This window comes from Neltuma alba, unplaced genomic scaffold, assembly GCF_004799145.2.
Source record: "Neltuma alba isolate B1F8T4 unplaced genomic scaffold, ASM479914v2 tig00011783_pilon, whole genome shotgun sequence".
Lineage (NCBI taxonomy): Eukaryota > Viridiplantae > Streptophyta > Magnoliopsida > Fabales > Fabaceae > Neltuma > Neltuma alba.
In genome coordinates, this window is record NW_021636406.1 from 410,040 (window position 1) to 466,915 (window position 56,876).

At 32.2% G+C, this 56,876-nt stretch overlaps 5 protein-coding genes and 1 non-coding gene across 15 annotated transcripts; 2 read left to right on the forward strand and 4 right to left on the reverse strand.

Annotated features, from left to right (window-relative positions):
• Positions 1-8,575: 8,575 nt before the first annotated feature.
• Positions 8,576-10,450, forward strand: LOC114717923 (probable aquaporin NIP-type). Its single transcript, XM_028903153.1, has 4 exons — positions 8,576-8,707; positions 8,825-9,244; positions 9,392-9,453; positions 10,161-10,450. The coding sequence occupies exons 1-4, from the start codon at positions 8,594-8,596 to the stop codon at positions 10,369-10,371; spliced, it is 807 nt and encodes a 268-aa protein (XP_028758986.1). The 5' UTR covers positions 8,576-8,593; the 3' UTR covers positions 10,372-10,450.
• A 5,749-nt stretch (positions 10,451-16,199) lies between these two features.
• Positions 16,200-22,411, forward strand: LOC114717926 (protein WVD2-like 7). 2 transcript variants are annotated; one of them, XM_028903156.1, is made up of 10 exons: positions 16,200-16,720; positions 16,895-17,003; positions 17,830-18,672; positions 18,967-19,158; positions 19,295-19,335; positions 19,425-19,511; positions 19,589-19,691; positions 19,787-19,858; positions 20,424-20,533; positions 21,677-22,411. In XM_028903156.1, exons 2-9 carry the CDS (start codon positions 16,962-16,964, stop codon positions 20,526-20,528), a joined length of 1,485 nt encoding a protein of 494 aa, XP_028758989.1. In that variant the 5' UTR covers positions 16,200-16,720; positions 16,895-16,961; the 3' UTR covers positions 20,529-20,533; positions 21,677-22,411. The 2 variants fall into 2 exon arrangements, with proteins under 2 accessions (XP_028758989.1, XP_028758988.1); XM_028903155.1 differs by having other exon boundaries at positions 16,201-16,720; positions 16,863-17,003.
• A 5,323-nt stretch (positions 22,412-27,734) lies between these two features.
• Positions 27,735-33,060, reverse strand: LOC114717946 (uncharacterized). Of its 6 annotated transcripts, none has more exons than XM_028903187.1 (3): positions 32,895-33,060; positions 30,164-31,055; positions 27,735-28,528 (listed from the first exon to the last, which is right to left on the reverse strand). In XM_028903187.1, the coding sequence occupies exon 3, from the start codon at positions 28,449-28,451 to the stop codon at positions 27,858-27,860; it is 594 nt and encodes a 197-aa protein (XP_028759020.1). In that variant the 5' UTR covers positions 28,452-28,528; positions 30,164-31,055; positions 32,895-33,060; the 3' UTR covers positions 27,735-27,857. The 6 variants fall into 6 exon arrangements, with proteins under 6 accessions (XP_028759020.1, XP_028759019.1, XP_028759016.1 ...); XM_028903186.1 differs by having other exon boundaries at positions 30,164-31,808; XM_028903183.1 differs by having other exon boundaries at positions 30,164-30,838; positions 32,895-33,057.
• Positions 31,772-31,835, reverse strand: LOC114717973 (small nucleolar RNA snoR101). The gene has a single exon (XR_003737767.1). It is a non-coding gene; the product is annotated as a small nucleolar RNA snoR101 (small nucleolar RNA).
• Positions 33,061-40,558: 7,498 nt separating the features above from the next.
• On the reverse strand, positions 40,559-41,278 carry LOC114717947 (postacrosomal sheath WW domain-binding protein-like). Its single transcript, XM_028903190.1, has one exon. It carries the CDS (start codon positions 41,253-41,255, stop codon positions 40,776-40,778), a length of 480 nt encoding a protein of 159 aa, XP_028759023.1. The 5' UTR covers positions 41,256-41,278; the 3' UTR covers positions 40,559-40,775.
• A 10,090-nt stretch (positions 41,279-51,368) lies between these two features.
• LOC114717954 (chaperone protein DnaJ 2-like) lies at positions 51,369-53,234 on the reverse strand. Of its 4 annotated transcripts, none has more exons than XM_028903208.1 (6): positions 52,854-53,234; positions 52,600-52,687; positions 52,390-52,457; positions 52,240-52,296; positions 51,843-52,009; positions 51,369-51,726 (listed from the first exon to the last, which is right to left on the reverse strand). In XM_028903208.1, exons 1-5 carry the CDS (start codon positions 52,959-52,961, stop codon positions 51,851-51,853), a joined length of 480 nt encoding a protein of 159 aa, XP_028759041.1. In that variant the 5' UTR covers positions 52,962-53,234; the 3' UTR covers positions 51,369-51,726; positions 51,843-51,850. The 4 variants fall into 4 exon arrangements, with proteins under 4 accessions (XP_028759041.1, XP_028759040.1, XP_028759039.1 ...); XM_028903207.1 differs by having other exon boundaries at positions 51,369-51,748; XM_028903206.1 differs by having other exon boundaries at positions 51,369-52,009; positions 52,854-53,022; positions 53,115-53,233.
• Between the last annotated feature and the right edge of the window lie 3,642 nt (positions 53,235-56,876).

The following is a 56,876-nucleotide window of genomic DNA, read 5'->3' on the forward strand; positions in this document are numbered from 1 at the left end:
AAAAAAAGTGGAGTAGTGTACGATTAAAGGTTATATTTATGAACCTGAATCTATTACGAATAGTTAATTCCTAGAGGGAATTAATGGCGGATTGAAAAAGACGAATCTGGATCGTTTTCCAATGGTTGTGAAGAAGCAACATGTTTGGCCCCAAGAAAGTGATTCGTGTTTGTTCATTACTCAACCCGCCATGGCTTCTTGTGCTAACATCTTCACATGGCCTTTTGTATTGTAGCAACTACACAGAAACTTCATATCGATCTCAACCACAGGTGCTTCACTTTCTTCTTCTTCATCGTCGCCTTTTTTGCTTCTCCTTTTTTGCCTCATTTCACTGTAATTAGTTGTATCAAACTCAGCCATGCGTGGCGTCTCATAGATTTCGGCCCTTGTATGTGTAAAAACATCTCTCTCTCTCCCCCGCCCTCTCCCCCCACTGAAATAATTTACAGACATTGAAGTTTATGTGTGTCCTGTCTTTTGGTTAATTCAATTTAATGGTGAAAGTGACTTTTAAATTTGTTCTTATTCATATTCCTTTTCCTTAACGGCACAACGTTTTGACCCGAGATTGTATCTGCTGATTGCTGACTAGCTAGGGTTTTATGACTTTGCTTGAGAATCGAAATTAAATCTTGCCTTTACGTGAAGACCCTCTCCTAGAAATCCGTTGATATGTTCAATTTGATAAAGTCGATTGGAGTCACAAGCATAATAGTACGTAGTGTTGTTTAATTATATTCTAAATCGCCTAGGTTTTGTGTAAGTTCTTCTCGAAGATCGATCCGATTATAAGCTTCACATGATTATTAATTTATTACATACATGTACAATCCCCCCCCCCTAATCAAGGAATTAATTTTTAGGTTTACTTGTGAGAGAATTACAGTTTATCTGCTAGAAGAAATCTTAATAATGTATATATTTATACTCAATTTTATAGTTAGTAGTATTGTTAAAAACAATTATCAAAGTTCACCTATAGCTAATAGCCCCTTATCTTCTTGTTATAGTAAAAAGATATTCTTAAATTCACACGCAAAAAAGCATATTATTAAATTTTATCCAAGTTGAATCTCTTTAATTAATTTTGTTACCACATCAAAGATCCCACTTTTTCCTGATTAAAGTATTGATTTAAGGATCGATCTAAAGCGTTTATAACCAAGTATTGGGAATTTCAATGTTGACTTGAGATCCTTTTTCTTTTAATAATTTTCAAAACAACTATTGCAGAAAGAATTAAGGCAGAAAGAATGTAAAGTGCCATACATTATCATCCCTAATTTAAAATTTAAGAGCGTGTGTATGTGTGTCCGCATATATATATGTATGAGAAAGCAACGTTTATGGAAGACACTCATCTTTTCTCAACATAATCTTCTACATATCTATCTATTTGTTTCTAGTCATCATGATATTGACGAGTCATCATGATCCATAAATAATTATTTTGAAAAAATTTGAAAATTATTGTAGATTTTTTTATTTAATATTCTTGGCTATTTTAATTTTTCATACACAAAAAATTATTAAAAAGTAATCATTTAAATCTTTTTTATAAAATTTTCATAATAGTACGTAGTGTTGTTTAATTATATTCTAAATCGCCTAGGTTTTGTGTAAGTTCTTCTTGAAGATCGATCTGATTATAAGCTTCACATGATTATTAATTTATTACATACAGTACAATTGCCCCTCTTTTTTAATCAAGGAATTAATTTTTAGGTTTACTTGTGAGAGAATTACATTGTATCTGCTAGAAGAAATCTCAATAATGTATATATTTATACTCAATTTTATAGTTGGAAGTATTGTTAAAAACAATTACCAAAGTTCACCTATAGCTAATAGCCCCTTATCTTCTTGTTATAGTAAAAAGATATTCTTAAATTCACACGCAAAAAAGCATATTATTTAACTTCATCCAAGTTGAATCTCTTTAATTTTGTTACCACCACATCAAGGATCCCATTTTTTCCTGATAAAAGTATTAAAGATCGATCTAAAGCGTTTATAACCAAGTATTGGGAATTTCAATGTTGACTTGAGATCCTTTTCTTTTAATAATTTTCAAAACAACTATTGCAGAAAGAATGTAAAGTGCCACACATTATCATCCCTAATTTAAAATTTAAGAGTGTGTGTGTGTCCGCATATATATAGGTATGAGAAAGCAACGTTTATGAAAGACACTTATCTTTTCTTAACATAATCTTCTACATATCTATCTATTTGTTTCTAGTCTCATGATATTGACGAGTCATCATGATCCATAAATAATTATTTTGCAAAGTTTAAATTTGAAAATTAAATATTAGTAGATATTTTTTTAATATTCTTGGCTATTTTAATTTTTCATACACAAAAATTACTAAAAAGTAATTATTTAAATATTTTTGTGAAATTTTAACCGATCCTTTTCGTTTTAAATATCTCAACACACATGCTAAATCCCGCTATAAGGGGGAAAAGAAAAGAAACTAAATAAACTGACACCAGAAAATTGATTGTCTTGTAAAGCTCAAATAGAGTTCCCTCAAAGAGATTAATTAATTAACCTTCGTTATGAGGGGACGTATCACAAGAAACAAGTAAACAAAAATCAGTCTTGAAAATAGGCTTTTGACTTAATATTGGTTGCAAAACTCAAAGTATACTTCATGACAGAACAATGAACAGACACATATACAAAGCTATTTGTGACACAGAGATGTGAGTTTAATTTGCAAACAAAAGGAAGAGCCAAATTGCAAATTGTCAACCCAAAAAAAAAAAAACTAAGGTTAATAATAACACAAAGAATGATGTTGATCTCTCAGAGTTGATATATCTATCACTCGTCTTGTCTTCATCCAAATGGACACATTATTACTTCCAAAACCAGCTTGTTAGTTTCATGTACTCTCCGTTATTATTATTATTATGTCTATTTCCATGCACTTTCAAAACCACACAGGCTCATATATTATTACGTGCAATTCACAAGACAAGTCTGTGTCTGATATATATGCCTTTCTATAGTGTTCATTCTGACTTTATCCCAATCACCACGTTATTATTTTATATACTTCTTTTTCTGAAACAAAAAGAACATATTATCTTTCTGATCTTCACTGTTCTTGTTATATATGTTAGATACTTTGTAATTTCTGCAACTTCATTTGCGAAAGTCATATCCAGACTACAGTGTTCATCAACTACTCTGCAAATTTCATTATATCTGAAGTACTATCCTTTTTTTTTTTTTTAACCAACCTATTAATGCATAATGTACCTGGATACATAGAAGTGGATCAGTATACGAAAAAGGTACCCAAATAAAAATGGGGATGGATCAAATGTGAGTTGGCATACAGGGATTTGACAAGGACAAGGGAAGGAAAAAGGAGTGATGAATCATCGAAGCCTTTGGAAAAGGTTTATGGGGTCCAGCCTCATCTCAGTGCCCATACTAACCCACCGCTTGTTTTCTGCAAAAGTGATGGTGTTTCCACATTATCAACCTTCTCAACATAATTTTTCTCAAAGACAAGTATGCATATAATTTATTTATGTTATTATATTTTTATGCCTAATAATGTGATTATATTTTTAAATCATTATATTTTTTATTATTGATTTTTCAATTCAGTTGCCTTACATAGTGTGTTGGCTCCACCACTGCAAGTGAGAATGAAATATGGTGCAAAATTCAATGGGCGATGAAGACTTTGAAGGTACCATACTAATAATATGTATGGTTTAGTTTGGTGTTCCTTTGAATTCAGAAAGGAAAATGGACCCCCAATTTCCCACTCACTAGTCATATGAATGAACCATTCATAAGGTCCTACCATTTTGGTCTGTCCTTAAGTCTCTCGCCCCCCTAACTCTGCCATTCATGTGACTTTTGGTTTTTCCTCCCAATGATATGCTCCCTTTGATTTTAATACAGAATTCAGCATGTACTGAATTCGATTCTGAATATAAGATCTGTCAAACTAAGTTACGAATTCATAAACAAGTTATAAATATATAATCTAATATATTATAAAAAGGTATTTTAGGAGGATTAGGCAGTGTTTGTTATAATTAACTAATTTATTTGCCTTTCTTAATTTATTCAAATTATTCAAGTGGCTTTTATTTTCAAAATTGAAGTAAATGAATATGAATAATTAGTTGTGAATGGGGTGATACGGGTTTGGTTCTAGTATGGACTCATGCAAATATAAACCAATTGATTAGGTGACGTGGCTTTTATGGATTGTGAGATTACATCATTTAAACCCAAAACGAGGGTCATCTTTCCGGTAAATATGACAGGATCCACTTCGGGTCGAGGAAAAGCCACCCTGATTTGCATTTTGTGGCGGCAGATCAAATGGAACAGATATACGATTGATTTGGGCGGGGTCACCAGAAGGCCCGCTTTTAAAGTTGGGTCCACCAGCTCGAGTCCTTTTTGGTGAGAATTCAAAAAAAACACCCAAAATTTGTAATCTTTGTACCTCATAAATAAAATATCTAAATAAAAGTTGGTGGAAGGAACTTGAACACCTTAAACATCATGTCATGAATTCGATCCTTGGGACAGTGTGTATGGGAGAAAACACTGTTGGGAAGGGTTCTCACTACGCCGCTTGATAGTACCATAAGAGATTAGTTTCTTACCGTTCGCGTGGGAAGATACTCCGGGTAATAAAAAAATATCTAAGAAAAAAGTGCACAAGGGGAGCTGCACTGGCTGCAAGGTGCAAGCTGCGAACAATATTGGGTCTTATTTTTACAAATTTTTTTTTGTCAAATACGCCAACTTCGTTCTATTTTTAGGGTAAAAAGGTTTTATTCTCCTTATAAATTTTTATAGTTTAACTCGAATTAATTGATATTTAATATATATATAGCTTTTTTTTTTTTTAATTAGAGAGACAAGTATTAGCAACTTAAAATTATTACAAGTGGGATTCAACTCGTAACTTTTCACTTAGAAGAGAACATTCATGCTAATAGGTTACAAGACTATTGACACACAAATATAGCTTTTGAAATGAGTAATCTAATAAAAATTAATATACTACCTCCAGTTCTGATCATAAGACCTCATTTACAAACTATAAATCAGGTCTTATAATTAGGACTAGAAGCAGTATATAACAGCAAAAAAGAAATAATTTGATGGGGTATTTTTTATATAGAAACATATGGTATTAGACTTGTGTGCGTAGCCTTATTATCTTGAAGATGTAACATTGATGAGATCAAAGCTTCTGATCATTTTCAGTGGCCTCCAATCCATTCAAAGTACGCCAAAAGCACTCCAAGATCAATAAACAAAATCCCTTTCAGTATTAAATTTGTGTACCCTACTTGCGAGGCCAATCCTCTAATTCAACCTTCAATTTCATTCTGGTGCCCTGATATTAATACTCCTTTCGGTTCAAATTATAAACTAAACTTTCTTTAAAAAGTTAGTTTTTTATAAGATAACATTCACTTTTGTCCAAATATTTAATGAGTGTTTTTTTCAATTTTACCCTCATATATTCTCTTTTCTCTTTAATTCATTAATTACATCTTTTACATATTCTCTTCATTAATAAGGGTATATGAGGAAAAATAAATATATGCCTTACACATTTATTATTTTAAATTGATTTTAATTAGTTTCTTGACAAACGTAATGGATAAAATTTAGCTCAAATTTTATACCGGAGGGAGTATTATTTACAAATGCACTTTATTATAAATCTCATGTTTTACACAAAATTTGAGACAAACCAATCTATCTCGTCTAAGCTTTGAAAAAAAAAAATTAATGACTCTGTAATTTCTTTAAGAAAGAAAATACTCTTTTTTTATGTAACTACCTAAGTGAGTCAGATTCGAGCATTGTCATCCAAATTTAATCGGGAAGTTTTTTGCATTTATGCGTATTTGCACTTGAGACCTCTTTTTTTTTTTAATGGACAAAAAAGTTCCTTTCATTAAGACCAACACGCCTTTTTTTTTTTCCTTTGAAAAAAAGACTCGAGTTTGGGGCAAATTCAAAGTGTTACAAACCCTAATTGTGTTGATGCTAAAACAAAACGCAATAAAAGAAGAGGGAGAAAGGTGATGGTGGTTGTAGGGGGAACCACGGACAGGAGGAGGCCCACCACGGTGGTGGAGGTGGCTGGGACCATATAATAAGGCTGAGCCACCACACAATAATCTCACAAAGGACCATCCAAAATAATTAATGAAACAACGTCGTCCCCAACTTGCTTTTACACATGAACCAAACATTTTTTTTCCTTACTTTCTGATCTCTTTTTCGCAACTCAGATTAGATTTAGACTAGATTCTTCCTGTTCATTGCTGATTTAGACACATCAAGTGTCAATGAATCTTGACTATATATTGTTAACTCGTGTGCCTTGGATTATTACCTCATTTTTGTCTCAGCACTTTTATTTCCCAGCTTCTTCATACCAGACTTTGATGATATGTTAGAGTTTGGTGGTGGTTCATGAATGTAATGGCTTTTGCGTGTTTGACTCTGTCGTGTGAAATAATCCATCGTCTCTGTGAACTTAACTGGCGTGATTCAAAAAACGCGACTGCACATACTACATGTGATGTACGATTATTGGTGAATTATTTAGGGCTTGTTTGGAAGTACAATTATAAGCACGTTTCACGTAAGTTAAGGTAAAATTTCTCTTACATACTGACATCATATTTTAAAAAGCTGCTTATATACCATTTTAAATGGGCCATTAATATACTTCTAAAATTTGATTCAGTAGTATTCTTTACAGAAGAACAAGTTCTAGTTTCCAATCCATGCTTTGCAGGATTTGAATTTAAGGAAAGTTTGGTCAAGTTCAATCCCATGAGTATTTTAAAAGTGTTTTTATGAAAGTTGAAATAAAACTTTTTTCATCTACAAAGAAAATGGTTAAGATAAAACTGACACCATCTTATGAAGTGGGAACATATTATATATACATGGATGCTTAATAATGATAGACTCTTTATTGTTTCTTAATTACTTTGATTTGTCTTCTCTTCTTGAATTCAGATCCTTCCTAGTACTAATGCCATTCTTCTTGAAAAGATTATTCACCTTTTATACAAAATATTTCAACATCTCAGTTTAATCTCTTAATTTTACAATATATATTTTCAGTCATCTAACATTAATATTATTAGTCTCAAAATAATAATTTTTTTGAAACAATCATTATTATTTTTCTCCTGAGAATCGTACAAATGAATCATGCATTATTCTCCTAAATAAATTGACTATCTTATATTTATACATTTAAAGGGAAAGTGGCAGCAAACAGAGGGAATCATGAGTCGAGTTCACATCTTATCATTATATTAACCATTTTTCGTTTTCTTTTGTCCTATATTGATTGGAATTGCAGGTTTCCAAATTGAACTTAGTCTCCAATATAATATGGCACCTAGTCTTCCTCCAATTAATACATCCACGCTTAAATTAATACTTCCTTTCATCTTAGTTAAGTCCTCTAATATATAATGCTAGCAAATTAAAAATGCAAGTTATCAACAATCAATATATCATATATAATAAGCTGTTAGTTAAGATGGTAAGCAGTCTTACCCATATAAAAAGGAAAACATAAGTTCGAATCCCGGAAACCAACAAAGATTAGTCTTAAACCCAAAGTGACTTGAAGATACTCTGAATTATACTCAAAAAAAATTGTTGGCAAAAAATAAAATAAAATTGAAAGTATATGTAAATGTAACATACAATTTACAAGCCACAAATATTCGACTTATTCCTCTGGCTCTATTTAATGCATTAAAAACTCGTTCAAATATAAAAGAAGCTACTGATCATTCTAAACCTATTCCATGTAATTACAAAAGTAAACAAAGGCACTGATAATTAAATCATCAAAAGCCACTCTTGAAGCATTGGGAGTTGTGGTATTTGGCACCACGACCCATTTCACCAGAATGATAGATTGGGCCCGGCCCAAATACAATTTTTGGACCTATAACTAAGGCCCTGATGGGTCATCAACATCACGCTTAGGATCTCTGCCAGTCATTGTCCGTATTAGAAATAAGTGAGTTGCACACACGCATGTGCTGAAAAAAAAAAAGAAAAAAAGAAAATTAATGCGTCACCAATGTTTGGTCTTAAATACTCTCCATAATATAGTTAACGAAGAGTTTTTTTAAACTAAAAATTTAAATTATATTACACCAAAATATAATATAAATTTTTGTATTATATAAATTATGTGTATTAATTGAAAACTAAAGAAAGCAAAATGCATGTAATTAATCCTATTCCCAATATATATGTACAGATAGGAGCTGGAAAATAGGGACATTGTGGCCATTAACTGAGTCCAAAGGCTCAAATTTCGTATCAAGTTCACTAATTGTCCCACAAAATTAATAGCAAAATCAGTACAGTCAAATCTACCCAAAACACATACGTTTTCTGATCTAAGATTTGGCATTCTAACTCATCAGGTTCCTATCAAAAAAGAAACCCTAAAAGGAGCAAAAGGCACAGAAAAAAGGGCAAAAGTAAAACAAAAGAGAAGAGAAAGAGAAACAAAAAAGCAAAAAGAAGATGCCTAGCAGTAACGATGATGAGGATATCGCAAATATGGAGGAAGGTGAAAATAAAGCCTCAAGAGGATCTGGTTTTTGTGGTTCTACTTCCACAGTTCAAATCATACAAAAGGTGTCTCTCTCTCTCTCTATATATATATATATATGGAGAGAGTTACATGCATGAACTTGTTACATTAATTTCATCAATATCGATCACAAATTGTGACATTAATTTCTCGTACCTCAGGTAATTGCAGAGGTAATAGGGACATACATGGTGGTATTTGCGGGGTGTTGTTCAGTGGTTCTGAATGTGTTAGATGGGAGGGTCACATTTCCTGGGGTGTGTATAGTTTGGGGTTTGACGGTGATGATAATGGTTTACGCGGTGGGGCACATCTCCGGCGGCCACTTTAATCCGGCTGTGACCGTGACGTTCACCATGTTCCGGCAGTTTCCTTGGAGACATGTACCACTGTACATAATAGCACAGGTGGTGGGATCCATACTGGCGAGTGGAACGTTGTACATGTTGTTCGAGGTGGACGATAAGTCGTATTTTGGGACGTTGCCGTCAGGATCAAATGTTCAGTCACTTGTAATGGAGATCATTACTTCATTCTTGTTGATGTTCGTCGTTTCTGCTGTTGCCACTGATACCAGAGCTGTTCGTCTCTTAATTCCACTTCAAATTAACGATGGAATTTACAAATTTTGTCGTTAAATTATGTCACTAATTCACTGTTTTTGTTTTTAATGTTTCAGGAATAATACCTTCAGTTAATTAATACTTTCTGCTTTGATTTATTACCAGATCGGAGAATTGGCAGGAATTGCAGTTGGCATGACCATTGCTGTAGATGTCTTCATTGCTGGGTAATTTTTAATCTAACTATTATTTCATTAGAAAACAACATATGTTTTTTGGGTTAATACAGTTTTTGCACTTCAAGTTTGCCCTCATTTTGGTTTTGATTCTTCAAATTTCAAATTATAGGTTTTGGTTTCCCAAGAGACAAAATGATCTAAGTTTTTATTGAATTTGATTTGTTCATATTTCATAATTCATAGAACTCGCGCATGATAGGACTTGTTATGGATTTAGATAAACCCTATTTATCTATCTGTGTACACATGATTCATAGTAATAATGTAGGCACAGATGAACACTACAGATTTATGCATTTAAAATCAAAGAACTTATCATGCATGCATGATCGGACTATCACCCTTATTAATCATATCTTTCAACAAGCTAGTAACATCAGTGCAGACAGATTTGTTTACCAAATATATGATGGATATCATTATGATTTTTAATGACCTGGCCAAATTTTGTTCTGGGAAAATTAGAGAAAAGTCCCCATTAAAAATTTTATTGGTGATAAGAACCTGAATCAGAGTACCGATACTCAACATGCACAAAATTTGCAGAGTACCAATATTTCGTGTATAATAATTTATCAGGTCCTTCTCATCAGTTTTTTATTTATTTATTCAAATTAGTTAACTAATTCTTATATTAAAGGAGGATAAGCAATTGATAGATTGAAGTGAAATGGAAGAATGGCTTTTGGTTGCAGGCCAGTGTCAGGAGCATCAATGAACCCAGCAAGAAGTATTGGACCAGCAATAGTGATGAACAGATATGAGTCAATATGGGTGTACATAGCTGGCCCTTTCATTGGCACCATTTTTGGTGGCTTTGCCTACAGCCTCATTCGTTTTACTAACAAACCTCTCCGAGAAATCACCAAAGCTTCCATCTTTAAAAAAACTCTCTCCACCCGCTAATTCATTCATTCTAACCATTTCCTTTTCATCCCTTCATCACTGCATCAAATTTTCTTCTGGAGTCAATTTTGGTGTAAAAGCAAGAAACGAATGAATGAAATTCTCACCCTTGGTAGAACTTGGTGTTTATTTTACTCATCATCAAACATTGTTTGCCATAAGAGTTTCAATGAATTGAACTGTAGATCCATAAATGGGCCATGTATTAATGTTGCAAATGTTGGGTAAAATGGGATTAATTGAGCAACAACTCATCAGTTTTGTTCATATATAACAAAAATAAACCAAAGTGGCTTACTTTACTATATACTAATTGTGCATGCATTAATGATATCCTATTAAATTCCTCTTCTTCTTTTTTTTGAACAAGGTGACAAAGCCTATTTTGCCAGCACACGAATTTCCTTATTAAAATGTATGGGTGTTTGGTACTATATATAAATATAAATATATATATTCGGAAAATGTAAGGTTTGGATGTTGATATTTTTATATACGCAGGATTCAAAAGTATAAAATAATATGGATATACACGAAGAGAGAAACACGTAGCTGTAGGCCAGAACACATGGAATCACATGAGATAGAGATAGAGGCAAAGAAAGAGAGCTCTCAGTCAATGAAGAAATATGAAGGATGTGGGACCTTCTTATTTTGTTTCTTAATTACTTCATGGACCCACTTTCCTCTTCAAAATTATTGATCAATTTCTTATAGATATATGTATATTATATTGAAATACTTGTGTCTACTCTTCATTTAACCCCTATCATCAACATATATAAACAAAATTTAGGTCAAGTTACATCTATTAGGCTAAATTTTGTAGGTGAATTTATAAGTACACATCGTAATTTAACAACTAACAAAAACAAAATAACAAGTGGTCTTGTTTTATAAATAAATTTGTAAGTACGCATATTTAATAATTCTCATGCAAACGTTCACAAATCCTAATTTATGTCATATGAACTTGTATAAAAATTTACAAGTATTCGTATGTGAATATACAAGTGGACATACATATTTTAACAACTAATTATGGCAAATTATGCAAAGTGTTATTGGAGGAATTAATATAATAGATATAAGTAACCCCGCGGGGTTAGGTCGACTGGCTGGGGTCGTCCTAGCTTAACCACGGATCTTAGGTTCGAGACGTGGGAACGCAGCACTCCAAAGGGTCAGGGGGCGCCGTCCGTATGGATCCTTGCAAGCCCCCGAATCCGGATTAGTCTGGGGACGTTGTCACGGCTGAAAGACGCCTATTTCCCTGGGATACCGGATGGAGTAATCCAAAAAAAAAATATAATAGATATAAGCAACTTAATATAAGTTTTTCAATACCCATACATTTATATATATATATATATATATATATATATATAAAAGAGATCATTGACTACGTGTGTGATGCCACATGGGTAGGACACCGCAAGGTGTCTTCTTCTTTTTATTGACGGGATCATTGTCTTTGACAAACATAGTTTCCTCCAATATATATACTAGTATTTTATTTGGAGACATTTGTAAATTGCATGGATAATATGCAATATTTAAAATTTAAGGTTATGTTAAAAGGGTTTAGAATACAATATTTCAACTTGCAATTTGAAATTAGAATTTTTTTTATTGTACAGTTCAATCATTTTTAATCATAACCACGTTCATTTGTGCGCCTTCTCTTGATCAAGTCAACTCAAATGATATAATTACATCTCATTTGTATAAGTAACAATTAACCAATAGTATACTGTATACATACAGAACAAGTATGTTTTTACCCAATATTTAGAACTTGGGTTCTAAAATAGGAAATTGAATTAAGTAGAATAGAATCATTTTGTGCGAACAGATAAGATAAATTTCAACTAGTTTTAAATAAACAATTGAACAAGTATTACACCTATTTCTCTCAAAATACAAAATATATTTTTTAGCACTCATTTCTCTTATAATATTACAATTTAATGAATTTAAAACTATGGGTATTCCTAAGAAATTGTGGTAATTTTTGAGAAATGTAAAATTATAAATTATTTTTAACTGTAGTCTTTAGTACGTGTGGGATAGTTAAAATAACTTATAATAAGACAGAAAAAAGTACAAATAACTTGCGTTTGTGCTGCACTGTATATAATCTAAAAATGAATTACAGAGTTAATCAAGAATAATTCCTCAGCACTTACAATTTACATTATAGGAAAAATGTTACTCTTATATTCTTAATTCACGCAAATTTTTAATTTTATTTTTAAATTTTAATATCGTTAAATTTTTTTTAACCTAGGAATATCAACAAAACAAATTCAAATGATGACGAAGTGCCTGCCAATCTAACGTATCGATCATAATAAGCAACTCATAATTTTATCAGTTAAAAATATCAGTAAATTGAGGAAAAAATGTATTTAAAATATTTTATGAAAGTCTAAAATTACTGTGTAAATAATTTCAGACTTTTTCTTATTTAAAATAATATTATTCGAGGCATTAGCACCAAGTTCCGCGGGTTCAGCCAATGAGATTACTTGGCGTCACTATCTGCAAGGCCGTGAGAATCGGGAAGTGTTCGATTGAGGCCCCCTGGTGGACCCCAGGTGGACTCAGTGAGACAAGCCCGGCCCAATCACGTGCAGTCACAGCTCCCTTGTTTGTCTCTATCACCACTTCTTTCCTCGTTTTTTTTTTGACTCCAATAATAATGGTAATACCCCCTATCATAATTATAAAATCTCGTTTACAGTCGATAAATAAGGTTTTATACTTAAAAGAGAACGTAGTACTGCCTAATGATAATATTACAATTTCCAGTTATTAGTATAAAAATTAATTAATTAATTTAAGTAGATTAAGAAAGTTTGTTAAGTTAGTTATTTATAATAAATATGGGTTATTTTTTTTAGAATATCTTTACTAATCACTTGTATTGGCTAGAATTATCATTTGATGAAATTCTTAACATGTACAACTACTACAAAAGCTATTTAGGAAAAAATAGATAAATATAAGAGATAAAATGAATTGAGATCTCATATTTAAAATTAAATTAAAAGTTAAATTATTTTTTATATTAAGCATCGGAAGTAGTAATAATAATAGCAACTGTTGACTTCTTGTTGTGTAGGACTTTTCCTGACATTTCTCCTCCTCTTCTTTTTTTTTATTCATATCTTTCCTATTATTAGATAAAAATAAATAGCCGAGATTTAATATTTTATAAAATTATTATAATATTATCTTAAAAAAATAAATAAATAAAATTTGATCCTCAGAGTTCACAATAAAAATAAAATACTGACTTTTGACCATTTATTCTTTTATTTAATAACAAAGGTGAGGTGAGGAGAAGAGGGGGAGGTGAGGCTGCCTAAATTTGTAGTGAAAACATCGACTTGCCAATCATCTTATAATTTAGTGACATGAAAACTTAGTATAAAATTATAAGTTTGATCCGCTTACAATCACTTGCCGTCAGTACGAGACATTCTAAATAAATAAAAAAAATAGAAATATGGATCCAAATTTGGGGAGGGGGGGCATTGTTCCTTGGATGGGAAGTGCTATGATATGCACAAAAAGTTTTGGGGTCCCCCACAACTACAAATCCTACTTTCTAGTGATTCTCTTAATTTCTGTGCTTTTTCTTCCATGGGAACACACTAAAAATTGCGGTGGCTTTCTGTGACTGAAACAGCTTCATAAATTTATTAAATTATATATTTATTCCTCTTTCTTACCATACCCTAAATAAAAATTTAATTCTTCAAGGGGTCATACTCATGCATGTATCCACACACAAAAATGACATTGATTTAAGAGTGTTTCGATAGACCAAATCATGATTTTAAAAGTATTTTTATAGTATACAAAGTAAATATGTAAAGGAATTTGTCTCATTTTATGAAAATTTGTTTTAAAAAAGTACTTTTCTATGTTATCAAATACCCATTTAATTCGTTATTATATGAATTTGTTTCTTTGGATTTTTTTTGGGTGAAAAATTTCAGGTCAAATTTTCTTTTACGATGTATTTAGTTAATTTATATAAACTAAAAGGATAAAATTTTATTAAATTTCTTGTTAGTATTAAGATTTATTCGAAATGATGCTTAATTTTCATAAAAAGAAATATAGAGACTTTTAGACAAATTTATGGGATCCTTATGCATTTTTGTGAGGTTCCACTTTTTAGCTGCATTTGACCCTAAATGGCAGAAAGGTTTCTCAACGTAATTATTTTTTTTATAAGAAAAATTTAAACTTGATGCCTTACTTTTCACTCTTTATGCAAATGAAAATTTAAATAAATTAAAAATAATAATTTATTTTATTTGACTCAACTATTATTTTTCAATTTTTTACATTTAAACTATAAAAAACATGTCACTGGAGAAAAAATGAAGTGAGAAGTAGCATTTGGATTATAATGATTGATGAGGTATTAAAGGGGATACCTTACCAAACAAGCACATCAAAGTAACATAAAAAATAAATTCATTAATTTGTTGGAAGAGGACAGAGCAACAAGCTCTATGATTGCATTATTTACTTATTTTTTTTATAGAAAAAAGCAACATAAATTAAGGAAAAAGTTTACATATTGTGTAAGATTTTTATTTTTTAGTTTTTTATTTAATACTGCCCTATTTTAAATAGGAACTACATTCATTTAAAGCCTTCCAAGTTTCATCTAACAAGAGTATTATTAAAAATATTTTTTTAAGGAAAAAAATCTTTTAAAGGAAAGATAATGGCATTGGAAGGTAAATTGTAACATCTCTCGAGTCAACAATGATGGGCTGACTTTGAAAGTTTGAATTCATTATATTATAAACATATCTGTAAGATTTTAACTTCATTTAGAACTCAAGTTTTATTAATTTCTCATCTCTATCATACCAACTATTATAGTTTTTGAACCAACCAATAAAATATTTTCAGGACCTAATTAAGAATAAGATCAAACTATAAGAACATGATAAAAAGGAAAAAAAATTATAAAAACCTAATTAAATATTGATTAAAATTATAAGAATTTACATATTAATTATCCTTATATTTTAAAATGTTTGAAGGATTTAAACCCTCCTCTTTCCCTGTCTCACCTCAGCAAATTTTTTTTGTACATGACTAATTGATAGGTTATATCCAAGTATTTGTGAAGCCTAATTGAAGGCCATTTTTTATTTTTTTTCATTCATAAGACTCAAATCAAAGATTTTGTATTTGAACAACTAATAAAATAATGAAGTACATCTAAAGTGAACTACGTCATGGATTCTACTTAAGCTAAAGTTTTGCTGATTTTGATAAATTTCCGTCTCCAAATCACTGAACACTTTTTAAATATACTCTTCTGATTTTATTTATAAGATAAAAATAAAAGATATTTTTTAGTCTTATTTATAAGATACTAAGAGAAATTTTTTGTATGGATATACAATTTTACTCCTCATTTATTATTATGCTAACTTTGTTTACATAAGGTATAATATATATTAAATAGGGATAAAATTGAAAAGTTGTTGAATTTTAAATAAGTGTTAATAAAGTTTAAGATTTTTTTTAGTTTGTGTAAAATATGATAGAAGTGACTTATAAATAAAACTGAAAGAGTATTATATAAGGTAAAATTAAAAAATTATTACTTTTAAAACAGAGTTAATATAGTTTAAGGTTTTTCAGTTTTTCTTAATCTCTATCAAATACAGTGAAAGTATTTTACAAACAGAGTCAGATCGTTATCAAATATGAAAATGAGGTAGTTCTCTCTCTCTCTCTCTCCCGGGTTTTCTTTTTCTTTTCCCTCCGTTTTCTTTTCTCTGCCTTTACTCAACAGGATTCTGATTCTGGTTTACAATAAATACAGGTATCAAGCAATGAAGCCAACACGCGGATGCACGCGCGACCACCACATTGCAATGCCTTCCTTCTCCCTCTGGTTTTCCTCCGCCTCAAGAACAGCAAGTTAGTTCCCTCACATATGCTCATTCTGTAACACACAGCCTCTGCTTAGCTTAACGTTGCGTTAACGATCCGTTTGTGGGGGCACGAGATTAGACTTTGCGTGAAACACAGCAATTTCACCACTGTCTGAGCGTTACAAGACAAAAGAAGACAACCGGCACATGATTGTGGATTACTATATTGTATTATCCCTTTCCAGTACTTGATTCAGATTTATGAGTTTCATATTAAACACCAACAGAAACAAGAACCTTCTTGCGAGCTCGAGCTAAAAGATCTGCTGTCAAGTAGCTACCTTATTTGCCCTCCGGCTTTCTGCCTCCTGAATCCCTTTAGATTCCGAACTGAAGCTACTACTGGAATTGGAATTCGCTTCGAGGTTGTGCTTCTTTGCGCTGAATTTTTATACTTGGGGTCACTTTCTTTTTGTAAATGCGTGTCGGTTCTTTGGATGATTTTTGTGTGCCATTCCTGCTTTTGAAGTACGAGTTTGTAATATATGTGCTTTTGGATAATTTCAGTGACGAGATTGTCTTGGTGGGCTTCATATTAGGACAAGGAACGTGATTTGGCCGTCTTGTTGATTCTGCTTATGGCTGGTGATTTATAAAGTGAGAATTATGGCTGGGGAGATTGAAGAAACGTTCAGCTTTAACTTTCAGGTTATTGTTATGTTTTTTTCCTCTGTTTTCACTCTCCTATTGACGATCTAACTATGGATCGTTTTGCGGCTTTTCCTTATACCAACACAATGATGAGTTTCTTTCGTCTTCTTTCGACTTTTGTTTGCTTTAGAGTGCGACAACTTTTTTTCAATACTCAATTTAATCCATAAATGGAGGGGGAAGACTTGAATATTTTAAGGTTTCAAAAGATGCCACCGACGTCTTTTTCCTTACGCGGTGATTGGGCAATCAGTGCTTTCATTTGCTGTGAGTAAAGTTGGTTAATGATTATATGTGTTCTATTTCGGCTGCAGTGCGGAACTGATCTAAATTATTAGCTCATGTTACAAGTTTGTCAAAATTAAAAAACAGTGATTGACTGCTGTGGATTGCTTTAGCATACTAGTTTACCATCATGGGCCTTACTCTGATATGCTTAATTTCTCTTCTTTTCTGATTCATATTGTATGATGGCATCTCGCCAAAATATTCATTTTTCTGACCTAGCGATCCACATCAAAGTATTATTTGACCATATAGATTGCTGTTCTGGTGATGTTGAAATAGTACAACGGAAAATGTTAAATATACAAGTGCGTAGAGGAGGAAAACTGCAATATTGTAAAACGTGGACTTGCAGTCTTTGTATGATATGGTGCTTCCGTTATCTTTGTCTTCACATCATTTTTTCATGGACCAAATTATTGTGCTTATCTAGTCCCCTTTCCGTTTTACACCTAGTTTATCATGAGAATTGCCTCAATCGTGTTGTGTTAATATCTTCTCTGGCTGCCGGTTCTCTGCTTCATTGCAAACCATGCAGGCAGATTCTATACATTCAGGCTCCATCTCGTTTGGGAGATTTGAAAATGAACCTTTATCTTGGGAAAGAAGGTCCTCATTCTCTCACAATAGGTACTTGGAAGAGGTTGAGAAATGTTCAAAACCAGGTTCAGTTATTGAGAAGAAAGCATATTTTGAAGCTCATTTCAAGAAGAAGGGCCTTTTAGGTTTCAATATACCCGTGAGTCAGGATGGGTCTGATCAAACAACCAGTGAAAATGACGGTTCAGAGAGAATTAGCAACCAAGAGGATTTTGAGTCAAATGAAAATGTTCATGGTGTTCATTTTGATCGAAGACTCCAAGAGGATTTTGAACCAATTGAAGATGACCAGTTTGTTCAATTTGATCAAAGATCATTGGAAGATTTTGAGCCAATTGTAGATGACCATTATGATCAATATGAACAAAGATCTTTTGAGGATTTTGGGCCAGATGAAGATGGCGATCGTATTCTATTTGATGAAGGACCAGCTGGTTCAGATCCTAATGGAGGGAATGGAGAGACTGGATATGAAAAGGAAGATTTGGTCACAGAAGGACCAAGAGTTTCATCATCTAACCAGCATATGGAATTCGCTATAAACAATTATGATGTTTTGGAGGATGCTATTGATAATACCAGAATTTTGGATGAAGCTCCAAAACCTGAAAATGAGACAAGCAGCACAATATCAGCTGATGACACAACGGTTGTAGAAGTGAAAAGGGACCATGATGATACTGTAAATAATGATGAATCATTAAGAACCATGAATGCGACTGAACCAACTAGAGGCGTTGAGCAAGCAGCTATGAATGATCCTCCAAGTCCCTCTCCCAAGGTATGCTTCTCCTCAGTGATGTTTAATTTTTTTTTTTAAAATGTAAACTCTAGAAAAGAAATAATAATATAGTTAAAACACTATTAATCCAGTACATCAGGATTACTCATTTCTACAATAACAGTATTGGATATATGTGCTTGCACACTCGTGTTCGTGCTCTCTTAAATTTTGTTTTCTTAAATACGGAGCTGTTTCAGTCTGTATTTTCTTCTGCATTGTTCATATTCTGCAGTTATTTAAATATGCCTGATATAATCTGTTGTCCTATGACTTTGGTGGACTGATGCATAGGAAACAAAGCCAGAGCATGGGTTGAGCTCTGTAGCCACAACTGTTCAAGTCCGGACAAAGAGTTCGGCTAGATCACCCAAGGGCTTGGCAAGAAATTCTAGTAGAGAGAGTCCAAGGAAAACCAATGTGGGAAAGAATTCATCGAAACTTGCAACGCCAATGACTCATTCAATTAACAAGACTCCAAAAGAAGTAAGAAGTTAATGACAGCAGTGTATTTCCGGAAGAATGGAAGATTAATGAGTTGATGATTATTTATATATTTTCAGATTATGTTGATTATGTTAGTGAAAATGCAGTAACAGCATACATGGTTCTTTATATGCAGGTTCCTAAAAGTGAGAGAAAAGCAACATGTGAGCGGAAAAGGTAGTTACTGTTCCTTAGATCTGAAAATATATATTTCACTCATTGAGGCCTCATACTTGTTCCTTTCTTTTTTTTTTTTTTGTGGGTAGTGAAAAAGTGCTGGCAATAAAAAAGGCTGCAGAATCCCAACCTTCTGTTTTAAAAGCTAATTCTAGAGGAATCCAAGAGGCCAAAAGGTTTGTTGACTTATGTTAAGGGTGAATCTTTTCTTTCCCTTCCTTCTGATCTGGACTAGTATGGTACGGTTGTTTAGGGTGAACCCAACTGTCCATTCAAGTTCAACGAACTCTGAGGCTAGGCCAAGGGATGCAGCTTTTAACTTCAAAAGTGGTGAACGAGCAGAAAGGAGGAAAGAGGCAAGTATAGGGCTGTCACTTCAAAAGTTCAATTATGTTGATCTTGAAAAATTACAGTTGATGATTATTTGGTTTGTTTTCATGCCCCTGATCAGTTCTACCTGAAGTTGGAAGAGAAAATGCATGCAAGAGAAGTACAGATGAATCAAATGAAAGCAATATCAAAGGTAATATAACTTAATGAATAATAATAGCTTCTGTTTCTTTGAGGAGAAATATATAGCAGGTTATCTGGTGGATGGCTCGTAAATGCGCGCAGTATATTGTTTTCTAAGTTATGGAACTTCAAAATCGAAATGGTTCTGCCTTTTTAATCTACTTCCAGGGGAGGAGGAAAGGGCACATCAGTGTGGTTGCCAAGAAAAAGAGCTGATGTGATGATTGTACCTGGCATACCCCACTATTCTATAATCTATTGCGTCATTTTCTGTTTAACTATATTATGAAACTTATAATTTTTTAAAAGGATACTGTCTTAAGTAACATGTGAAATACGGATCAAATCTAAGTAAAATGAGAGGAAAGATCTGATAGCAAAAGGTCAGAAGATCAAGGGTGTGGTTAACAATACTGAATGGAGAAAGAAACATGCGTAACGGATCCTAAATGGCTCTTACCAATTATTTATACTGGTTCAATTCAGACATCGCTGCTGCTTCTATTAATTGCTTATTATTGTGTTTTTCATGGAGCTCCAAGAAACCAATTGGATTCAACGTCTGTTTCTTGTAGGAAAAGACAGAAGCAGAGATTAGAAAACTCAGAAGAGTCTTAACTTTAAAGCGACACCTATGCCTTCCTTTTATCGCACAGCTGCTGCTTCAGATTCAGATGTGAATAAGGTAAATGGAGATTGCAATAACATAATTCTATTCCTAAATTGTATTGGCTGTCATAGATCTCATTCTTTGGCTGGATGTTGTGTCTTGGGTTAATATTCTTGTTCTTATTTTCTGATAATTCTTTTTCTAGGCTTGTGTGCCTGCGCGTAGACGTGTGTGTCTGTGCAATCATTCGTTGTTGCAGAAATTGGGGCTTGATCTTCTATGAATATAAATTTATTGAATGAAAATAGGAACATATATAAGAAAGGAAACAACAAATCTCGCCACTGAAATTACCCCAGTAGAAGACAATAGGTAAGGCCAGATAAGATACTCTATTTGAGAAACTTCTTTTAGACTAAAGAAATTTGAGGGATCAAAAACCTACAATTTAAAATAAGAGCAAAGTTGAGGTACCAAAAATTATATTAACCCTAAAATATTTATTATAATTTTATTATAATATAATAATAATATATATATAATATATAATAATAAAAAAAAAAAAAAAACAAAACAAAAGCGTACTAAAATGTAGGATATAATCATCAAAATAAGGTAAGGGACCTAAAATGATAGCATCTTCTGCTAAAGTAAATTTAATATCGTAACATGCTAAATTACACTAAAACGTGTTGTTTTCCAACAGTTGTTTTGCTGTTGGAAAATGACAAAGGGAAAAGATAAGTAATGTTCTGATATGGAGGATGTGCAAATTTGCAATTACCCGCGCATGTGAAATGTTTGGATGACTGGCTTCTGGTTGACCTTGTTCTAAAGCTAACTAGTTAAAACATGTTAGGAATGTTTTACGAACATCAACCCAAGTTAAAGTAAATATGCCTTTCATGTGTACGCTAATCATGATTATTATGAAATATTCAACATGTAACAGATGTTTTATTGCCATCGATTTGAATTTAAACATCATATTCATGCCATAGTTTTACACCCTGTTGGGCCTTTAACTATAAGAAATAGCGTAAAACCGTGGATTACCAACCTTCAGCTAAAGGATCGGACCTGCTAGGTGGTTCGGTCTTTTGCTGGCTTGGTTATGAATTAATTTTTGTAGCCCCCCCCCCCCTTTTTTCTCTTTCTGCTTTCCCTGTTTGAGCTCAACTATCTTAACATTTGTCGATTCTCCTTTCTGAATATCAGGCTATATCAGATAAAAACAAAAGCAAGAAAGTACAGAATAAACCAAAATGTGCCGCAGTTTCCTCAAATTCAAAGATAAGAAGTAGAAATGATCAAGCTGCTTGGGAATCTGTAACATCAGCCAAGCCACGTAGCATCTCATCCTCCGAGGCTAGTGTGACCTCTCCAAGTCCTATGGCCAACCAAAGCCGTCCCGTTGATTCAAGACAAACGGCTGGATTCCGAGAAGGAAGGAACGAGCAAAGGCCGCGTGGCAAAACCAGAGTTTCAGAGAGCAGCTTTAAGGAGGCCACAAGGCCAAACAGTAGAGAGAAGCGAACTGGGCACACTCCGAAACACAGCATTGAAACAACAAGGAAGAATATTGTGAGGAGCATTGATGTTAGAAGCAGTTCTAGAATTGGTAGTCTCACTGTACGTGTGGCTTCCTGAAAACTTTCTTCTCTTCATCTTCAAACTGATCCTCTGCGTTCTCCAGGATTGCTATCATCTTACTTTTTGTCGTCCACAAAATGCAATGTAATGATTGCACCACAGGTTCTCCTATGATATTGTTCTTCTATAATATTTTATAATATTAAAGTTACTAATAAGTCAATGTTGCCTGTAGCTATGGTAAATAATGGGCATGTTTAGTACCGGTGTCTTGAACTGTATCTATCCGGGCAACCCTTCATGTCAAAGAATTGTCTTCAATTTATTCATCGGAAAATGAATGGGAGAATTGTCTTTAAATTTTTTTTATTAAAGAATTGTCTTTAATTTATTCATCAGAAAATGAAAGGGACTTGTTGAAAATTTTTATTTTCCTTTTTTCTGGTGAAAATAGTTGAAAACTCATGTTGATGGATTCTCGAATGTCTTTCTTCTCAACCATATCTCTCATGTTGACTATATAGTATATCTATGCTAAATATTATAATGTACTGCTTTGGTTAGTTAAATTAATTAATGTGACTTTTTTTAAAAAATATCTTAAACATTTGTCTCAATTCTTCTTATCTTTTTCCTATTTGATTATTGTTGAAGAAATATCAATATAGTTGATTTGACAAAAAATTGATAAACATATAAAATAAGTCTTAAATGTAATATTGATATTAACTCCCAAATTAGATCATATATTAAGGATCGGAACAGCAGTAAATTAGTTTAGTTGAGAAAAGTAACATCCAAAAGCATTAATCACAATGTTGTCGCCAATTCGATGGTATCATGGGTATTTAAATTGTAAATATTTTTTTAAGCAATTTTATTAGCTGAGGTCCATGATGGTCCTCGAATCCATAAAACCTAAATCACAATTAGGTAGATGTGTTGAATAATTATCAATTTGGTTCTCTCGTTTAAGCTATCTGCCGGGATAATAACCTTTTAGTAAATTAAATTTTTTGTGTTCCAACCAAAATGCGGCAACTTAAGTGAATATCTCGAGTTTCCTCTCTTCTTTCTAATATATGAACATTTATTTAATTAAAAATATAAAACAAATGTACTCTTGTCATCCTAAATTATTTGGTCAGACCCATACATCTTGTCGCCGTACTGATGGGAAAAATACAACTTTTTTAATAAAAATTAGAGTTAAAATCTTAAATATTTTTGAGGTGCACCCAATATTTTGTAGTGTAATTTTACTCCTCATAGCTAAAATTAAAAACATAAAATCTGTCGAATGAGACGTCTTCAAATATTAACGATGACTCCGTACTTCCAAGACATCTAAACAAAGATATTGTTACGTGTAAACAACCATCACTCACCAAACCGATCATTTGATCCATGAAAGTCAAATGTTGGACATCGTGCAAATACATCATTAAAAATCATCATAAACAGTACACAAGCCATTCAATACTCCGTGACATCAACTATACATGAGGCATTCACCGTGCAGATGGCAATTTTTTTTTTGGCCAAAAGTGCAGATGGCAAATTGATACTTCCCTTTGTTCTCTTTCTGAGCCAATGACTCAAGGGCATATAGGATGTGTTTAGATTGGTGGTGGTAAAACTAACTTCTATTCTAATTGATTTTTGTAAATGAAGTTACAGTAAAAATCAATTAGTATAATACGATTTATATTTAGATAAGTATTTATAAAAAATCAGTTGAAAAAATTAAAAATTGTTTAGATAATTAAATAAAAAAATGAGTTCAGTTGTAAAATGACTGAAAAGGACACAGATTTTATTGAATAGTAGTGTTTGATATTTTATGTTTTTAATGTGATAATAGTTAAAAAAATATCTAAAATTATTATGATAAAATAAAAATAGTTTATTCGTGAAATTATAAAATAAAAATATTTGTTATTGAGAAAATTTTGAAAACACATTGTAGATAATTAGTTAAATATATATAATGGACAAATATGAATATAAATTAAAATTCATTTGGTCTCTAATTAAAGTAAATAAAATCACATAACTAATTAGATCGTAAGCTGTGTATAATTTAGTCTCTAATTAAGTCATGAATACGATTCATTTGCGCAATGTTAAACTTGACGAGGAAGCCTCACCAGTGCATGATTATTGTCTTCATCTATTACACTTTCATATTCAGCTTGTATAAAGTGATCATCAGTTGGAGAATTTTGCCTGATAAAATTATGGACAATCATTGTTGCACAAACTATGCGGACCTGTGTTTGAAACTTGAATTTGGGCATATCTCTTAAGATTACAAATGTATTCTTCCAAACCCCAAAAGTTCTTTCATAGTGCATCTCAAACTTGAATGATAATAATTGAAGGCCTCATTCTCATTTCTAAATCCTAAGTGACAATTAAAGTCTGGAAGGTGATAGCACTCATGTTTGTAGGGCCAAGGTATCCCACTTGTGATGGATAACCAGTATCAACCAAATAATATTTGCCTAGAAAATCATGACTCAATTATGTTGAGGTGAAAATAATACAATTGAAGCAGAATTTAAAAATAATTGATTTGAAATTTAAAGAAATATACCTTCAGGTGGATGAGGAAAATTCATGGATAGAGTTAAGATAGCAGAATGAAAAACACGAGCATTATGTGCACTACCTTCCTAGCCCGCCAACACGAACGTGAAGCACATATCCCAATCACATACGGCCATAACATTTTGATTGGGAAATCCTTCCTCCCAAAATATTTTTCTTGCCTAGCTCAACTAATCTTACAATTTATATAGGTGCCATCAATTGCTTTGATTGCATCCTTAAAAAATGGAAAGTATCATAGATCATTGGCTATTTTTGGGTAACAATAGGAAAATATAGGATCAGTTGACTTGATATTTTCTCAACATAAATTGAGGCAAGGATCCAACACTTTATGAAAATGCTGACTGACAGTTTCTCCTAAACACTGAAACTTTTTTGAATCATCCTATTACACTGGCCATGCGCAATTGTATTCAAGAACATGGCAACAGATTCATGGACACCTATGTACTTAGAATTTTGTAAATCATGTTCAACCAATTTAGGGCATAATCGATGGAATGTCTCTGTTTCCATTCGAAACATATCCTTAGACCGTCCTTCATGCCCATGCAAAAATTCTTGTACTCATAAATAACCTATTTGTTCACTAGTTCTGCATGGCTGTTTGCATAGAAAAGATGTCACATACTAACCCATTAACACATTTAGCTCTAATAATTGTGTTGTGTTCATGTAAAGTAAGAAGTAATTGAGACCGTTCATCTCCCCCATTATCATCCCAACTCTCACCCCAACCCTCTGCTGAATCAAACATGGATTATATTACCTATAAGTGGTTAAATACTAAATATGAGTAATATTTTCACCCAAAAAAAAAGATAATACACAAATAATCATTAAACTTTAACATAATAATTAAACATAGTCATAAAAAACACAATAGTAAACATAGTAATATTTTCACAAAAAAAGAAAAGATAATTCAGTATCCTCCATACTCAGCAGATTAATGGTAAGCTCAGTAGTGATATCACTATTGGACATTTTGTTTATTGCCTCTGCTATATCCTTTGAAGCAGTAGCAATCGAACTTATTGCATCTGCTATTCTTTTTGTTGCTGGCATTTTTTGCTTCTTGCACTTATCCACCCCTTCACCTCTTTCCTCCTCCCTTGACTTTCTGAACCACTAGGTACAGTGGGTGTAGTATTCGATGTGTTTGCAGTTAAATTAATGCCGTCCAAATTGTCCGAACACTCCTGTACAACGTCCAGTGTCAACACCTAAAAGCCTGTCTTCACTATCCCCTAAACCTTTTTTCCCAATCCATTGTTGATTGATAGTCATTTGGCTTATCAACCCTCTGTGGCTTAGGCTGGGTCCAAGATAGTGCTCACATATCCTTTCTGATGCTATAGTATCCTTGAATACGGGTTTTTAGCATTGTAAAATGACTGAAACGGACATGGACTTTATTGAATAATAGTGTTTGATATTTTATGTTTTTGATGTGATAATAATTAAAAAAATACCTAAAATTATTATGATAAAATAAAAATAGTTTATTTGTGAAATTATAAAATAAAAATATTTGTTACTGAAAAAATTTTGAAAACACATTGTAGATAATTAATTAAATATATACAATGGACAAACATGAATGTAAATTTTTAATCTCTAATTAAAGTAAATAAAATCACTAACTAATTAGATCGTAAGCTGTGCATAATTTAGTGTCTAATCGAGTCACAAACACGATTAATCTGTGCTGCAGATGTCAAACTTGAGGAGGAAGCCTCACCAGCCACATGATTACTGTCTTCATCTATTACACTTCCATGTTCAGCTTTTATAAAGTGATCATCACTTGGAGAATTTTGCCTGATAAAATTATGGACAACCATTGTTGCACAAACTATGCGGACCTGTGTTTGAAACTTGAATTTGGGCGTATTCTAGAGATTGCAAACTTATTCTTCCAAACCTCAAAGTTCGTTCAATAATGCATCTCAAACTTAAATGATAATAATTGAAAGCGTCATTCTCATTTCTAAATCCTGAGTGACGATTAAAGTCGGGAAAGTGATAGCACTCACGTTTGTACGGGCCAAGGTATTCCACTTGTGATGAATAACCAACATCAACCAAATAATATTTGCTTAGAAAATCATGACTCAATTATGTTGAGGTGAAAATAATGCAATTGAAGCAGAATTTTAAAATAATTGATTTGAAATTTAAAAAAATATACCTTCAGGTGGAAGAGGGAAATTGATGGATAGAGTTGAGATAGCAAAATAAAAGACACGAGCATCATGTGCACTACCTTCCTAGCTCACCAACATGAACGTGAAGCACATATTACAATCCCGTACGGCCATGACATTTTAACCAAGAAATCCCTTCCTCCCAAAATATTCGTCTTACCTAGTCAACTAACTTTATAGTTTATATGCGTACAATCAATTGCTCCAATTGTATCTTTTAAAAAAAAAAAATACCATAGATCATTTGCTATTTTTTGGTGACAATAGGAAAATACAAGATCAATTAGCTTGATATTTTCTCGAGATAAATTGAGGCAAGCATCCAACACTCTATGAAAATGCTGACTGACAATTTCTTCTAAACACTGAAACCTTTTTTGAATCATCCTATTACACTGGCCATGCGCAATTGTATTTAACAACATGACAATAAATTCATGAACACCTATGTACTGAGAATTTTGTAACCCATATTCAACCAATTTAGAGCATAACCAATGGAATGTCTGTTTCTATTCAAAACATATTCTTAGATCGTCCTTCATGCCCGTGCAAAAGTTCTTGTACCCATAAATAACCTGTTTATTCACTCGTTCTGCATAGCTATTTGCACAGAAAAAGTGTCACATACTAACCCATTAACACACTTAGCTCTAATAATTGTGTTGTGTTCATATAAAGCAAAAAGTAATTGAAACCGTTCATCCCAACAATCACCCCAACCCTCTGTTGAATCAGATATGGATTATGTTACTTGTAAGTGGTTAAATACTAAATGTGAGTAATATTTTCACAAAAAAAGAAAAGACAATACACAAATAGTCATTAAACTTTAACATAATAATTAAACATAGTCATGAAACACAATATTAAACATAATCATTAAACACCCATAATCATTAAACATATCGTCACAACACATAGTAACCAAACACATTAAGGTAAAAAAACATAAGTCATAATAAGTCACTCAATAGCACTCAAGGATTCTTGGGTGCAGCGTACGGCGGTGGGTTTTTAGCATTGTACTTCAACCAAGCTACTAATACCTCACGATTTCCTCTCAGGCCAGCATATATGTCTCTGAAAGTCTTGTTTGCCAAAAGATTACAACAGATGACACAAAGATGAGTGTCACTGGCAATTTCCTCCATACTCAGCAGATCAGTGGTAAGTTCAGTAGTGATATCACTATTAGACATTTTGTTTATTGCCTTTGCTATTTCCTTTGAAGCAGTAGCAATCGAACTTACTGCATCTGTTATTCTTTTTGTTGCTAGCATTTCTTGCTTCTTGTACTTATCCAACCCTTCACCTCTCTTCCTCATCCCTTGACTTTCTAAACCACTAGGTACAATGAGTGTAGTGTTCGATGTGTTTGCAGTTAAATTGATGCCATCCAAATCGTCCAAAACTCCTACACAGCATCCAATATCAACACCTAAAAGCCCGTCTTCACTATCCCCTAAACCTTCTTCCCAATCCATTGTTGGTTGGTAGTCATTTGACTGATCAACCCTCTGTGACTCAGGCTGGGTCCAAGATGGTGCCCACATATCCTCTCCTGATGCCATAGTGTCCTTGAATACAGTTTCTAATCAGTTCGAAACCTTAGCCCATGGTGCTTGAACTTTTCATATGCTGGATTTTCCTGTAAAGTCAAAAGTAAACCAAAGTTAAATCACTTCCAAAAGTATAATACTACTTATAAATTAACACAAGATAGTTCATACCGTTTTTTCCTCTCCCACCACTAATCATATGCCACCACTGTGTTTCTTTCAAGGTCCCACCTTATACTAGTCTCCTTAGCAATTAGTGACTCAAATGCCTTCTATTCTTCCCTCAAGTTATCTAACCTATTTTTTAGCTGTTTGTTTTTCATATTCTCTCCCTGTCTTTTCATTGAATGCTTTGTGAATGTTGTCCCAACTTTGCTTTGTAAACGAAGATTCTTAACGATGTTTGCTATAAATATGGTCAACACATACTTTGAGAAAAACACTTGTGGTGTTCACATCCCAATGTACTTTGCCTTTATCGTTACGCATAGTTTGAAATTACATATGTATCAAACTCAAAATTAGTCTAGAATCATGCAGTATAATCAAACAGTATAAACCCACAAACATGTTAATCAATTTATCACCAAAAGTGAATTCAAACAAACAAAATTAATATCAAAACTATTGAGAGTAATCAGCAGAATATATTCACCGTATCCTTTTAGTTTTAAAAGATAGAAATAATTTTTTTATACGAAAAATACTTTTATTTTAAGTGTTTTTAAATGGGAATTTTTTTCAATCAGAAATGCATAAAAATTATTCTGTGATCAACTTACATTTGCCCAGAAAAATCTCGTACATTAAAACGAGGAAAATGAGAAGAAAAAATTACACCACAGTGTACCAGCTAAGGAGTCCCCTTCAATTTCAAAGACCAAAAGCTGATAATAAATAAACTATACAAAACACAAGAATTGCAATATTCTTCCTCCCATAAATTATGTTCCCCGATCCTCATAGTACGGTATGACTACAGACCTTCAGCTCCCATTTTCCTTGTATTTTGTAATAGGAGCACAATGACGATAACAGGGCTGGGGCAGATAAATAAAAATGGGGCCTTACTCTCAAGTTACAGACCTCTTTCTCTAGCCTAAATTCATTAAAACAAGGCAATGAAGCAAGAGGCCGATCCAATAATGTTTTTAATGGAAGAGATCAAATTACCAATAAAAAGAAAAAAGAAGGGCATTGGAAATCTTTTAAAATGGCAGAATAGGTGGTGCTGCTTGAATATATGCACAAGTGTCATAACCACTAGACAATCCATTGTAATTCTTCATTTCCCATTCTAAGCTAAACAAGAAGAATTTGAAAATGTCACTCAGCGAAACCATATATGTAATTCTGCTTTTCAAAATGACAAGAAACTGATTGGAACAGAGTTTTTTGTGCAACCGGACATATGATGAAACCATTGATAGTATATCATCAAAGGGAAGGTGATATACTATCACTGATATACTCAGCGAAACCGGACATACAACTCTCGCTGAAGTGCAAAGAACAAAGGTCATTTGCTCCATAAATCAACAGATTTCCAAACATAAGATGCCATCGCTCTGGAAACGCAAATGGTAGTTCATTAACACAGTCACAGACAGTCAGATCCACAAATTGATCATACAGCCAGAGTCATTAACAGAGTCACAGACAGCCAGAAGGGAAATCGATCAATCAAAGAACAGAGGTCCAGATCTAGTTATCCAACTACGTACCTATATTCCAACACTTCACAGCACACCACGGTTGAGCAATGTTGCAGAATCAGGAACACCGGCGGCCACACGGACAGAAGAAGAGACAAGGAGGACAGCACCGATCTGGATTGGATAAAGGGAGGCAACACAGACTGAACAAACTCCTGCCACACCACAGAAGAAGAAAGGGAGCCTTTTTCAAGTGTTCCGGCTGCAAGAAGACCCAATGCGCTGGCGACAATGACAAAGGGAGGAGAGTGGCCAGAGGGAAGAAGAGAAAGGGAGATCTGTTTTTGACATATGTTATCGCAACAGTGATGGAGGGAGAAGAGTTGGCGAGAGCGTCGGACGGAGATGCCGGCGAGAGCAACGGATGGAGAGTTGAAGTGCCGAGAGTGAGGGAGGTAGAAACAGCAACTGACAAGCACCAGAAGGGTGAAAACATGCATATGTTTCAGTGTAGTGCCAACTTCGGAAGGTTATCACCTATGACATAATGCGCCACAGAAATGATGGAAACCCACATGTTTTATCGGATTGCACTCTGGGATGTTATAACCTGCTGTGAATGGCAAAACTTTATTTAGGCCAAGCTCCACCCTTGAATTGTCTCTGGCATTGTGCAATTTTTCTTTGATCACGCAGTCATTTCACATACAGGATGGTGAAATGCAGCCTCATTGTGAATGACCCCTGTTAACAAATATGTTAAATGCTAGCATGTTTATTGTTAATCTATGAAAAAAGAAGCGATTGATGGTTTTTTTTTATGGCTAGTCAGAAGAATCCATGGTTTATCCATCTATAAGTTCCTAACAAAGAGTGTCAACGGCAGCCGAGGACAAGAGCTTAGAAGCGTAATAACAAAATCAATCAGGACATGGTCATCTCATCCAGCCAGTCGACTTAGCTATATAGTAAGCCAGAAAAGTCACAATTCAATACACAGAAATGTCAGAAGTTACCATGAAGAAAGTACACAAGAAAAAACAGAAGTTTTCAAGAAATTTAGTAACCCAAAAAGCTTTTGGAAACCTTTTTCTCCAATACAACTATCCGGTAACCAGTAGTGCCTCAAGTGTATAATTTATTTAAGAATATTTCAGGCTTCCAGATTTTCAATACAGCTGTTTTCTGAGATCCTAACCAAACGAATGTCATCAATGCATGAACCCAAAATGAAGCAAAAAATAAAAATGCATAGTACAATTCAAATACACCAAACAACTAAAGTAGAGACACACTATCATTTTCATTGAATAAGAATCTGACCCGGGAACCCACTAAAAACATTCAGAAGTGCTACACGAAAAGGAGAAAAGGATTGAAGGAAAAATAAATGTCTACTTTCTTTAGCCAAGCAGTTAACAGATATCAAACAGTGAAACTGAAATAAGCAGATAGCTTCATTTTATCGCGATTACAAGTAAAACGAAATGAAGAACCTTTCCTCTTTAAAAACCCTCTTTCTCAATCATAAAGGAAGTTTTAGATGAAATAGAAGAATAATATATAGTCACAACTATGTCAACAGTTTCCAAACTTAACAGCAGTAACCAACTAGTTATGACAGTCTCCCCACTTTGTTGACACTTTTCTGCTTCTATTATTGGTGCAAACAGAGAGGGCATCAGTAGATAAACTTGTCAACATATGAACTTACCTGCAGTTCAGAGATCAAGTGTAAAACCATCATATGCCCATATTTGCATTCACAAAAATAGATTATTTTACGAGTGCTGAAGCATGACTTAGGTTATAACCTAGAATAAAATCATGAATATACTCATAGAGGATATTTCTATTCAAATCCCATAAACCCTAAACAGACTGAGGAAGCAGGAAGATTTAACAACGGATCCATCTCCCTAATTTCTTCAAAGGTATTAAGGTATTAAGTAAGCATAAGGGTAGCATAGTCAGATTAGAAGGGGAAAAAAGGTTAGCATATTATAATTTAGTATTAGCTTTTACCCTAAGAATCACAAAAACTTAGTTCTGATAAAATTATTACCTCTTTTATACCACAAAGGGGTAGGCAATTACAGGGCCTATGTTATAAGTTATGATCAATAGAAAGGCCTCTATATTTAAACGAACACAGGATGGCAAAACCTTCCAATACATTGAAATACAGAAATTAGACTATCTAATTCATCGATTCCACTAATTACTGGATTGGATACGACACATCATAAGTCAATCAGATGAGCTCATCCACCAACTTGACCTTATACATGTTACAGAATTCATTTTGTAACCTGACAGCTGAATCAAGATTTATATTTGACCTGCTGATGTAAGTTTGTAACACATCATTATGCCAGTTAAATTCATCAGTAATAGATTTCTCACAGATTCATAGAAAACGCAACAAAGAAAAAACCGACAGGATCATTATTTTTTAATTTTCCCAGCTCATGACCCAAGACAATGCATTCATCATAGCTAGATAAATGCAGCTACAGCAAGTCAGCAAGTTCTTACCAATATCTTGAGCAATAGGAGAGTAACCAGAATCACCAATTATAACTAAGAACTAAAAGAAAGGAAACCGAAACAACAAAGAACGAAGAAAGCAGAGAATATATGTTACTAGCTTTCCTTTGCAATCAGTGAACCTACCCAAGCAAAAATGCACAACATGGCCGATTGAATAACCCATTTCCACATTTCGAAAAGTTACTTTTTTAAAGAAGGAAAACTCCGAATGCGAGCGAAGCCATAACTGGTGTGGTTACCGATTTACCTTCCATTGCTGACTGATTGACTGTTACGATCGAGAAAACTCAGAAGAAGAAACCGTCGAAGGTAGCCAAAATACAGATGGAACCAAATCAGAAAAACAGGCTTCGTTCCACTGCGACGCCAGTATTTCTGCCCTTCGCCGTCCAGATCGATGAATGACCTAACACGGTGAAACGGCCGCTAATCTATAACACGTTTCTCAATTTTTTTTCCGCCAAAAACGGTTCTCAGAATAATTTAGGGTTAAGATTTTTGCCCTGAAAATTTTTGCAACGTGTATCTAAAGTTTTTTTAAACAATTTCCTAAAGGATACAAAATATACTACTCCTCCTGTCCTTAATATAAGACATAATTCTTGAGTTGGTTTTGGTCCTAAATATAAGACTCATTTCTCATATTTATCAATTTTCTCTAAATTACCCCTATAGATATTCTCTAAATCATAATCAAGTAGAAGAGAGAGAGGGGTATTAAGAAAGATGATTATGGTGTTTTAGGAAAAATGTGTCACTTTTCTTATAATTAATTAACTTACTTAACTTTCTTAATCTAATCAAATTAGTTAAATGGGTCTTATATTAAGGACCGGAGGAGTAATATAGCAATGTCACCCTCTACTTCTTTTTTTATTTTTGTCCACTTCTTATTTTAAGGTTAAGATTTTAACAGTTTAAATGTCATATTTATAAAATTATAAATAAAATCTTAAATCTTCAAAAATAAATAAATTAAATTAAATTTTAGTCTGTATAATTCAAAACAAAACAATTTTTTACTCAAAAAAGTATAATTTAAAACAATAATAAAAAATATTTTGTAAAATTATTTTTAAAAGCATGAAATTTGGACAGCCTTAATAATTAAGATAGAAAGTTTATGAAAATAAAGAGAAAAGGAGGTGGAGAGACTAGTTAAATTTACTCAATTTGTTGGACGTTTGTAAGTGACACTCATGATCTAAGGAGGTGTTTGGATGGAAACTAAACCATAATTTCATAAGTGATTTCACGGTCTATGAGATAAATATGTGGAGAAGTTTATCTCGATTTACAAAAAAGTATTTTTGAGAAATACTTTTCAGAGTATCCAAACACCCCCAAGTCATTGACGTATCAGATGCTTTTATTCCTCCTCCCTCTCTCATCATTTGCCCTATCACACTTCCCAAGCATGGCATCGTGGGCCTAAGATCGAAAACTTACCACCTCTGGCAGGGCAATATTGCTACATTTTGTAAATTTCCGAGACAATATTGTTTGAAAAAACTTTCGAATACACATAGGCCAAAGCTTTGAGTTAACCCAAATAAACCCAAATAAATTAATGGCAGAAGTAGAATTTTCATATTTCTAACGGATTTCTAATTATTGAAATAATCTCTTAATAGTAGTTTTTGAAAAAACAATTATATTAAATCAGATGTTATACATTGGAATAAGAGAGAATATTAATAAAAATATCGAAGTACAAATAGATGCCATAAAATTTAAAACTTAAAAAATACCAAACAACAAATCATCTCATGGAAACCAAGTCTAAAATAATTTTTACTTTTTATAAAAAGTTTTAAATAAATTATATCACCAGAAAATTTTAAAGAAATTATTCTTTTATTAAATTTTTAAATAATCTATAAATTAATTATTTTCTTAACTTAAACTAACAAGTAAACCTTAAATCACCTTCCTATAAATTTGATAATAATTACTTTGTTACCCATTTACTAATTAGGTTTTACTTAAGTTTTGACTAATTAATGATATTGAATTATACTTCTTATTCTCATTCTTTAGTATCCTTCCATGCCGATTAGCTCCCTTGTTTTTAATGGTCTAGCCTTATATGTCTCTACAAGTGGAACTAAACCCGTAATCTATTACTTACAAGAAAGCTTTCCTACTAATCTCATTAGATCATAAGATACTCTTCCGGTTCTTAATATAGGACCCAATTGTTGAGTTAGTTTTGGTCTTAATCATAACACTTATTTTTCATATTTATCAATTTTCTCTAAATTACTTGTATAGATACTCCCTCAACCATAATCAAGTAGAAGAGGAAGAGAGAGTATTAAGAAAGATGATTATAGCATTTTAGGAAAAACGTGTCATATTTCTTATAATTAACTAACTGACATAACTTTTTTAATTTAATTAAATTAGTTAAATAGGTTTTATATTAAGGATCGGATGAGTAATTGTTTTTATAGGCTAATTTCTATTGTTAATCCTATGACTTGGATTTTGGCACGGTGGGACTGGGAGGTTTTCTGAATGTCAAGGGAAGGTTGCTGAGCTGACTGGGGACGAAAGATGGGTTCCTTTAGGTGATTATTTATTATTAGTTTGGGCGGAAAAACGTTGAAATCAAAGTTTATTCTTATGGAGGCTATGACAGGAAAAATTGGTACAAGTTGGTGTTAGTTTTTTAGGGTTAGAAGAGCATATATCTTTTATCTTGCTTATACACTTCAGGTGACACTATGATGGCTATGTCAGGTTTTAATCTTGAGCCAAAAGCTATGGTTAGGTTTAGAGCTCTTCAGAGTAATTAATTTAGAAATATTAAAAAAAATAGTTGAGTTGATTATTTATAGTAAATATATGTTTATTTTTCTGAACTATTCTATTTAATTATATACTTGAATTATCTTTCATGAGAACCTCTTAACAGGTAGAATTGATATGAATGCCTTAGGAAAAAAGTTATAAATTTAAGTCATAGAATAAATTAAAGTCTTATGTTTAAAACAAAATTCAACTATGATCTAACTCTTAGCATTAATGATAGTAGAATTTCTTATTTATTATCTCTTTTGAAAAAATAAATACTCCTCTAAGCTCTCTTTCTTTCTTTTTTCAGTCATCCAAAAAGAGATTGATAGCTCCAGATAGCGATTATTCTAATCGATAGTAATTGTATTTTCCAGTAATCAAGATTGTTGCTTCCCCCCCTCTATCATAGTAGATTAAAGTTTTAGTTGTGTCCAGAACAAAGTATAATTTGTTTCACAAAAAAAAAAGTATAATTTTCTTTCATTTATTCATATATATCTTTATTTTTCTAATTAGTCAACTACTTTTAATTTTCCTCTGTTTCATTGTACTATACTACAGTTTTCCAGAATATATTAGTTTGATACGATTTTAAATTCTGATTTCATGATTTAATTTGGGGAAGTTCCTTTAACAGAGTGTTTGTTGTGCTCCCGAGGACGGTACTTGTCCCTTGTAACACTATTTTCGGAGCTAAACATAAAAATTAGTTATAAGTAGATTAAAAAAAATTAGTTAAATTAGTTATTTGTAATAAATAAGTATTATTTTTTTAAAATATCCTTAATAATCAAATGTATTGATTAAAACTACTATTATTGTAAGGACTATTTTGAAAAAAAATAGACAAATATAAGAGACAGAATATATTAAAGTCTTATATTTAGGACCAAAATAAAAATTAAATGAACTCTTATATTAAGAACGGTAGATAGTATTTATTTGTTTATCTTTAATTGCTGCGATTAGATAAGTCCTAATTCCATTATAATATTTAGAGGTTTGGATAATTAAATATTGAAATTAGTTTGGGTGCTCTTTATGATCATCTCCTCTCGAGCGTCTAGATTTGATCCACATGGTTTAGATTTAATATTTTTTATTAATTATTTTTAAATAAAACAATTATTTTTTAAAAAAGTCATAAATTATTTTTATTTTAAATTATATAATTATTAAAAAATAAATTTCGACCATCTAGATCAAATATGAATGGTCTAGAAAAGATGAGCATGAAAGCAAAACACAAAAAAAATTCAACTCAAGTTAGAGACAGAAAAAGAAAGTAAAACAAAGTCCAAATTGCTTCTTGAATTCCACCGGAATAAATTAGTTAAATTAGTTAGTTAATTAAATTAAAAAATTAATAAAAAATAATTATATGCATATAATAGTAATACACACGAGAAACAAATTTATATCCAACCCTGAAGTTTTCGATGAAATAATACCATATAATTATAAAGAGTCCGGAAATATATTAGGATTTGTAAGGGAACAATTATTTTTTATAGGTTTTCTTTTTAATTTTTTCTCAATATTTTTTTATCAAGCCCAAAATAGTTCCATTTTTTTTTGTAATTATTTTGTTTCTCGGTCTTATTATAATTTTTGACTTAATGATCACCCAATTTCAGTCCAGCTTAGTTGAAACCATAAAAAAAGTTTTTCAGTCCATTGGATGATCTAACCTCATTCTCTAATCATTGATCAATGCTAGTACCTAAAAAAGACAGATAGAGCGTGTATAAATAATTAACGTCATATGGGGGGCAAAATTATTACATAGCAGAAAGGTTTTAGACAGGTGACAATAGACAACGATAGATTAGGAATATGTGACAAAACAAGAAATGTACTGTTGAGAGTTGAAAAAAAAACATGAAACTTAAAAAAAGAAAAATTTTATATTATATTATGAGTTATATATTATTATTAAATGTTAAAAAGTAAAAAACAAATAAAATATGAAGCCCTAAGTCTCTGCCTCTCTCCAACCTCCAGTTTTTCACTTTCGTTCCATTCAGACAGCAACGGTTGACGAAAGTAGTGAATCGTGTTTTGCACTCTCACTGAAAGCTGAAGCTCTTGCCAGTCACCTCTCAGTCTCCGCTCTCGGCTGTTCTCTCATCTGCAAAGTGTGAAAGAAGCCCATCCCGATCCCGTCCCGTCTTTAACAGTCCTATTTTAAAGTGTTAGTGCCTAACAAAGACATATAGAGCATATATAACTAATTAATACCATATGGGGGGCAAAATTATTACACAGCAGAAAGGTTTTGGATAGGTGACAATAGACGACAATAGATTAGGAATATGTGACAAAACAAGAAATGTACTGTTGAGAGTTGAAAAAAAAAGTGAAACTTAAAAAAATAAAAAAAGAAAAAAAGAAAAATGAGGAGCCATTAATTAGTTGTGGCAAACATGCACAATAAACTAAAAAGATAATAGCGCTGCACAAGGTTGGGCAGGAGGATCAAACAAGAGGATCGGTTAAATTGGACAAATTCATATTTTATATAGCTGTCATCATTATGTTTTGAAACATGGTACAAAAATTTAGTATACAATACTCCCTCCGTTCCTTATTATAAGAGATAAAAAAAACAGTTAAAATTAGTTAAGAACAATGAATGTGTAAAAAGTATATTTTTTTTTCCAAAAAACCCGCATTAATAAGGAGAGAGTATAAGAGAAAACAATAGTAAATTCTTAAAAGAAAGAGAAGTGGGAAGGAGAGAGAGTGTGAGTTGAAGACAATAAATATGGGTAAAATAGGAAATCAACACAAAAAAGTAGAGACAACTTTTAAGTGTCTCTTATATTTAGGAACATGCTATAAATATCAAATGTCTCTTATAATAAGAAACGGAAGGAGTAATTTTTTGGAATGAAGAGAAAGTTTGAAGTTTGAACAAAGAGTTTCATAGTTTATATATATTTATATATATGTATTCACGTTTTCATTTATTCTTTTTTATATATCTTTAAAAAAAGGAATAATTTCAAATTTTATTTATTTTGATTTCCCCAATCAAATCAAAGAAGAAGATAAATAAATGGGAAATCATGATTGCCATTTTATTTGCCTTGTTTGAGACGGTATTCAAAAACATTTATAAACATATTTTATTAAGATTTCTTTTCACATTCTTATTAACCTCCCTAAATTGATAACAGGTGAACTCATTCTCAATTTGTGTGATCCTTGAGACGCTCAACATTGAGCAGCGACCACAATGTCACCTTTTATAATTTGTACTTTAAATTATAAAAAATTGTAAATAAAGATCATAAAATTTAAAAAATTATAAACAAATACTCATTCACAAAATTATTATTAAAACCTATATTATTATTGTCAAAATCCATAATAATATTGTAACTGGTCTCTATCTGTAATTTTTCATATTCCACTGCCTTTATTTGCAGTTTTTCCTTAAATCATATATATAGTTAAAAATATTTATATTAAACATTTTAAATTTAAAATACTTTTAAAACATTATTCTGTTTTTTTAATTTAAAATATTTTTTTAATGATATTTCTTCTATGAAAGGTTCCTCTCTGCGCATCAAGCCACCGCGCATATGGCAGCCTGTCTTTGGATTATCTTTTGGCTCATCCCACGCTCACTTAAAATGATGACTCAAATTTTTAAAATTTACTGACATTATTTTTATTTGTTATCTTGATTTAAAATCGATCAATTTTCCATCATATTTATAATTGATATTTTTAAGAAATACTATTTATTAACCAATATAATAATTTAGTTTTTTTAAAAGCTTTATATACACCCAATCTCTCCATAGGAGATGAGATTATGATTGTAAACTCTTTATATATTTTATACATATAGTAAAAAAATTTTGTTCATCACCCATGAATTTTCCTCCTTTTCCACGTTAAATTTTGTGGGTCATCTTCACTATTTTTTATTTTTATTTTTGTGTAATTTTTTAATTACTCAATTCTTTTCTTTTCTCAGCATTCCACGCACATATATGTGGGACCACCATGCCCTCTCTTTTCGAGGATATCCTTTAATTAGAGAATCCTTCTGCAAAAGACCTTTTTTTTTTTTTAACCTTGTCCTGACATAAAACTAACAAAATGAAATAATTGTTAATAATGAATTTGTTTCAGTATTTTTTAATGTAAAGTTAAAATGTTAATATTATCAAGTTACAGAGCTCAAGTTCTTGATATTTTTTTTTGCAGTCAAGATAAATACACCTGCGATGAAATTAGAAACATTTTACAATATTAATTTATTAATAACCATTTTTTATTTTTAAATATATTATATTAATAAAGTATTTGTATAACCCATTGTTTATTTTTTTATATTACAATTAAACACACTCACACAAGCAAATATGTCAATGTCAATCTTAAACTTAGAACTTCATTGAAGTGACGAGTGGTGTTGTCATTAGAACAACTAGCTATTAACATATTATTCATATTTTTTGTGAGATGCAGATTGGTAACATGCATATACAAGAGGTGGGTAATTATCGTATTATGTAATTACTATTTGATAATATATGTAAGAATTTTGGCCAAAAAAAAATATGTAAGAAGAATTGGAAGAGAGGAAAATATTAGGTTGTATTGGCTATATATAAATATATATATTATGTACTAAAATATAATCCAAGTTGCGGCACTAAATCAGTTTTAAAAAATTATACAATATGAAGAAAAATAAAAAAGAAAGAATTACGAATTGAAGGAGACCTTGGAAATACATTAATATACTATAACTACAGTATACTTTTGTTACGATTTGAATTAATAAGGACTTTACAATATTATTTTAGTAATACTTATTTTTATTTTTAAATAAATATTATATTATTTCTTTATTCCTATGACGAATATTCTCACAAACTTTCAAATCTGACCTAATACGAAGAATATTATTCAGATACTCACCTACTCCGAGACAGACGATGTAGTTTTTTCCCCTAACAATACACTCAGTCAAATTAAATATTATTTGAAAATTAAATAAATTATCTGTTTTGGTCCGAAAATTAGTTATATTCAAAGAAACAATTTTCCAATAATATTAAAAAATAGTATAATTCATCCAATATAATTTAAACAACACACACCCTTTCCTAACTTGCAAAGGCAAGATCGAAAAAAATCAGTACCGCAAACACAGAAGAAGTTTGAAAAATCACTGAAAACCAAATCATCATCAACTACAGAGGATACATATCATCACTAATCATTAATAATTCTCACAATGTGAGCGGTTCAAACAAGATTTTTGAACATTAACATTAAAGATTCTCACTTTAATATACTAAACAAAAAGGACTAAGCAAAGAGCTGAAGCTGAAACTGATACTGCTGCTGTCCATTTCTCTGCTCCCGCGGCCGACGACGACGCTGAAGATTCAGACGATGAAGACGGATAGGCACCTGTCCCATGCGGTGGCTTTCTGTAATAGAACGGGAAGTATGGCAGAATCGGCTCCGGAGGCGGTGGGGCACCATAATATCCACTGCCGCCGCCACCGCCGAAGCCATACGGTGGTGGTTGGTTATAATAGGGGTAGTTATTATACCCAGTTGGTGGTGAGTATACTGTTCCGCCTCCGGTCTGTGGCAGTGCTGGGGTCACCGTGGTAGCTGTCGGAGTATTGCCGCCGCCGCCGCCGCCAATGGGAGGTGGGTAGCATGGATACGGGCATGTCTGGTCGGTCCTTGCTGTGCCTGGAAAAGTAAGGAGTACCAGGAAGAAGATGATGGTGAAGAAGTGTGTGGTGCTGAAGAAGGACATGTTTGGATGGAGAGAAAAGAGGGGAAAAATGAGAAGAAAATGAAGGGGTGGTAGAGAGAGAAGAAAAAAACCCAAGTGGATGTGATGTAACTGAAGGATGTGGATGTTTTGTTGTGAGATGTGTGAATGAATAATAATGGATGAATGAAGATTGAAGATGAAGTGAAGAGAGGGTAGTGACCAGTGAGGGTATTGAAAAAGAAAGTTGGAGGCAAAGTGAAAAAAAGTGAGGAAGTCACAGGTTTAGGGCTTTCAAATTGAATCACTTTATTGACGCTTTGGTCCTTTTAAAGGACTCGTTAATGGAAGTTTGGTTTGATTTATGGCATATAATTGGTCAAGATAAAACAAAAAAGCAGTAGAGTAGTGGGTGGGGGCACATCAAAGATGTTGATTTTTTTTTTTTGGACTTCAAAAACACTGTCAATATAATTGGGTTATTTTGAAAATCGTACATCCCACAAATTTTTTTTAAAAAAATTATCTGTATTATTCATAATTTTCTTAGCAGAATTTTTTATTAGAAAAATTGCAAAAAAAGACCATAAAATTAGAGAAATTGCAAATTAGGACCCATGACAGTATTAGCGTGAGTTTTGATAACAATTTTGTTAACCGGCTTCTATGTGTAATTTTTCTAATTTCACGGTCTTTTTTGCAATTTTTTCTTTTTTTATTTGTTTTTAGATTGAGCCTGAAATCAAATGCAGGCCTAAGAATAAAAATTTGTAATGTCTTTCCCAAATTTAATGTTAAACTGTAAAACCTTGTATGGGTTATTCTCAGTAGTTCACCAAAATTACCGGTCCCTTGAATGAGCCAAACTAGTCAACGTCATTTAAAAATTGCTAATGTGGCCAGCATTTGTAAGTTTGGAAGCATGGAAAGCGCCACGTGTTTGGAATATATACTCAATGAACAGTTGGATCCAGCAAAGGAAGTGAATTTCTTACAATAACAAACTTAAATTTAAATTTTAGTTGGAAAATGTACTCATATTTAATGTTCCGTCGTGTCTTAGATGTGATTCTTGAGGTGGACGGGTGTTTCTGTGTGAGCGTTTTTCCTCTATATATAATGGTTTCTTTAAGAAAAAATTCTTTAAAAAATACCATTTGAATTTTAAAATTTTAAATAAATCTTATTTTTTACACTTTAATAATAATTGATTACACTTGAACCATAAATGAAAATATAATTTTATAATAATTTTTTATTTGAGATTTTAAAATTCAAGTTGTAATTTTATGGGATTTTTCCTTTCTTTAATGGAATTGGAAAATTAAAAATGCTTACCATAAAAAACAAAAAGGATGATTAAAACTCGTGGGCCAAAGCAAACAGAATTACAGAACCACCATATATTGGCCCATCAGGACATGACCAGTTGACCATCCACTGTAATTAATGGCCGCAGCCATAATATCACCTCCAGTTCTTAATATAAAATTTTATTTAATTTTTATTTTAATTCTAAATATAAGACCCTAATTCATTTTGTCTCTCATATTTATTTAATTTTTTTCAAGATAATCTTTCTAATAATTATAGTTCTAGTTAATACACTTGATTAGTAAGGATATTTTAAGAAAGACAACACCTATTTAGGACAAATAACTAACTCAACTTACTTCCTTAATCTTCTCAAATTAATCAACTAGCTGTTATAATTAGCACCGGAGGTAGTATTAAAATTTCCAATTTTCGGCTCTTCATGTTCAATTTGGGAGAGCCTTCTTGTATCTAAAAGACTAAAACAGTGAATTTGGATAACTCCTAATGATTTTTCACGTAGAATTAGGAAAATTCTGAAGCTTTATTCGGATAGTTTTTCCTTTAAAAAAAAATCATAAAAATAACCGTTCTTCAATATAGTATTCTCAGAATATTATATTCATACATAATTTCAGGGAAAAAAGTAAAACCCAAATTAACAATGTAAGAAGTATATGACGCTACATAATATATTCTTTTAACTGAACCAATCCCTTCAGGTCGTACATATTACTATCTCCAATTCTAACTATGAGACCTCGTTTTCTTATAAATAGGACTGGGGGTAGTATTAGTTAATCAAAACCTAATCGGAATTAGTTGGGTGCTCTTACGGTTATATTTGGCATGTAACCTTGGTAAATATGGTCTCATTTTTCTTCTGAAAAAATTATTTCTTCTGGTCCCTAATTATACAACAAATTTATATAAATTAAAAAAATAATTAAGGTACTCGTTTGTTAAAAATGTGTGTTGGTTTTTTTCTTACAATATCGTATTTAATCGTTTGTGTTTGAATTTAGAAATGTCACTTGATGGAAACAATCTTAATATATATAATTAATATGGATAGTTTGAGGGAAAAAAAAAATAAATGTGAAAGATAAAATAGACTAAAATTTTATATTTAATATCAAAATAAACTTCCAACTAGCTCATATACTTGAAATTTGAGAGTAATACTACGCTTAGTCTTTAATGTAAGACCCATTTGATTAATTTGAAAAAATAAAGAAAGTTATTAAATTACTTTAAATTAAACTATTTATATTTATCGTTTTTCTTCAAATTAATTTTTCTTATTTATAAATTAGTATACAATCTAATGATCCATATAAATATTTTAGACAAATCATATAATATATATTATAATTAAGTAATTTAGTAAAAGTGAAATTTGGCGAAAAATGTCTTGATTGGTTCGTGATTTTGAAAACGAAGACTTATTTTGAAGCAAGAGAGTGGGTACAGCTACCACTACTGCATATGTCCAAATTGGTTGAGCCTTTCAAACCACTTTCAGTTTCTTCTGTTTTTCTCCCTCAACTGCCCCATATTCGTTTGGCAAAGCTTTGATATGTGTGTGCCTATATATATAATTTTACAAACAAACCCTTCATATATTTCTTTTGGTATAATTCAAAATAGGCTTAAGTCATTTGAGACTTAAGACTAATTTCTGTCAGGTCAAAACTATTATTTTTTTTAAAAAAAGTTAATTATAAATGCCAATCTAATACATTATGTTTTTATGTGCTTTGGTGAGGTTTATGAACATAAGGACTTGTTATTCAGGGACAATAAAAGAATAATAAGATAATGGATTTTTTTTTCCCATAATCTGCCGAGTTCATGTTGCATATCTTCCTCACTTTTTTTGGTAGATAAAATGACAAAAAAATACTGAAAATTACTAAATGTTAAATAAGAAGTGTCAACAAAAATTTGTTGTCATTTACAAATTCAGTGTTATTGGTACTAAATAAAGTGTTGTTATCAAATCTAATTTGAGATTTAATACTCTTCCGTCTTTAATATAAGACCCATTTAACTGATTTGATTAGATTAAGAAAGTCAGGTAAGTTAGTTAATTATAAGAAATGTGACACGTTTTTCCTAAAATACCATAATCATCTTTCTTAACACCTCCTTTCCCTCTTCTACTTGATTATGGTTGAGGAAGTATTCATAGGGGTAATTTAGAGAAAATTGATAAATATGAGAAATCTTATATTTAGGATTAAAAGCAACTCAGTAATTGGGTCATATATTAAAAGGACGGAGGAGTAATTTTCAGCTTCTTTTTTTGTCATTTTTTTTTGGTATTTATTTATTTTTCCGATCTCGTGTACTTCTTTTATGATCTCCATGCCCAATCTGCTGCATTGCTCCTTGGGCCTCACGAACTAATAAAATGGGCCTTTTTTTTTGTCTCTTTGGGTCTGATCCATCTGTATCATATTTTTTTGACAATTATCATTTACGTTAGTATTTGAAATTGATCTAGTGGTTCGGACCACGCTCATTAAAAACAAAAATATGAAATATTTATCTTAATTTAAGTAATCCAAATTGATTTCAGGTGGTTTAGATCTAATTTTAATTTTTTTTGTTTTAACAAATGTAGAATTTAAGATGAATTTACCTCATAACTGAAACTTTTAAAAACGTAAATTTGTTATTGAAATTTTTTTAAATTTGTTCATCCATATTAAATTATAGATGATATAAATTTCATCATAAAAACATGATTTTTACTTGTTCCAATTTGAGTTTTTAGAGTGTACGTGCGATCATATTTTATTATGAAAATAATGTATTATCAGTATTAAATTAAGTCATAAAAAAAATCACCAAACATCAACTAACTGTTTGGTGAAACTATCAAAGTTCATATATCTTTTTGTGGTGGAAATTGGACAAGTACACCTCACTTCCATCACAACCATGACATTGCCCACTCACTAGTCTCCACTTTTGAGTTTAATCACCATTAACTCCCACTTAATCAAAACACTAATTCCATTCTTAAGCTGACTGAACAATAATTAATTTTATTCACTGGGGCCATTTATCAGTTAGTTTTTGTTAAAGATATTAACTACTACTCACCTATTTATTTATTTGTCAATTCTTATCATTTGCAATGCATAGATAGAGCCAGCCTACCCTCTAACATCATTGGACCATCCTTATCTGTAATTTGTACTTTGTATGAAGTTTTTTTTTCTTAAAAAAAAAAAAAATTCAAGTTGTTCATAACCTATGCATGTTCTGATTTCTTCTAAATTTTCCCTTTCCTTATCAATTTGTTTGGCCTGAATCCATTTTTGTTCAATAGTTATATTCAAGTTTATTTTTTATTTTTATGACATGTTACGCTCAAATTTAGATCTTGGGAAAATGCTAAAATTTGATCCGAGAATTACCACTTAATTTGACATTATGGAAAAGTAATGAGTGAATTGATCTCCAATTCCATCCAAATATAATGGATCCACCCTAATTAACACCCCATAAAAAAATTATATATATAGAAAGACCCTACACATAATTGTGAAAATAAAAAGATAAGAAGCACTAATTGCTTACACGTTTGACAGCAAATTCCAGAAAGATGGTTATTGGAGGACATTGGGATCACAAAAAGGTAAGAAAACTGAAGAAAGCAATAAAATTCTCCATGTAGATATCCTAAAAATTGAATCTTGATTACATGTAAACCATATTTTTCCTGAATTGATCTCTTCTATATATTACTGCCTCGAGAATGATCAGAAGTGGCATGAGTATGATGGCATGATTAACTGATACCTCACGATCACCAAAAGCCCAGAAGCAAGGTCACCAAGCCCGGCAATACGGCTGCCGCCGGCAGAAAACTCCGGCGACTTGCGCTGTTGAAGTTCTCATCCACCGGATACAGGTTGCTGGGAGGACCGGTTATGTAGATGAAAGAAGGGGGCGGTGGCGGTGGCGGACAATACTGTGAAGGTGATTTCTTTGGGAAGGAGGCGGCGGAGATGGCGGTGGAAGCGCAGGAGGAGGGGGTGGTGGAGAGCTGTAGTCACCACAGGGCGAGCATTTCCGATCGCCGGCCGGCACGGTGGTTTCATCCAACTTCCTAGAAGAATACACGACTTGGAGAGGAACAGTGAGACAGAGAATGAGGAGGAAGATGAAATTGAGAGCCATTGGAAGCTGAATTTGATGCTCAGAAATGAGACTGAAGAATTGCAAAACTTAGGAGATGTGGGTGTGAGCTGTAATGTGATGAAGTTTGGGTTTTAGAGAGAGAGAGAGAGAGAGAGAGAGGGATTTCTTTTCTTACGTTACTTGAGGTGCATGGGAACTTTAAAAAGAGCAAAATGCCTTTGGAGTTAAGTCTGGTTCTCTTTTTTATAAATCAAAATTGAAAATTGTCATATATATGGTATTTTAATTTATATTTTTCCAATTTTTTAAATAATTTTACATTTGGACAGTTGAAATTTGACATTTTATTAAGTCTGCAATGTGAGTTAATGATATTTATTGTACTCTACCATCCATTTGATATAGATTTATTGTTGTCTTCTTTTGCCACCAGATTTATTGTCATCTTATATCCACATAACTTCAGTTCAATCAAAGAATTTTAAGATTATTTAATGTGATTTATCTCAAGTTTGGACGAACTTTTTAAGCGAATTATGTTCTTTTCTGCTGGCACAAGTGGGTTTAATGTTTGATTAACAAATGATGGCCTTTCATATCTATAAGTTTTTTTTTTGTTTGGATAAACTTTCATATCTATAAGTTAGTTCCAGTTGTGAATTAAGAAGCTTAAAGGGGAAGTAATCGATGCAATGATCAGCAGCAAAAAGGTAGTTTGAGGATTGAAGTGAGAGATAATAGGAACCATAATCATAGGTTGCAAAAAGGGAAAAGGCGATTCCTTCATTGCCCCAAAAACAGAGTATTTAGACCCTTTTTTTGTTGTTCTGAAAAAATAATGTGTGAAAAAAACAGAGTATTAAAGCATTTTGAGGTGAATATGGTGAAGGTTTTATTATTGATTCACATGACAAAACCTTCTCTTTTGGGTATTGTGCATGTTGCCACATGCATGATCCATCCCCTGCTTCCATCAAAACTAGCCATATCATTGACTATCCTCCCATCCATTATTATTCTACAATAGAAAATTAAAATCTTCTGTCCTTTTGAGATTAAAAAAAAAAAAGCTTTACATTCATTGTAATAGAGTTGTTTTATATAGAATTCCTATTGAAAGAAGCTATGTATTTAGTATCTGACAGTATCTCGAATAAGATTATCTTCAATAAAAAAAGATTTGATCTAAAAAATAATTATTTTAGGAAAAATAGTAAAAAAATGGCTGAAATAAAAAAATTGTAAATAACGACTCATGACAATATTAGTTTAAGTTTTGACAATAATTTTTATAAACCGGTTCCTGTGTACAACTTTTCCATTTCGACAGTCTTTTTTTGCCATTTTTTCTTATTTTTATATAATTATATTATATCAAATAGACTAATATATCAAGTCGAATCCAAATATTGTCTTCAATTGAGAGTAATATTTTTAATATTTTTTTTAACATTTTCATTATTTGACCTCTTTAGGTTTACTTAAGGGAACTGAACCAATCAAAAATTATGTTTAAGATTCAAAGTTGATTTAAATAAAGAAAAAGAGAAACAACAAATGAGGTGTAAAAATATTACATAGATACATCAACATTGTGCACATGCATTTGATTCTAACCATATATAATAATAATGAGGGCACATGCATACATTTCCTGTATATACACCGACCTTGTCTTGTCTTGTAGGACTCTTAAGTCATAACCCTTCAATTAGAAGGAGTTATAAGTCACCATCCCACTGGACTTGTGTACCTTTTGAGTCATCCCAATTCACACTTCCCTTTCTCATTGCCCTTTATTCTTTTTTTTATTTTTATTTTAAATTTTTGACTTATTCTTCTCACCTCTCTGTTTGTGTGTGCATAAATAAAGCAACAATACTTCAAACCTCAAATTTTCATGAAAATTTGACCCCCCTTTTTTTTGGGGAGATTGACAATTAAATAGAGTGTTTTAACTATTGTTATAATTGAATTAGACTAATTAGTCTGATTAGAAATGAGTACTCAATTTTGGTTCATTTTGGCTGGCTCAAAAAGGGAAACAATTAATTGAAAACCAAGCAATTTGGCCAATCAATTAATCATACGCTTCTTTTATTTTTTTCCTTTAATATTGTAAGCATATTTAATAAAGACTGTTAGGGAGTCTTGATCATGAGGTGTTCAATATGTTTCGAATGTAGTGTTTGTTGAGTTGGGTAAAATTAGAAAAGCTAATATATTTTTCTCCAAAAGAAAAGTGTTGGGGCATCCCTTTAAAAAATTAAAAAAAAGGAAATGGAGGGAGAAAAAGCAGACAAAAGGAAAATGAAAAGAATGGATTCCCTCACCGTCCCATTTTTTATAAAGGCATCTTTGTGATGTGTTGTGAGAATCCCCCTTTTGATCTTTTGGGTCCATTTTCCTCACTCAGACAAATTAATAATTTTATTTTTTATTTTTAATTAACAATCCCTTTTGGGAGCTTCTTCACACTCGTAAGGAATAATGCTCTCTGTTCTCTTCCATCCCCATGATTTATTTTATTCTATTCGATCATATACATATCCAATGATGAAGGCATGAAGCAGACACCATACTTTTCTAATGATTTACAATTAAGCTTTTTGGCTCGTGTCACTTGGAATTAGTTAATTAAATAATTTCTTAGTCATATTTTGCACACAGTTAATTATACTGCTCTCCATTTGAGTTTAAAATTACCAACAAGACAAAAACATACACTTCAAACATAAAAACGGAGTTGACCTTTTGTGTGCTTGGAAAAAAATTCATTTTTATTTGGGCGCTCAAATGGGTCGATTGGGTTGTTGCGTTTTAGGTGACTGAGGGTGTGTTTGGATGAAACCAAACCGTGGTTTGGAAAAGTGATTCTGGAGAATAGATTTTGGGGAAAATAAATTCTGTGAAGAATAGATTTTGTAAAAAAGTGATTCTGAGAAGTGAGAGTGTTTGGATAGTTGTTATCAGAAGCACTTTTTATATATACAAATTACTAAAAAAAAGACATAAGTTAATATGATAATTACAGAAAAATAGATTTTATGATATATTTTAATTTGAATGAATAAAATTGTTAATAATATGTTTTTTACCAACATAATTAATAATACATAAGATAATATAATTAATAAATAATTAAGTGTATATATATTTATAAAATATAAGATTAAATATATTTATAAAAAAAATATGTTTATAAAAAAAATAACAAGATACATATCATATAGCCCTTACACTCTCCCTTTTTTCTCCAAAAGCAAAAAAAATTTGCTTTTTCCAAAACCATGGTTTTGGTTTTTGGAGGGGGGTGTTGGGTAGATTATTCCCCAAACACACCCTGAGAATGGATTGATCTATTTAAGGGCCTGTTTGGGTATCTCAAAACCGTGGTTTCAGAAGCACTTTTCCGCAAAACGAGATAATCTCCTTCACATATTTACTTCGTAATCCGTAAAAGCACTTCTGAAATCATAGTTTTGGTTTCTATCCAAACACACCCTAAATAGAATTAGATTTTCAACTTTGACCCCAAAAACATTGATGCCCTTATTTTGGGCTGACGTGATGGAAATTAAATTGAACGAGCGCGCCCAATCCAAAATTTAAACAGAGTAGTACGAGCCCAAGTTCTTCACAGGCCCAGACCAGCCTGCAATCACCCCTCTCTAAATAACAAGAAGTTGAGCTACCAATAAGAAGTTAGATCTAGCAGAAAAGACTAATCCCTCACAACATGACGAATCAAGATTCAAACATCGATTGGAAAAAGTATCCACATTTAGTACCTGACAATGCCTCGACTAGAATTACAGAAATACCCACATTTAGTACCCGATAATATTTCAAATAGAATTATTTCTAATAAGAAGACATCTCTGCTTTAACCCAAAAAAAAAAAACGAAGCTGAGCTGGTCCAGTTCTACTACTTAGGGTGTGTTTGGGTGACACTCCAAACCATGGTTTGGGGACCCAAACCATGGTTTGGGGTGTCAATCACCCAAACACCCCCTCTAAAAACCAAAACCATGGTTTGGGTCAAAACCATGGTTTTGGAAAAAGCAAAATTTTTTTGCTTTTGGAGAAAAAAGAGAGAGTGTGAAACCTATATGATATGTATCTTATTATTTTTTATAAACATATTTTTTGATAAACATATTAGTCTTATATTTTATAAAATATATACACATTAATTATTTATTAATTATATTATCTTATGTATTATTAATTATGTTGGTAAAAAATATATTATTAACAATTTTATTCCTTCAAATTAAAATATATCATAAAATCTATTTTTTCTGTAATTATCATATTAACTTATGTCTTTTTTTTAGTAATTTGTATATATAAAAAGTGCTTCTGATAACAACTATCTAAACACTCTCACTTCTCAGAATCACTTTTTACAAAATCTATTCTTCACAGAATCTATTCTCCAGAATCACTTTTTCAAACCACGGTTTGGTTTCATCCAAACACATCCTTAAACTTTCACGTACTCACAATTGAAAAGAAAAACTGTTTATAGGTCATTTTAATGGGCAGACCAATCCGCCCTCTATTATTTAAATAAATATTTATTTCTAAATTAAATTATAAATTTTATCCATTCACAAACAAAGCTATGATTATTAAATAAATTATGATAAGTTGGCCATACCAAAAAACAGTTTACATAAGCACATTAACAAGCTCTGAACAAAGATATTTCCTCTTAATCTTGTGTGTACGTAATACATAACACCAAATCAGAAACTTAGAAATGAGCATCATTTCAAACAAGCAAGCACTCACTGCCAAAACCCAAACCAAAAATAGAATTCAGCAAATTTCCCTAAACCTTTCTCTCAGCAAAATGTTCATCAAAATCTCCAGAAACAAACAAAATCACTTCCATCCTATTCTCATAACAAAACAGGCGCTAACAATTACAATCCAATGGCCTATAGGTCGAAAATGTGAGTTCTTCATTTACATTCCATTTCAGGTTTCTGACTTCAGAATCACTCTCGAAGGCCACATGTTCTTCATCCTCTTCATCATCACCACCGCCACATTGGAGCAAAATTTTCAACAAGCAAGCCAGAAGAAGACTGGCATCAACAATTGTATTGAATTGCAATTCAAGTGAGATAGCGTGTAGGTATTACATTTAGTATTAGGTTCTCCCATGTTTTTCCAAACGGATCCTCTTTGCGGATTGAGGGGACTCATCAATAACGGAGGCGCCGCAACGCCATGAAGGTGACTGATTGAAATCTTGAGCCATCTCAGTAAACATGCTCTGTAACTCCTCCATACTGTAATAATCCTTTTCCTGCAACCAAACATCTTTTTCATGTTCGTTCAGGAATTTCATTTCTATACCCTATGCAACCATTCCTTCACTTTCGAAGAAAAATTTGGATTTTGATTTGGGAGATATCTTAGTTTAAAAGTAAATGCACAATAATGAAGATTGAAGAAGAGCATTGCTTTTTGAATCAATCTTTCCAAATACGCCAACTAATAGTAAGTGCCCATGGTGAAGTAGAAGAAGAGACATACCTCCCTCCTCACTTGAGCCATGAGAGACACCATCTCTTCCATAAATTCAGAAAATCCCTGAACAAGAGATCAAACAAATCTTTTGTTTAGGAGGCGGAGGACGAAGAAGAAGTGCATTCGAAACGCATATTAAATTTCCATGACACTCACCTCATCTTCGTCTTCAGGATCATATAACCCTGCATCGTACACTGTTCTTTTCTTGTGGTCTGATAGAACTGCTCCAAGAAGAACCCAGAGCAGAGTTCAATACACGATGTGCCATCAAAGATATAAAAGAAACCAAAAACAGAACTTTGGACTCCAAGGGTCTTAAATTGTGATTCTCAATCAAGACCCAGAAAAACAAATAATCCCTACCTGAATAAGCTTCTTGAATTTGTTGAAATTTCTGTTTGGCTTCACTCAACAAAGAAGGCGTTCTTGTCCACCTGTCTGGATGCCATTGCTGCATCAAATTCAATAAAACCGCCTCCTATCAGTACCCTCAAATAATTCAAACTCAGAAATTCCCAACTCCTAAGAAAAAAAAGAGTCAATTTCCAAATCTATAACCCTAAACTTTTGGCCTAAAGGAATTAAAAATTTCAAAACACAAAGGAGAACCCACTAACCAGAGCAAGCTTGCGATAAGCTCTCCTTATTTCTGTACTGGTTGAATCTGAACTAATACCAAGAATGGTATAATAAGAGAACGACGACCCTCCCCTACCAATCTCCATTTATCTTCAGTTTTTCAACTCACAAGCTTCCAATTCGGCTAAACGAGAAGTTCATCAAAATCTATCAACCAAGCTAACAACTTGTTAATCACATAAAACCATGGAAAGGCATAATCTATGACCGTAAAAGCCACCGAGCTATTCAAATCTCACACTTGAAGTCCCTGGTTGTGTTACTGACGAAAGAAAGGAAACAAGCAAGGAGCCATGGAGATGGCTGGGTATTTTTATAAGGAGAAGAGAGTCATTGGGAGTTCTGGAAAGGAAAATGCGTGCAGCCATGGGAATCTGGAATGTTCGGGAAGAGCGCATGACTATGGAAGAAGATATTTTTGTTTTTTGGTGAAATGGAAGAAGAAGATATTTGGATGCTCGTAAGTCTGATTTATGTGAGGCTGAGATAGTTTTGCGAGGAAAGGAGGGCTTGTTTTTATTATTTTATTTGATATTTAATTAATTTATTTTTTTTGTGGGACCTCCACGTGTACGTGCAATGCAATAGAGAGTACTTTATCTCAGCCTTTGCATAAAAGATTTAATTTTGAATTTATGATGACAAATATTTATATTTAATTTTTTATCTAATTCATACTTTTAAAAATTTTCATTTATCACTTTTACTCTCAATTATATTTATTATTAGTATTTTCAAAATTTTATTTATTTCAGGTGAAGTCTTTTTATTTATTGGGGGCATTTTAAAAAAAAAAAAATTAATCTCTATATTATGTTGGAGCCCTAGCATCTACAGTAGTTTTGGTAAATAATGATGACGGAAATTGAATCACATTTGATTTGTTAAGAGGCATTCAGAGAGACAAATGTGTGGGTGCTTACAATTAATACCCTGACTGGTTCGAATTTAATTCTCAATTATTCCACATCCAGATAATTTTTTAAAGATATGTTTTTTTCGCCAGAAAGAATACAACTCTCTAGACCTCTGTTTCGTTCGATTTCGTATAAACCATTTTTTCCAGAATAATTTACGAATTTTGAAGAGAACAATGATCATTAATGACTTTGTCTTAAAAAACCCTTCACTTCGCTAATGAAGTGTGAGTTAATTAGAAGTCACTGTTAAATGGAGGGCGCAAAGTTTATACTCCTCCGATCTCTAATATAAGATCTATTTAACTAATTTGATTAAATTAAAAAATTATGTAAGTTAGTTAATTATAAAAAAATGACATGTTTTTCCTAAAACATCATAATCATTTTTTTAATGTCCTCATTTCCTCTTCTTACTTAATTATGGTTAAGAGAGCATTTATAGTGGTAATTTAGAAAAAATGATAAATATGAGAAATTGGTCTTATATTTAAAACCAAAATCAACTCAACAATTAGGTTCTATATTAAGGACCGAAGAAGAGTTCTTTTTGGAAAAAAAAAAATATTACGAACTAATTTAATGAGGTTTATTGGTATTTGCAATTTGGTCCAAAAATAGTTTATAAATTAAAACGGAGGAAATATACAATAAGGTAAATGTTCTCCATTACTCTCTATACCTCTGTATTTGAAAAAATATTACTTCGTAATCAAAATATTTAATCTAGATTTCAATACTTTAATCAAGTAAATGTTCTCAATTACAAGGGGTCAAAGCTGGCCAAAGCCTTCCAATTTCTTCATTTAATCATATATATACTCTATCCGGTATTAATTATAAACCACTTTCAATATTTATTACTAGAGGGAGTAAACATAGTAAAGCAATAATATACCTCATTAGAACTCTTCAATCCGATTATTTTAATCCTTTTTAAAGCGCAATTATATTCTATACTTCACTCATTAAAGCATGTAAATTTTTTGGCCAACAATGTATGTAAAATGGTGAGGTCTCCAACCAAGTAGAAGGAGAAGCTATATGAAGATGAGTGCTAAATCATTCCCTAAAGCTGCTACATTTCTACTGAGATCAAATCATGTTTGCAATTATATAAAACACTAATGAAGAGGACTCCACTCCAATTTTAGCTGCACAAATGAGTAAATTACCTATGATAGAGACACAAAAAGTTCCCAAAATAACGCTACAACAAAATGTATCATTTTCATCTACAATACTTGTCTGTTCTTGTAAAACAGAAGAAAAACTACTTAAATTTGTCTGATATAGGCAACAGATGAGTATAACGTGCTTACTCTCATATATTCTTTCAAAATAAACAAATATATGGGATAGCAGAGGAGAGTTTGTAGGGGGATTTGGAAAGGAAGTAAAAGCAAATTCCCCCTTTATGGCTGAATGCTTCGCAGCCTTAGAAGCCTTTAATTGTCATGAAATCATTAAAAATGATCAAATTATTATTGAGACTGATTGTAAGGAGTTTTTTTGTAGGTTGAAGCAACAGGTCTTGAAGGAATGTGAATGTGAGGAGGTTCTTGATCAGTGCATCAAACGTTGGAATGCATCAAATAACTGGTCTCTCTCTTTGGTTTCCAGGAGAGGTAATGCGGCTGCAGATTGTTTGGCAGTGCTGGTTATGAAGGGAATGGTACCATGTGGATGGCTTTCACAGGGCCACCATCCCTTTTAAATTCTGTCCTGCAAAAGGATATTTCTTCCCTTTTTTCTGGTTCAGTCACAAAAACTGGTATAGGCTAATTACGTGTGGCCTCTTTGGTTTGTATTTGTTTGTACTTTGTCGGGTGAGTTTTGTTGGGTCTTTTTTCTGGTTTTCCGAGTGTATTCTGCTATTTTCCTATAAGGTTTGGAATACAATTCTCGTATGACGTTTGTACTTTGTCGGATAAGCTTTGTTGTGTTTTTTTTTTTTTTTCTGGTTTTTCCGAGTATACTCTGTTATTTTCCTATAAGGTTTGGGATAAAATTTTCGTACTATTCAGCTAAAAAAACAAATATATGGGACTATACTCATTTGTTCTTAGACACGTCTGTTTTCAAGAACAAACGAGTATAAGCATCATATACTCTTATTCAAAATCCGCACCCAAACAACATTAGTTTAACACATTCATATACACCGCTATAATTCTTATTGTAAGGCACTCTTCAGGCATTATGTTTTTCAATGTTGCTCTTATTCAAAGTTTGGTACAATTTTTCTTCGCTTTTTCATGATATGATCGTCGTGGTTTCAAATAAGGATAAATTTGAATTCTTTTTCAAACAAATTTAATGACTTAACCCCCTTTCTTTGATATTCTGATGAAGTAGTTGGAAGTGTCTTAGGGACAAGAATCTGGTATATGCATGAACAAACTCAGCTTGCAAACATAAAGTCAAAGGAGGTCAATCATATTAATCTATACCTTTTAGAGAGAGAGAGAGAGAGCACCGGAAAGGTGTGTTGCCAGCCAAAACGTACGAGACGATCGAGTGAGGAATTGAAGGGGTGATGCTGGATTGTACGCAGAAGCTTGTCAAATGTATAGTCCCTTGCTGATACCTCAGATTCGCTGCCTGTTCGACCTCCAAGTTCGCCATAGTACCTAAAAAAAGTTTGTCGTATAATGAAAGCTTTTTCTTTAAATTCCTCGGGGTCGAACAGACAATGAAAAGAAGGGTAGTCCACAAGAAGAGACTACTCAAGTGACAAGCACAGCGCCCAATCCCACTCACCCATGCCTCTTCATCAACAACAACAATCCGTAAATACACACACACATATATGTATATATGTATGCTTCCTTCCATGGATATATATGAGATGTGATCATATATATAAAAGGGGAAACAGTAGCATCTCATGAACGTGGGAGATAATTAAAGCCATCTGAATTCTAGCTTTGCTTTGACTAGCAGGTGACAAATTCACGCGCACAGGTATATGCTTGAATTCATCTGAGATGCTTCACCAACCCAGTATATTGAGGATTGGGATGTCGGCTTGCCTCCTTTGCTGTCCCTTAATTTACTTGTAATCCAAATGTTTTTTTCCTT

Excerpts from the sequence above, each read along its gene's own strand:
- LOC114717923 (XM_028903153.1), top strand. The coding sequence starts at position 8,594 with ATGCCTAGCAGTAACGATGATGAGGATATCGCAAATATGGAGGAAGGT. Across the intron at positions 8,708-8,824 it reads CAGTTCAAATCATACAAAAG|GTAATTGCAGAGGTAATAGG; the intron begins GTGTCTCTCTCT and ends CTCGTACCTCAG. Across the intron at positions 9,245-9,391 it reads TTGCCACTGATACCAGAGCT|ATCGGAGAATTGGCAGGAAT; the intron begins GTTCGTCTCTTA and ends ATTTATTACCAG.
- LOC114717926 (XM_028903156.1), top strand. The coding sequence starts at position 16,962 with ATGGCTGGGGAGATTGAAGAAACGTTCAGCTTTAACTTTCAG. Across the intron at positions 19,336-19,424 it reads GCAACATGTGAGCGGAAAAG|TGAAAAAGTGCTGGCAATAA; the intron begins GTAGTTACTGTT and ends TTTTGTGGGTAG. Across the intron at positions 19,859-20,423 it reads AAATGAAAGCAATATCAAAG|GAAAAGACAGAAGCAGAGAT; the intron begins GTAATATAACTT and ends TGTTTCTTGTAG.
- LOC114717946 (XM_028903188.1), bottom strand. The coding sequence starts at position 28,451 with ATGGCATCAGGAGAGGATATGTGGGCACCATCTTGGACCCAGCCTGAG.
- LOC114717947 (XM_028903190.1), bottom strand. The coding sequence starts at position 41,255 with ATGTCCTTCTTCAGCACCACACACTTCTTCACCATCATCTTCTTCCTG.
- LOC114717954 (XM_028903208.1), bottom strand. The coding sequence starts at position 52,961 with ATGGAGATTGGTAGGGGAGGGTCGTCGTTCTCTTATTATACCATTCTT. Across the intron at positions 52,688-52,853 it reads CTTATCGCAAGCTTGCTCTG|CAATGGCATCCAGACAGGTG; the intron begins GTTAGTGGGTTC and ends AATTTGATGCAG. Across the intron at positions 52,458-52,599 it reads AATTCAAGAAGCTTATTCAG|TTCTATCAGACCACAAGAAA; the intron begins GTAGGGATTATT and ends TTCTTGGAGCAG.